This window comes from Cajanus cajan, chromosome 6, assembly GCF_000230855.2.
Source record: "Cajanus cajan strain Asha chromosome 6, NIPB_CcT2T_4, whole genome shotgun sequence".
NCBI lineage: Eukaryota > Viridiplantae > Streptophyta > Magnoliopsida > Fabales > Fabaceae > Cajanus > Cajanus cajan.
Window position 1 is genome coordinate 9,523,755 of NC_138522.1, and position 72,089 is coordinate 9,595,843.

The 72,089-nt window shown below is 32.7% G+C and overlaps 6 protein-coding genes across 12 annotated transcripts; all 6 read right to left on the bottom strand.

Moving 5' to 3' along the window:
* Positions 1–4,435: 4,435 nt before the first annotated feature.
* LOC109812450 (serine/threonine-protein phosphatase 7 long form homolog) lies at positions 4,436–7,592 on the bottom strand. Its single transcript, XM_083076044.1, has 9 exons — positions 7,544–7,592; positions 7,386–7,444; positions 6,554–6,597; positions 5,913–6,220; positions 5,633–5,822; positions 5,397–5,561; positions 5,228–5,312; positions 4,741–5,022; positions 4,436–4,651 (listed from the first exon to the last, which is right to left on the bottom strand). Exons 1-9 carry the CDS (start codon positions 7,590–7,592, stop codon positions 4,436–4,438), a joined length of 1,398 nt encoding a protein of 465 aa, XP_082932170.1.
* Positions 7,593–10,324: 2,732 nt separating this feature from the next.
* On the bottom strand, positions 10,325–15,814 carry LOC109812462 (HIPL1 protein). Of its 2 annotated transcripts, XM_020376433.3 has the most exons (7): positions 15,081–15,814; positions 14,834–14,991; positions 13,325–14,125; positions 12,764–12,980; positions 12,411–12,589; positions 11,382–11,623; positions 10,325–10,864 (listed from the first exon to the last, which is right to left on the bottom strand). In XM_020376433.3, the coding sequence occupies exons 1-7, from the start codon at positions 15,169–15,171 to the stop codon at positions 10,459–10,461; spliced, it is 2,094 nt and encodes a 697-aa protein (XP_020232022.1). In that variant the 5' UTR covers positions 15,172–15,814; the 3' UTR covers positions 10,325–10,458. The 2 variants fall into 2 exon arrangements, with proteins under 2 accessions (XP_020232022.1, XP_082932823.1); XM_083076697.1 differs by lacking the exons at positions 14,834–14,991; positions 15,081–15,814 and adding an exon at positions 14,236–14,603.
* Positions 15,815–21,715: 5,901 nt separating this feature from the next.
* On the bottom strand, positions 21,716–28,986 carry LOC109812461 (HIPL1 protein). Of its 3 annotated transcripts, none has more exons than XM_020376431.3 (7): positions 26,950–28,986; positions 26,679–26,833; positions 24,403–25,203; positions 24,096–24,312; positions 23,576–23,754; positions 23,162–23,403; positions 21,716–22,313 (listed from the first exon to the last, which is right to left on the bottom strand). In XM_020376431.3, exons 1-7 carry the CDS (start codon positions 27,083–27,085, stop codon positions 21,938–21,940), a joined length of 2,106 nt encoding a protein of 701 aa, XP_020232020.1. In that variant the 5' UTR covers positions 27,086–28,986; the 3' UTR covers positions 21,716–21,937. The 3 variants fall into 3 exon arrangements, with proteins under 3 accessions (XP_020232020.1, XP_020232021.1, XP_020232019.1); XM_020376432.3 differs by having other exon boundaries at positions 23,171–23,403; positions 23,576–23,757; XM_020376430.3 differs by having other exon boundaries at positions 23,576–23,757.
* A 149-nt stretch (positions 28,987–29,135) lies between these two features.
* Positions 29,136–31,697, bottom strand: LOC109812469 (protein NUCLEAR FUSION DEFECTIVE 4). Its single transcript, XM_020376442.3, has 2 exons — positions 31,133–31,697; positions 29,136–30,479 (listed from the first exon to the last, which is right to left on the bottom strand). Exons 1-2 carry the CDS (start codon positions 31,580–31,582, stop codon positions 29,331–29,333), a joined length of 1,599 nt encoding a protein of 532 aa, XP_020232031.2. The 5' UTR covers positions 31,583–31,697; the 3' UTR covers positions 29,136–29,330.
* A 5,997-nt stretch (positions 31,698–37,694) lies between these two features.
* Positions 37,695–42,571, bottom strand: LOC109812442 (protein NUCLEAR FUSION DEFECTIVE 4). Of its 4 annotated transcripts, none has more exons than XR_014434529.1 (3): positions 41,963–42,571; positions 38,342–41,761; positions 37,695–38,087 (listed from the first exon to the last, which is right to left on the bottom strand). XR_014434529.1 is itself a non-coding variant. In XM_020376405.3 (3 exons), the coding sequence occupies exons 1-2, from the start codon at positions 42,455–42,457 to the stop codon at positions 40,580–40,582; spliced, it is 1,677 nt and encodes a 558-aa protein (XP_020231994.1). In that variant the 5' UTR covers positions 42,458–42,570; the 3' UTR covers positions 37,695–38,087; positions 40,547–40,579. The 4 variants fall into 4 exon arrangements, 2 of the variants coding, with proteins under 2 accessions (XP_020231994.1, XP_082932824.1); XR_014434530.1 differs by having other exon boundaries at positions 38,328–41,761; XM_020376405.3 differs by having other exon boundaries at positions 40,547–41,761; positions 41,963–42,570.
* Positions 42,572–47,624: 5,053 nt separating this feature from the next.
* Positions 47,625–50,975, bottom strand: LOC109812454 (Pentatricopeptide repeat (PPR) superfamily protein). The gene is made up of 2 exons (XM_020376423.3): positions 50,820–50,975; positions 47,625–50,447 (listed from the first exon to the last, which is right to left on the bottom strand). The coding sequence occupies exons 1-2, from the start codon at positions 50,823–50,825 to the stop codon at positions 47,802–47,804; spliced, it is 2,652 nt and encodes an 883-aa protein (XP_020232012.1). The 5' UTR covers positions 50,826–50,975; the 3' UTR covers positions 47,625–47,801.
* Positions 50,976–72,089: the final 21,114 nt, after the last annotated feature.

The window sequence follows — 72,089 nt, forward strand, 5'->3', positions numbered from 1 at the left end:
CAACGAATTCTAGTGTAATCCTCACGTTTTCAATGATATATATATATATATATGTTGTTCATTCATTGTTCTGTTGTTTCTATTCTTAATGCTTGCCTTGGATTGATTCTCCTTGCATGATATAGGTTCCATGGGTATTGGAAAATAACCTTTGAAACTAGCTCTGAAACAAATGCCTAGTGGGAAATGTATCTAGGAATGGAGCTTGGCCCATTAGTAGTCTTAAACCCTAGCCCGTAATGCGGGTGTAGATATTGGATACTCAAGGGATTGATATTCAATATCCACACCTAGGCTCTTGCTCTAAGGGATTAGGTTTGAGTAAACTATTGGGTTGACTAAGCAATGAATTTAACAAGAGATTAAGGATTCATTAGTTTAACGTTTGGTGAAATCTGACCCCACAACCTCACAATACCACAATATCATTTCTAACCTTTTCCACTCACAACCAAATATTTTTATAATTTTCATTCCAGTAGTCATGATCTTTAATTCACATTCACATGACAAACTACAAATTGGAATCATTCTTTAGTCACGAATAGTCAATAAATGCTTATGTTACCTTCTAATCCCTGTGGATACGATATTTTTACTACTTGAACGACCGGTATACTTGTCGTGTTTGATACCGTTAATAGAATCTAACTGATTTATAGATTAAAACAAAAGTGTTTAAACGGAGATCTCAACAAGTTTTTGGCGCCGTTGCCGGGGATTAGAATGGTGATTTAGTATTTATAGCTATTTGCGACTTGTTCTGTTTATATGTATATATGTTTTGTGTTATATGTTGTTTGTGTTATGTGTTGTTTGTGTTAATTGTTAAGTGTTTGAATCATGTTTGAATGAGTAAATATAGGGTACATTTTGTTTGGAGCGTGAGAGATGAGGTAACTCTGTTTCCAGGTGGTTATAAGGCCTCCTTTCAAAGCAAATTTAGGCAAAACTGACCATATCAGGGTTACGCGCCCGACGCGCTTTACCTCGCGCCCAGCACAAGACTCGAATTGTGGTCTCTGGAACCACCACGCCGGGCGCAATTGAAATTGCGCTCAGCGTGACATCAGTCACGCCCGGCGCGACATCAGAGTTGAAACCTCTATATTTTTACTGATAAAAAGCCCGGCGCGCCTGTGTCGTGCCCGGCGCGCACTCTCCTGATGCCCCATGTTTATCTATTTTCAATCATGCTTCTTTGTGTTTGTTTGTTGGGCTTAATTTTGGTCTAAGGATGTTCTTCATCTTGGTTATAACTGCATGGTCATCAGTGTGTTTAATTTTTATGCTCACCATGTTCTTTCATGATTATACTCTTTCACCACTTCTGGTTACCAGGACTTTCAGGCATATACTGGTTGGCCTGGGGACCAGGCTCCTAAGTTTGGGGGAGTGGAGCTGCTGATGCTAATGGAGTTGATGATGGTGGAGCAGCTGCTGATGATGATGACCAGACCCCATAGATGGAAGCAGATGGAACTCACCTTAGTTTGCCTTTGTTTCTTGCAATTTATTTTTCTGTCTTTTATTTTCAGTATTTTAACTATTTTTATATCTATCTCTTTTGGTGATTACACTGTTGGTTCTTTTTGTGAATATTCTGCTTTAGCACGGGTTTTAATCTTGTTGATACTTGCGTTGCTTGTGGTCAATTCTGGATTGTAGTTTGCTTGATGTTATGGTGCATGTACCCTAGACATTTTCAAGTCACATTAGATCTTTAGTTCATGACTAGTTGCATACGGGTTTCAATGTTGATCATAGAACTGAGCTGAGTTTGAGAGTTTGTAGATGCATAGCCGGGTGAGGTTTGAGCCCAAACACCAATGAGTAAACTACACTTAAGTTGCATGATAGACTTTGCTTGAGTTTCCCTGGTGGTTTGCTTATGTTGTGCATTTATAAGATCAAGGCATTTATATTTCCATATTTTGTTAACCTTCTAAGCCAAAAAGCCATCCCCACTTTTCACTTGACCCATACCTTCATAAGCCTAAACACCACACCTTCCACTTATCCCAAACCATAGAAAATTTAACCATAACCTTTGCTTTGGTTAAGAGAGCAAATTGATGACATCAAACAAGTTTGGGGGAGTTGTTAAGTGAGGAATTTTGGGAAGAAGAAAATATGTGGTCAGCCATTCAAAATAAAAAAAAAAAAAAAAAAAAGAAGAGCAAAACAAAAGCAAAAATATTAAGGTGCAAAAGTGTAAATATGCATCACATAAAGGCTAATGGCTTGGATCCGGTTAAGGGCTTGTGCTAAATTGTTTGTAGGGGTGTAGAGAGGGATATCATTGTAGAAATCTCAATTGCTCTCTTAAGCTATAGCACCTTCAATTCTTGAAAAACCATAAGACTGCTATTGCTTGACCCTGCTTGAACCAGTTGCCCTAATAAAGACCTTGTGATAAGTGCCTGCATTAGTTTCACCACTGGTTGCATTTGGAAACGAAGAGCAAAGTTGAATCATGTGGTGTGAGTAGTAGATATGAGAGAAACACTCACCCTGATACACTAGTGTGCATAGAGAGAAACACTTTTCTAGTGAGGAGGCATTCACAGATAGTCATTAACTTTTCTCAGCTCTTTGATCTCTTTTGAAACCATTGTTTGCACCTTGTCATGTTCTTTTGCAATAATTGTGATTGGAGATCCATCTTAGGTTCATGCTTGCGAAAAGAAAATACAAGTGAACTGGGATGTAGAATTTGACACACTTGCATTGCTTGTTATCTGCTAGATTAATGACCTTTTGCTTGAGGACAAGCAAGGTTCTAAGTTTGGGGGAGTTGTTAAGTCTCAATTTTACCTCTTTTTGGATGAGACTTATTAAACAAATTCCGGTCATCCTCTGAACCATTGCAATATAATTGTTCTCTTTTTGGTTCATTTTGTGTGCAGATATAACTAACCTAAATTTAGCTAACAATACCTTAATACATCTCATTTTTTGTGCAGGTATTGAGCTAGAGACTTGAGGATTGAAGACCCATAGGATTGGAAACCAAAGAGGCTAAGGAGCAGAGAAGAGGTGCTGCGCCGGGCGCAATAAGACCCGCGCCGGGCGAGCAAAGCAGAGTATTTCGTCTCTGGAAGCCAATGCGCCGGGCGCAATATGAATTGTGCCGGGCGCGTGTCTTAAGGCAGAGAGTTTGTTGGGAAAGCTTCGCGCCGGGCGCCAAGACTTACGCGCCGGGAGCGGAACCCTAATATGATCTCCCAGGCCCGTATTTGAAGCCATTTTCCGGGGAGAAACCTCCATTCACACATTGGACGATTTTTAGGAGCTGTGGAAGGGATTCCCAGAGCTTGGAGTTGTTCGTATGTGGGTCTTTCCTTCGGTTTCTTCATTTCTCCCTTCATCTCTATTTTGTTTTGCCCTCATTTTTGAGTGGTTCTACCCATTTTTTGTAGGGTTAGATGTAACCAACGAATTCTAGTGTAATCCTCACGTTTTCAATGATATATATATATATATATATGTTGTTCATTCATTGTTGTGTTGTTTCTATTCTTAATGCTTGTCTTGGATTGATTCTCCTTGCATGATATAGGTTCCATGGGTATTGGAAAATAACCTTTGAAACTAGCTCTGAAACAAATGCCTAGTGGGAAATGTATCTAGGAATGGAGCTTGGCCCATTAGTAGTCTTAAACCCTAGCCCGTAATGCGGGTGTAGATATTGGATACTCAAGGGATTGATATTCAATATCCACACCTAGGCTCTTGCTCTAAGGGATTAGGTTTGAGTAAACTATTGGGTTGACTAAGCAATGAATTTAACAAGAGATTAAGGATTCATTAGTTTAACGTTTGGTGAAATCTGACCCCACAACCTCACAATACCACAATATCATTTCTAACCTTTTTCACTCACAACCAAATATTTTTATAATTTTCATTCCAGTAGTCATGATCTTTAATTCACATTCACATGACAAACTACAAATTGGAATCATTCTTTAGTCACGAATAGTCAATAAATGCTTATGTTACCTTCTAATCCCTGTGGATACGATATTTTTACTACTTGAACAGCTAGTATACTTGCCGTGTTTGAGACCGTTAATAGAATCTAACTGATTTATAGATTAAAACAAAAGTGTTTAAACGGAAATCTCAACAATTGTCCAAATATGGCCATCATTTCAGACGAAATGAAGGGCTTGGGTGATGCTGCGCGCATGGGCTCGGGTGATGCTGCGGGCGACTCCTCTAAACCAAGTGATTGACAAATATTTGTCGTCATCATCAGAACCGATGTCTCGAAACCTGGTGGGCGTGGTGGATGGTACCAATATGTGTTTTGGGAGAGGGAAGGATAAGTGTAATCCTGTGAAGGAACATAATACATCCTTTCCGGTCTGTCTAGCACTGCAGGGTATATCTGGTCCATAGCCTCAACTGGCGTTCTTCGTCGTGCTAATCATGCTGCCTCCCTAGAGGATGGAGGAACATTGAATGTCCCCATCTCATATGACTCCGAAGGAGGGGGTGCTTCCTCAGCTGGCTCAACGACACGTGCTAGATAGTCATCAGATATCGATAAAAATCGATTAGTTTGCTCTGTGACTGCCTCCAACGAAAACTCTTCTCTGCCAGCAGGGGAAGTCAAGTATGCCAAACACTCAGCTACATCTCCCTACATATACAACAAATGTCATAAATAATTAAGAACTTTATATTTATACAAAATAGTGTATTAAAATATACTTACTAAAGTACACATACCAAAACTGACTCTTTAACTTCATCTGGATCAATGTGCGGCTTCCCTTTCCTCCGGTACCATCTCATGTATTCTGAATTCGAACCTAATAGTCCGACCTGTGGAGGAGTAGGTGTGAAGTGATATGCATATCGATGACCCCAATGCTCTAATGCTGGACTTAATATTGTAGCCCAGTCATCTTCAACCTTACCGCGTAAGGTCAATGCATGCACATTTGCAGGAGTCATTGGAGGATGTGGAATTGGTTGTTGGCAACCAAATTGCCTCATCACCCTATCCGGCTGATGCCATTCACAAATACAAAGACAAAGTAAGGAGATTACAGAACCCCAAATCTGCATCCCCTATGTGCAGTCACCTGGCATCTGTTCAACAGGGGGATATGGCTGCCAAATTATCTGTAAAATATTTTTTTTAATTACAAAAATAAAATACAAATAACGTAGATAAACTTTTTTATAAAACTACAAAACGTTAATTACTTACCGATTTCCTAGTAGTACGATCAAAGTATTTGCGATAAAATTTTATATCATCGCTCATACTTATTTTGGTCCCTATGTTTGACCACCTGAAAAAACATATTATAAATAATTAAATTATGTTTTAATAACTGATTAATTGTCAAAATATAAAGTTTCAAATTTGCTCGTACCTTAAACCAATTGGACTGGCTGGAGGAATAGGTGGAAATGGCGAAGACATAATGGTTGGGAATCGTTCCCATGCCCATAACTGTAATAAAAGGGTAAATCCACGCAGCTTGGGGTTTTGTAATCGGTTGAGGTGCATAAATTCCGATACAAATATCCAAGCACAGCTGCACCCCATGCATAAGTCCTAATAATATCAAAATCGCGCAAAAACAGCAACCATCGTAAGGACACATACGATGAAGATCTATCGGGAACAAGCACTCCTCCTAGATAACGTAATATCCAGGCTCTACCATAACGAACCAAGACATCTACATCATCTATGTCATCAGCAATGTCCCCAAAGATTGCTGCCAACCAAGATAGCCTGACGCGATGTCCTTTAATTTCAGACTGCGGTGGAACAACCCCTAACAGCTCCTCAGCTGCATAAAATCAAACAAAAAATTTAACTATTATCAATATAAACAATATACTATAAATTTACAAATAATTTAAAGTCAAGTTATAATTACCCAATTCCAATATATTTGGACTGCCTCGAGATAATACCGGTTCACCGTCAACCGGAAGACCAACAAGCATGCCAACGTCTTGAAGAGTAATTGTGCACTCTCCGAATGGCATGTGAAATGTATGTGTCTCTGGTCTCCATCGCTCTACCAAAGCTGTTAGCAAACCAGGACTAACTTTGATATAATTCAGACGCGCTATCCATCCGAAACCAGCTTGATCTAGTAACGGAATTATTTGTTGTGGAACTCCTGCAATTCCAGTGGGCGTCGGAGCAGCACGTCGTGCTACTAGTCTCCTGTCTTCATCTCTGTTCCAAACATGCTGTGACACATGTATATTTTGCAACGATAATAAATCATCGTCGACTGGTCCACATGTGACACGCATACCCCTAGAAGATGATGATGATGCCATCTATAACAAAATATTATAAAATTATTTATTTTTACACACATAATTTATTATTTTAATTTCATTAACATTATATAATCTATACGAAAATAATAAATAATAACACACTAACATGATATATAATTTAAAAAAAAATCACAATAATTAATAAATTAAATAAACCAAATAAACCAATAATCTGAAATGAAAATATTATAAGGGAAAAAATAAAACTAAAAATAATAAATACCTGAGATGAGGAAATGCAGCAACAAATCCAAATAAACTAATAATCTGAAAAGAAAAAAAAATAACAGTTATAACAAATGTAAAATAAATATTATATTTAATTAATTTTTACTACCAGATTTAATAAATTTAATATCCAATAAATTAATTTATGTTTTTTACAATAATTTATTTTATAAACATTATTTTTTCACTATAAACAGATAAATAAAATAATTTAATAATTTAAATAAGTAATTATAATCATAATCCAAATAAATAATTTATATATAAATTACATTTATTACTTCAAATTAACTATTTATAATCAGAAAAAATTACACAAAATCAAAATAAATAGTTTTAAATAACAGTTATAACACTTATCAAATTATTTATTTTATAAACAATATTTTTTCAGTACAAATTATTTTGCAATTAACTCGGATTATTTATAATATTATTTACATGTATTTTTTTACTTTTTTTATTTTTTAAAAATAACTAATATAAAAGATAAATAAATTAATTTAAAAATATATAAAATTTCAAAATTAAATTAGATAACACATAAATAAAATAATTTAACACGTAATTAATATTGCATAAATAACACAGAATCCAAATAAATAATTTTAATATAAAAAATATTTATTAATTCAAATAAACCAATTATAATCATAAAAATTAAATAAATTATCAGTTAAAACCTACTTAAAACAAATATGATTAAACAGAAACAAAATACAGAATTAAAAAATAAATAACAATTATTAACTAAATAAAATATGCAAACTTAAATACCCTATAGCGACTTTTAAATATTAAAAAAAAAACCTGAAAAAAATATTTACCTCAAACGAAGACCGAAACTCACGAACCAGCAGCACCAGAATTCCAAATAAATAATTACCTAATCTAAAAGTAAAAATTATTATTAAACCGTAAAATAAATACAAAATATTTAATAAATAAATTTATGAAAACAAAAAAATAAACTTCCCAAACTTACCGGAAGAGGAAGCCGCAAATGAAAGTGAAAGTGGGGGAGGGGGGACCATCTCGTTATTTTATAACTGTAAAAAAATTCATTTTTAACCTAACTGCCACGTGTCAGCTCCTCATTCGTCACGCAAGCGGTAAAACTGACACGTGGCAAGCAGCAGATGGTGAAACAAGGAGGCGCTTTGAGCCACAACGCCTAACACACGCTATAAGCCCGCGCCCCGTTTTTTTTATTTTCTTTTTCGTTTTTAAATTATTTACACAATATTACTTAATTTTTTTTAAAAAAAATTATATTTTTCAAAATCTCATTTCTTTTTTTCGCTTTTATCAAAAAAAAATTTATAATTTATTTTTCAAATTTTATATTTAAAAACAAATATTGCATATAATTTAAAATAGGCGCTATGGGCCACGGCGCCTCACAGGTGCTCTGGGCCATAGCGCCCCAGTTTTTTATTTTTTTTTCGTTTTTAAATTATTTACACATTATATTACTTAATTTTTTATAAAAATTGTATTTTAAAAAATTCCATTTGTTTTTTTCGCTTTTATCAAAAATAAATTTTATAATTTATTTATCAAATTTTATATTTAAAAACAAATATTACATATAATTTAAGACAGGCGCTATGGGCCACGGCGCCTCACAGGCGCTCTGGGCCATAGCGCCCCAGTTTTTTAATTTTTTTTTTCGTTTTTAAATAATTTTCACATTATATTACTTAATTTTTAAATTTATTTTATTAAAAAATTTCAATTCTTATTTTTGCTTTTATCAGATATTTTTTTATAATTTATTTATCAAATTATTTTTATTTAAAAACAAGTATTAAATATAATATTTTTGAATTTTGTTTTAGCCGATTGGAGTCGCTATAGCCTATAGCGACTCTTTCAAAGTCTCCACCAGCTACAGCGACTCTAGCAATATGGCTTTCATGACTTATAATCAGACCCACATTTGCCACGTGTCATTGGTGTCGCTATGGCCCATAGCGACACCTAACAAAACTGCCCCAAAGGTGTAAAATGTTTCAAAACAACCTCATTTTAGTATATAGTTTCTAAAAGTGCACCACAATGGTCGTTTAGCCGATAGGAAGAGATAAAACCCCGTAAGAGAGAATCTGAGTTTTAAAATAATATTTATGCATGTTTCAGCTATACATGAAATTAGAGATTTGTAAATCTTTAAAAAATAAAAAAGATGAAAAGTAATTTCTACATTAGGATATCATGTTAGCATGATAATAATTAATAAAAAAAACTAAATTATATTTTTAATATTTTATCTTATTTGTTAAATTTATTTTAATCTTTTATATTTTAAAATCTTCATTTTAGTCTTTTATTTTTTAAATTTGGTCCAATTTGACTCTTTTAAAATAATGATTATTTTTAATTTTAAGATATGATTTTAGATTTTTTTTTTTACTTATTTAAGGAAATTCGTCTCATTAGATTTACTAATATAAAAATTGTTCAACACAACAAAAGTTCAAATAACAAGTATTAAAGGCATGATGAAAATTGTATAAAAATGAGTTCAAAAGACAATTAAAAATTCAAAAACTATAATATCATACTATTTTCTAGTTACTCATTAGACATATTTTTTACACAATTTTCATTATGTTTATATAATTCTTATGGATTCAAATATCAATTGAATATTATATTCTTTATATAGTTGAATATATCGTTATATGTTTCACGTCTCCAACCAATCAAAAATTGACTCAAAATTATATCATAAAATTAGAAGTTATTATTATTTTAAAAGAAACAAATTGATACAAATATAAAAAAATAAAGAATAAAAATAAATATTTTAAAATATTAGACCAAAATAAATCTAACAAATAAAATAAAATATCAAAAAATATAATTTAATCTTAAAAAAACAATTCCCATATCACAATATTCGATTAATATAAATTAACATAATTATAATGACGTTAGTCAATAAATTGAGAAGTACATAACTTTAAAATTCTAAAGATTTTTTTTATAGTGTTTTTAACTTTAAAGATCTAATTAAAAAATTGAAAAAACAATAAAATCTACAAATTAATTTAACCTAATTTATATTATGAACTAGATTATTTTTAATTATTAATACTTTATTTTAAAATTTAATTAAAAAATAAAAAAAAAAAGTATAAAAAAAATCCTTAAAATTCATCTCATAATTTTTTTTCTTCTGAAAAATTAAAACACTCTCACAGCAAAGTGAAGCTCTAAAACATCGTGCAAGATAACTTATTATCATTTATATATCCTGATTGATAGAGTAATGATTATGTCACTAATTAAAATTATTTAACCAAAATTTATGCTAAGAAATTGTATATTTTATGATAGTAAAAAAGAAAATATTTGATTAAATTTGTGTATGTTTTAGTTGGGATATTCTCGTGGATGTTTCTACTTTATTTTCAACAACTGGGTAATTATTTGTTTTATTTTTTTAATTTCTATTCAAGCTCTAACTTTTAAAATTAGTTCTTTAATTTTACTTTAAGCTTTAATTATAGAAGAACTTAAAAAAGAGTTGGAAAAAAAAAAAAAAAACTCCAACTCAATTGATTCATGCACTGCATTGTGTTTTTTTTTTTAATGCACTACATTGTGTTTTTTTAATAAGTAGTAATTAATAAGATGTAAAAATAATAATATGGTATTGGATCGATCCCTTTAAAGAAGATCTCAAATTAAAATTCGTGTATAAATAAAAAGAAATTTCCCTAATATCATGCATTGTGTTTAAAATCAAAATCACGTCTCAACTCTCAACTCACTTCTCAATTCTCATTTATTAGTTAACCATAATTAGGGAAGGAACACAAAACGTAGAAAAGGCATAATAAGTAAGGGCAAACAAACACCCTCTTGCCATCTCTACATAATGTACAAAGATCATAACCACTCTACAAAACCCAACAAAAGCAGCAACAAAGACGAGAACTGCAAAACCAGATACCCAGAAAGGACACTAGCATGAGAAGGAGAAGGAGAAGGAGGTGGGGTTGTAGAAGTTGTTGCCTTTTCTTGAGAGCAAGCATAACTGCATCGACTTGGACGAACAACTCGGTAAACGCCACTGCTTGCAAGCACATAAACGTCTTTCTTGTTGTCTTCACCAAATGAGAAGATGTAGCCTAATGCAGGAAGCTTAAGGGTGTTTCCAGGTGCAGAGTCACACTGTATAGGAGAATCACGTGCACAACTGAAGGGAATTTTGCTTGTGCTGAAATTTCCACTGTTTTGTGGGTTCTCTGTGGATGTCCATATTGCACCCGCGTATAGATCTCCATACAAGTATCTGAAATTCAGTGATCTCACAATAAGCAATATTAATGTTGCATACATAAGCAGGAAACCAACTTCTACATATAAAAATATATATTCCTATTTCCTACAAATTTCACACGGAGATATCCAATTTGTGAGTGTATGAGTAAGGTGTGTAAACTTCACACTCAAGATATTCAATTGGTAATCGTGTGTACAAACTTCACACTCGAGATATCTAATAATTGAGTGTATGAGTGAGGTGTGCAAACTTCACAATTCAGATATCTAGAATGTGAGTCTGAGGGGAGTGTGCAAATTTCACACTTGAGATTTTCGGTGTGTCTGAATAAGGTCTGTTGATGATCTCGTTGTTGACAAATGATATTAGCAAAATAATGTATATAAGTGAGAGTAACCCTTATTTTGTAATCGATTTTATAAAGTTAAATTAGGTTTCAACCTCTCATTCTAAGTAATCACATTTTTTTTTATAATTATTATTTGTTATGATCCTAGACTGTATTAAGTGGAAGAAGCTTACTTACCTTCCATACATGCAAGGATCAGTGGTGGATCGATAGACATATCCTCCAGTGATGGATGCTGATCCTTCATTCTTGTTTACTTCTGAATGGTTGTACCCCGTTATTGGGAAAATTGGATTTATGGAATCTAAGGAAGTATTTCCTCCGGGTGATTGTGTGGGGTTGAACAGATAGGGGCCCTCGTAAACACGCCAGCCATAGTTTCCACCCTTTGTGATGAGATCCACCTCCTCGTAAAGATCCTGAAAATCAATCATGTAACTGAGAATGTTTCACTAAACTCTCACAAAATCAGGTAGCAGTGTAGCACTTTATAGGAAGCATAATTGTTAAGAATAGAATAGAAGTTGAAGTCTTTAGTTATATAGTATTTTATATTCATGCCTAATTTCTTAAAAGTTCTTCCTCTTGAAGCACAACAAACCCCAATCTAACTTCTTGGGATTTAACAGTAATGTATATGTAATCATACTATATAAATGCGGCAATAGCTCCAATATATGTTAACAGTTCTGCAATTACAGTACAAAAATGTCTATATAGTCCCTTGGCCCAATTGTTATAAGGCTTATTCTGGGATACTAGGGGCCGATTTGGTACTCTTTGATTCAATTCTCATCTGTGTTAGAATAATGCTTAATCAGCAAAAGGCACGTCTCGTAAGTACATATTAATTTTTAATTGTCAATTCTAAGACAGTGCATGGATCATGCCCATGGACTTTAAAAAAAAAAAGTCTATATATGATGAACCTGTTTTACAGTGCTATGGTAGATATGATTAAAAGATATTATAAGTCATGTTGGTGCTTGTTACTTGCAATTTTACATTTTTTAAGAATCAAGATGATCAAGGAATCAAATTTAAAGGGAAAAAAAAAAAAAAAACTCAAGTTTCTCTTATAAGGAAACTGGTAACTATGCCTCACTTAAGAAATGCATATTTTGGTCTCTTGGCAAGCCATAATGTACTAATGTTGATTGTGTAAATTGAACACCACCAAATTGTTTTAGGATAAAAATCACAAACCTGTCCAACATCTGCACACAAAAAATAGGAAGGTCTTTCTGCATCAAAACTGCAGCGCCAAGGATTCCTCAGTCCCAAGGCCCATATTTCAGGCTGCAGATCTTTATCTTCACTAAAAGGATTGTCCTTTGGAATGGAGTAGTTACCCCAAAGGCCTTGTTTGCTAATTTCTGCTGCACCTGAAAAGAGTAAGAAAGAAATACACATTACAAGAGTGTGAGAGCATAAGAGTCCAATTTTTGCCATTAATGTATTTGTCAAAACTTAAAATTTACAGTATCACTAAACACCCTCCCCAGCCCCCCCCCCCACCCCCCCCCCCCCCCAAAAAAATATATATGTGCATTACTCACTTGGAATGTTGTCTATGTCAAGCCTCATAATCTTTCCAAGCAAGGATTTCTTGTTTTGTGCAAAATTGTAAGGATCACCTGAACCTCCTCCATATCCCATCATGAAGTATAAATACCCATCATCAGGTCCAAAGAGTATTTGACCTCCATGTTGAGATGTAAATGGGAGCCCCATGGTAAATATTCTTCTTACCTCAGTTGGTTTAGCACTTTCCACCTGCAAAACCATTTATAACTTGGTGTATATTCATTAAATTAGGACCTGTTTGGATAGAGTTTTCCATAAACACTTTTTGGAGAGAAAAATAGGAAGGAGTAATGAAATAAACTTCTCCATAGGCTAAAACAAACTTATTCATAAGTTAAAAATAAGAAAAAGCTAATAAGAAAGAATTTTTACAAATTTGCTTATGCATATGCTAATTTAAGCTTATAGAGAAATTTATATCATTTTTCCTTCCTATATTTTTCTTTTTTAGAAGTGTTTTTGGAAAAATTTATCCAAACAAATCTTTAAACTCGTTATGGAAGCTACTTTTCTATGCGTGAAGAGGTGTGTACCGAGGAAGGCTGAGATGCAGTGCTATTAGCAGAATACTCTGCAATAACAGTTTGATATTGGCATGGTTGGGCACCATGATCAGTACCTAACTTTGATGGATCACAATTAACATCTGAATTACAAGAACATCTTCCTGTACACCCTGACCACGTAGACTTATCACAGTTAAATGAAGCAAAGAATCGTCCATTTTTCACAAAATCCGGATGAAATGCCATGCCCATCATTCCAAATTGAGTATCAAAGTAAACTTGGTCAGTTAGATCAACAAAAGGACTTGATTCATCAAGCTCCAATTTTCCTCCTGACCCCTCTTCCGGAAGTTTTGCAAGCCAAACCTTTCCCATTTGGTTTGAGAAGAATGCGCGGTTAGAACCATCAGGATGAGCCACCATGTTGAGATAAGATCCATTACCAATTCTCTCAAGGCACAAACCACGAGGGGGGCTAATAGAGGTCTCAGTTTTGTTCAGCGAAACAGGTTCACCTTCAAAGCACACTGATGAGTTATCAGATGATCCACCAAATGCAGTGCAAAAGTCAGTTTTGGACTGCCATAAATCAGTGAGTTTGGAAGCATTGGTGTGAACTGGTGCTCCTGCTTGGCCTTGTAATGAAGGGGCAAATGGGGAATTCACTATGGATACATCCTTGCATGTGTCCCATACTTGAGAGCAAAAATCTTCCACTTCAGTCTTTGACTGAGAAGAATTTGCTGCTATGGTGGAATTGCAAAGCACAGGAACTGATCTAGGTGAGGATTGAACTGTAAATAGCTCCGCTGAATATGGATCACACCTCTAACAACAAAGGTATGAAAGAAATTAATCCAAGGCATAATAAGTGTGACAGTGGTCTCTAGTAAAGATGTCAACATATACGTAAGATTATAAGAAAAACAAAACTATACCATGACATGACTATTGCTTTCAAACCTGGAAATTTCAATACAAAGTGTATGTTTGATATTAGTTTAGGGAAAATATACGTTCCAATGCAAAAAAAAAAAAAAAAAAAAAAAACTTGTAGTTTTTTTTTTCAACCCAGTTGAGTTTAACTAGTTCTCAAACACACATAAAGAAGTTTAGATTTTTTTTTTTTTTGATCCATAAAGAAGTTTAGATTTTGAAGCATGTAAAGTGCACTTCCTATCCATGAGAAATTGATAAGGAGGCTCTTGACTCTTGAGCCAAAAATATCAGTATATAAACCAATATTCATGATGTGAAATAGGGGTGTTCTGGGAAGAACTGTGGTGTTTTTTTTTTTTTTCTATCCTACCCAAAATCTTGCAAGGTCATTTATTTGAACCCAAATTCCACTCATCAAGGCCCCATAACGTATTCATTAATTCTTGATTGGAACTTAATGCCACGTATTAACATGAAGAACTTGTTGGCATACCCCAAATAAGGGGGTAAAGAAAAAAGACATTTTTCGGGATCCTTATCTAATATACATGCTTTTGGAAAAAGGAAAAGAAAAACACAATAAAAACAAAATCTTACCGCACAAAGTATTGATTTCAAAACCGAGGCACAGCTAGAATCAGATACGTTGCTAATTCGGAATTGCTTCTCTATCTGTGCATCTTCTGTGGAGTTGCAACACGTGCTTCCATTGTAAGGACAAAATCCAAGTGTCTTGTTCAGGGTAATGGGTGCTCCTATACAGAGAAACAAAGCCTGCTCAATAGACAAAAACTATGGATAAACACACACAATAAAGGCTAAGGAAAAAGAGAGAAAAACTCACTCGAATCAACACATAGAGGAAGCGATATTGAAGAATCCAAAAGCAGCAACAAGCAACAAAACAAAAAGCTGATGGAAAGAACACCCTTCATTTCACCAAACCAGTTGAAAACCCACTACACCAATATCATCACCCTTTCAATTCATATACATCAAATCCCAGAACGCCATCCAAAGACACAACCTTTCTTGGTAAGTTGACTTGATGGGAAAAAAATGACAAAATTTATTTGAAAACAGCTCTTTGGGGTGTTGAACTTTCTGCCTGTTGCCAACTTCTCTTTCTCCCTCTCTCTCTCTCTCTCAAACTTTGATTTTTAAAGTAGCAGTTCTGGAACCACAATCACGTTCTATCATTTTCCATCATTTCCTTTAATATTCACCCATTGTCTTCAACTCCTAGTGAAGTCAACCCCTCTCAATAAGAAAAGAAACTCCCTCAACCACCATATTGAAACCATATTGAAAGACCCTATTGGTTTTATTTCATCCTTGCCCTTGTTCACAAGCCACAATTTCACAGATGGAAAACGACAGGAACATCGAGTTGTGCATGTTTTCTTCTCTCCGCAGTTGACTTTCAACAATTCTCCTAATATAGTATTGGTGGTGGTTTAGACCGAAGAGAAACGAAGCACCTAGCAAATCATGCTGACTTAGTTGATTACTTCATTCACTTTTGTCGTGTTCAAACTTCACGGCCTTCATTAATTATTGCAGTGTTTCTAACCCATGAAAAGGCATCTCTCTTATTCGAGTTCACATTTTATATTCATATTGTAATAAAGAATGGAATCCACTTGGGATTGCCACTGACCAAATAATTCATAAAAATAAAAAAAGCCGGTAGAGAAAGAGTTGGCATTCAACGGTGACCATCACGCAATAATGGAAAAAACAAAGATATGAAGAGTGAGAGGTAAGGGTTAATCCAAATATGGATAATGACCGTATCTTATACCACGTGGGGATTATTGATGTAACATTTTTTAACTAACAATACTGTTTTTTTCTACACAAAAATTTATGTGAAATGAGTCCAGAATTCATTAGAATTAGAACAGATCTTAAGATTTTATGAGTGTTTATAAAACTACTTTAAATTTCCATAACGTTAAATTTTATTTCTACCATTAAAGGCTTTTTCATACACAATAACAGTAAATCAAATTTATTTAAAGAAAATAACTCATTATCTACCCATAATGATGTAATTTGTCAGTTTAATGATGTCGCACATGACGCAAGACAATGTACTGTCTGGGTAAGAATAATAATAGAAAAGTGTTTGGTGAGGCGTGGCCACGATGATGAAGTATCAGCCAATATTATTCATTTATAGGATAATAAATTAGGAATAGCAGCGAAAGTTGGAAAGTAGTGGCGGGTGTCGGGACAAGAACTCAAAATCTAGGTGTATTTGGCATAATTAAGGATTGAGGGATAAGTTGGTTAAATTTTAAAATATTAATTTGAAGTCATTTGAATTGAAAATAGTACTTGACAAAATTAGTACCATTTTGACATCTCTAAAGGGTGTGGCTGAATAGAGTACTATTGTAACTAATGCTTTGTTTAGATAAAAAGTGAGAAGGAAACAAGTAGGATACTTAGAAAAAAGTAGGAGATAAAAAATAAGTAAATATAAAGTGTTTGAATTGAAAGTATCATATTCTAGAAGATGGGTGATACATGTTACACCCTTTTATGTGATTACATTGTTGAGATTTCTTATTGATTTACTGTATCGTGATCAAATATAAATTGATTTACTATATTAATTAATTTTCAGGGATTGACTTAATTATATGAATTAACTTAATTATAGGAATTTGATTATTTTTTAAAGATATATCATTTTTGTTATTGTTGTATACAAACTCATTCTCTGTAATAATAAAATTAAACTTGAAAGCCTTTTTACAATATGGTATCATGAGCCCTTTTTTTTTAACTATTGATTCACCATTTTTTAACTTTTTTTTAATATCTTGTAAACCCATAAAATGTTTACACCCAAATCATTTTTGGCTTCAACTCTTGTCATTATTCAATCTAAAAGTACCTTCAATGCTGGCATCATTCTTATTGAAACAAATCACAACATATGGTCGTAGATAATGAAAATGCATATTGTAGAGAGGGAGAAACGTATATATTCGAGACAAGGAGAAACAACCAGCAAAGCAAGATCCTGATTATGAAAAATGGTATGTAGAGAATCAAAAGGTGAAGAGGTGGTTGTTGCTATCCATGAGCCCAAAAATCATGAAGCATTACTTACGCTTAGCCACTATGTGTGAAATTTGGAGTGCATTATCTAATACATTCTATGATAGAAGTGATGAGTTACAATTTTTTACTTTAAATCAAAAGGCCTTTACTACCAAACAAAGTGGTAGGCCTCTCTCGGAGAATTGGTAGAAATTTTTCAAGAATTGGTTGAAATTTTTTAGGAATTGGATCATTGTGATAAGGTTGTCATGAAAGATCCTAAAGATGTCACAACTTACAAGAAATCAATAGGATGGCTAAGGGTGCATATATTCCTTGTTGGATTAGATGGTGAGTTTGAAAAAATTCATAGAGAGATCATACGCAAAGAACATATCCCTGAAATAGGGAACTCTTATGCATTGATTCGTCAAGAGGTAATACATCGAGTGAGTTGGAAAGGCGAATCTAAAAGTTTCGACAACATAGCCATGATCGCTCATAATTGAAATTGGCAAGGTCAAACAAAAGGAAATCACTCTAAAGCCAACTCAAAGTTTAAATGCACTCATTATAATCAGCAAGGACACACTAAGAGTCGTTGTTTTGAACTTAATGGTTATATAGAGTGGTGGGATCACAGTTGGGATCAACGAAGAAAGAATCCAAGCACAAATGTTGTTAAGGTAAAGATCATAAGTGATGCCTCTAAGGAGTCCAGTGCATTGATGGAAACTAGAGGTAATAGTGATGAGTTTTCTATACCTATTACTAATAGCACATGGATAATTGATTTAGGTGCCACTGATCATATGACTTTTGATTCTAGACAAATTTCATCCTTGAAACCATCCTTAAAAGAATTGATTTTCACTGCTAATGGTAACACAACCTCTGTCATTGGAAATGGATCCTTAAATCTTACTAATAATTTGACTTTGGATTCTGTTTTAGTTGTTCCATCTCTAGTATATAACCTTTTGTCTATTTCTCAAATCACTACAGCCTAAAATTGTATTGTTATCTTTTGGCCTAATTTTTGTGTGTTTAAGGACATTTAGACCAAATAGACGATTGGTTATGGTGTTAAACGAGGAAGATTATACTACTTGGGCTTGAGGTTGAAAGATTCTATAGGAAGTTAGAAAGTGTTTTGATGGTGAATAATGCTACCAAGCAGAAAGAGGAAACTGAAATGAGGTTATGGCATCATCGCCTAGGACATGCTTCATTTAGTTATTTGAAAAAAAACTATTTCCTTTATTATTTGCAAAGCTTGATGTCTCTTTTTTCATTGTGATGTATGTGAACAAGCAAAAAGTCACTGTGTACCTTTTTCACTTAGTTTGAATAAAAGTCTTGTTCCTTTTATGCTTATACACTTAAATGTTTGGGGTCCTTATAAGATTTCTACTTTAAGGGGATCATGTTGGTTTTTTACTTTCATAGATGATTGCATAAGGATGACTTGGTTATGGTTAATGAAATCCAAAGGAAAAGTGAACTTGATATTTCAAAAGTTTCCCAAAATGATTGAAACCCAATATAATGCAAAGGTTCAAGTTCTTCGTAGTGACAATGAGCGTGAATACCAAAGTCTAGACCTCAAGAAGTACTTGGAAGCACATGGGATTATTCATCAAAAACTACTTGCCCTAATACTATGCAACAAAAATGGTGTTATTGAGCGAAAAAATTGATACTTATTGAAGGTAGTATGTTCTTTATTATTAGAGGCTCATATGCCTTTGGCTTATTGGGGAGAGACTCTTACTGTGGCAACATATATCATGAATTGGATTCCTTCTAGCTCTAATAAAATTCAAACACCACTATAGACTTTCACTAACAAAGTAGTTACCATTGCTAGTGTAGATTCGGCTCTTCGTATTTTTGGTTGTGTAGTGTTTGTCCATATTCAAAAGAACCAAAATAAATTGGCACTTCAAGCTTTACGATGTGTGTTTCTTGGATATGCTATGCAGATGTTACCATCCTCCAACTAAACAAATGTTTATCATCATGGACGTTGTTTTTCATGAAAAAATAATGTATTTCTTTTCAGAATATGCATTTTAGGGGGAAAAATATCAAGAACTTCAGACTTTAGACTATGATTGTAAATAATATGCATATCTTAAGAAAGGTGAGTCCATTAAAGATGATGACTGCTTCGGAACAAATACTTCTACAATAATTGATTCACATGTTAGAGACCATTTAGAAGCAAATTGCAACAACGATAATTCTTATGTAGATAACTTGCAATCAAGTTGTATTGATAAGGTGAAAAATGAAATAAATGGGACTTCAAATGATGAAGTGGTGATCGAACTTGGTATGACCTCCCCTATATCTTTGAATGAGCTTCGATGACACACCAAACCAATCGTCTGCTGTTATGAATGCTCCTAATCTTGTGTTTGAGTCAACAAAAGTATTGTCAAACACAGTACAATGTTATATTTAGGTATCAGAATCCTAGAGTATGTTTTGATAAATTTATTCATATATATTTTAAAAAATTAAATAAATAAATTTCTGTAAAAGATAAATTATTTTATAAATAAATTAATTTGAAAATTTTCTTTTATATCAACTTTTTTAATTTATGTTATAAGCTACAACTTGTATTAGTCAGTCGTATGGGTGCTCATTTTTTTTTTAAGAATACTGTTAATACATTTAAATACTCATTGTCAGCATTATGTATGAATATTAATATTAAAATGACTATTTTATGAAAATTGGTACTTTAAAAATGCTTATTAATGTTCCGAGTGTTATCTTAGTATTTGTATTTGTTATTGTTGATTGGCTTATAATTTTAATTGAAACTATGATTGAAAGAATCACGATTTTCTAAATCTTGAGACAAAAATTAAAAATTTAAATAAATTGAAACTTCTGCTTAAAATTAAAATTTTCAATAAAATTAAACATGTCAAAAAGTGATAATTACCCAAAAATATATTTTATTTATAAAATTAAATTAAAATTTATATAAAAGTATCATATAAACATTTACCAGTAATTTATAAATAAATAATTTTATCAAACACTTAAAACTTAATTAGTTAGTTTAGTAATTTTTAGCTAACATCTTTCAATTACCATTATTTTTTTAGTTTTCCGCTAAACTTTTGAACTAAAGACAACCTTAATTAGAATATGTTTAGCAAGCATCTTAAGCTAGCTTCTAGTTTTCTTTACTAGATCAAAAAATTTATTTGACCATATTAGTAATGTCTGGTAAGCGCACATATTTGAATAGCTTGCAGCGTTTTGTATAACACTCACTTCAAGTTAAGTTTTAGCTTTTAACTTCTTACATTTTATTATTTTTGTATCCTTAAAATGCTTATTAAATTTACTTTTTACCTTTTTTCTTACATAAAGTAGGGTTTTATTATTCTATTTTAGTTATTATTACTTTTTGATATTTTTTATACTACATAGATTTATTTTCGTATTATACTTCAAGCTAGATATTGATAATGGATTAGTATGACAATACAAATACACAATGACATTTGAAAGTACAGAGTATTAATCAACTAAATGAAAGTATGTTGATTATTTAGGTGTATGTTATTTATATCTTATTTTAAAATATAATACAAGATTGCAAAATATAAAGTGTGTCTTATTTTATTTTATTTTAATGAATATTAGTTTGAGTATAACTCAATTCTAAAAAAATTTATAAGATGAAAATTATTTCTACTTTTATATATATATATATATATATATATATATATATATATATATATATATATATTCTATTTTAGTCTTATTTTTAAGACTTTAACCGACAATGAGACTTGAATTCATCTCCAATAATAATTATAACAAAAAGAAATGATCACGGCTATAATTGAGTTTTGAAGGAGCATGGCTACTGGCTGGCTAGGTGATAATTTTAAAATTTGATCCAATCTATGAGTGGCTTTCGAATTCAATGAACCCTACAATAAACTACTAGTAATTAATAACATTAATGCATGCATGCATATCGATCTATTTGTTTAATCAATTACACGCTACATTTTAAATTTAAAGGTATCATTTGAATTTTTAGTTTTGTAACGTAGTTCACTGGATCTTAAAAGGCTCAAGGGAAAGGTTGTAAAGGTATCATTAGACCTAACTTTAAGGTAAGAAAGATGAAAAATATGAAAGATAGCTTCAACAATGCCCCTATCAATAACTAGAACATGGATGTACCAGCTTTTATAACCATTGATTATGCATTTTTCTATAGTTGTCAGTTGTCACTCTCACATGATGGTTGAGATAAAAATGTGCATCAACTTAACCGGGAGAAGTGGATGTTAAAAAGAGAAGAAACATTAGATAGCAACTTCATTAAAACTTTAATCATTAATTTATTTTTGTTGACTCAAATCATTAATTGTTAAATTAACGGTTATAAATAGTACGTATATTTTATTTTCTATAACCTTAGCAGAAGCCAGTTCAGATACAAACCAGTTATAATTCATACTACTGTATTAAGCACAAAATGTTGAAAAATGAAAAAAAAAAAAAAAAAAAAGGTTCAATGCAGCACATTCAGCTTAATGCTTGAGATACATCCTTTTTGGGTGGGAATTGCCCGAATAATATTACTGCTACTTTAGATCATAAGATATAATGTATGGTAAGAGAGAGGAACAACATAAGAAAACCAAAACCTTCACAAAATGAGGAAGAAGAATGAGGCCTGTTATTTCCAAGACCAACTTTTTCCTTGGTGCAAAAGTAACTGCAACGACTTGGTCGTGCAACTCTGTAAACACCAGTGCTTGTCAGATAATATATGTCTTTGTTGTTATCTTCTGCTAACGAGTACACATACCCTAACAAAGGAGTAGGATTTCCCTTCAAAAAAGAGCATGGCATTGGTGAGTCATGAGCACACCTAGAAGAAATCTTGGCACTGCTGAAGTTTTCACTGCCTTCAGGACTTTCTGTACCCACAAAAATAAACCCTGCATAAAGATCTGTGTACAAGTACCTGAAATATCAACATCTGCCATGTTATTTTAAAGGGTCTTGCTTGGAATTACCACAGTAAGGAGTACTAAACATGCCATATATAAGGATGAAACTTAGGATTAACACATGATTAAGTTCCTGAACTTTTTAAGAATTTATAATTAAGTCTTTAAACTAAAATTTTTTGTAATTGGGTCTTGATATTTTATAACTTTTGTAATTGAATCCTTACAATTAGTAAAATCGCTATAACCGGTTACTTTTGTGACTTTTGAAACTGCCACAAATTAACTAAACGGATCCAATTTCAAAATTATAAAGGATCAAGTACCCAATTACAATTTTTGTTAAGTTTACGGACTTAATTAAAATTTTCAAAATGTTCATGGACCATTCGTTGTATTAGACCTAAAACTTAAATACAATTATTTGTTTATTTTTTATACAAAACTGGAGTTTTACCCCACTAACCTATATATCTCTTTGATGCAAACTTTAAACTATGTGAATTACCTATATAAAACTTCAACTTTGATAGGAAAATAACACTCCAAGCATTTAAGAATATGTATCCATGGCGGCCCAGTCATAAAGCGGGGGAAGCCCAACCATTAGTTTATTTAGTATAATGATAATTAAAGAGCATATAAATAAAGTTTTAATTGTTGGATAAAAAATTGTTTTTATTTTTTAAAGACCTGATTTTTTTTTGTTATTTTTTAAATTTTATAAAAGCCTCACATTAGAATATTTGTACCGATGATTTTTGTATACTTCTAAATAAATATTCAATAATCTTTGTATTAATGATATAATAAATGCATTTGCCACATTGATGTATAATATGCAGGGTAATGACAAATCAACCTTCCATACATGCAAGGATCAGTCATGGACCGATAAAAATAGCCACCAATGATGGATGCAGATCCCGTATTGTTCTCAATCTCAAAATGATTGTAACCCATTACAGGGAATGTTGGGTGTATGGAACTAGCAGAAGTGTTTCCTCCAGGAGACTCTAATGCCTGAAAAAGAAAATGACCCTCGTAGACTCGCCAACCATAGTTCTTACCCTTCTTAACCACATCAATCTCTTCGTATTGATCCTATAAAAGAACATGTTACTAGTCAGAGAAAGCTCATCAGGAATCAAGAACTACAAATTAAAAAAATAATAATAATTGCATGCCAATAAACTCGACCACATCCAAGGAATTAATTAAATTGGATCATTGAATATGTACCCTTAAAAAGAGAAAACTAGTAGGATCACTAAACCTGGCCAGCATCTCCACATAGAAAATAGGATGGTCTCTCAAAGTCAAAACTACAGCGCCAAGTATTCTTGAAACCAATGGCCCATATCTCTCTCTCAAGTTCATTGTCACTGACATATGGATTATCTCTAGGTATAGAATAATTTCCCCACAAGCCCATCTCATTTATTTCTCTGGGACCTGCTAACATACAGAACCTCACAATCACGAGAGAACATAATCCACCAAAGGGTTTGTCAGAAAAATCAACTGAAGGGAATTAATTCCATCTTTGTATCAGAAAGTCCTCATATTTGTATGATCAACTTAATATGAAGGGTTATGGGGTGGGGTTGTGATGTAGACATGTAGTACAAAGTTTAGACATTAAAACGTTTAGAATAGTTAATAGAATTTGTTTAGATACTATTTAGAAGCGCTTTTAAAAGTTTTTTTGTTGGGAAAAACTTTATTTTCAATAGAAAAATTCTCAAAAATTCTTTTAAACTTGTATCTAAACAAACTTGGAAAATAGGACTTACTGGGTATATTATCAACATCAATTCTCAAAATCTTTCCCAATAAGGATTTCTTGTTTTGGGCAAAGTTGTAAGGATCATCACGATTATAGCCATCAGACAACATGAGGTACAAATATCCATCACCAGGTCCAAACAAAATCTGACCAGCATGACCTCCACTTTGAGGAACACCAATTGTGAATATTCTTCTCACTTCTGATGGATTGGCACTTTCAGCCTATAAACAAAATAAAGATATACTCATAAAAAATAAGGAAGAAAACACGGTTGTTTATAAGCAAATTGGGAAAGTGGTGTCAAAAAATACCAAGGAAGGCTTTGATGAAGAGCCATTGACTGTAAATTCTGCTACGACATTGTGATACTGGCATGGGAAGATACCTCTAGCACCAAGTTTTGAAGGATCACAATTCACATCCGAGTTACACGCACACCTTCCAGAACATCTAGGATTTTTCATCTGATCACAATTATAAGAGAGAAAGAAGCGGCCATTTTGTGAAAAATTTGGATGAAATGTCATTCCCAATAAACCATGCCCAGTATCAAATATAATATCATCACTGATGTCTAAAAAGGTTTTGGATTCATCAATTTCCAAAATCTCATTGGACCCCTCAACAGGAATCTTTGCCAACCATATCTTTCCTTGCATATTGGCAAAGAAGGCACGGTTAGAACCATCAGGATGTGGAGCCATATTAAGGTATGACCCTTCTCCAATTTTCTCCAAGCATAGACCCTTAGGAAAAAAGGGGGTTTGTTCATTGTTCAATGAAATTGGTTCACCGTTGAAGCATGCTTTTTCATCTTCTGAAGATCCACAAAATGTCTCACAAAAGCTTCTCCTAGACTTCCAAATATCTCTCACTGTTGAAGTTAAGAAGCCAAGGTCCTTGCCAGTTTTGTCTTGTAAGAAAGATTCAAATGGGGAATTAATTATAGAAACATTTTCACATGTTTCCCAAATCTTTGTGCAGAAATCAAAAGAACAATCACCACTGGATTGTTGTGACTTAACTGGTAATGTGGTGTTGCACAAAAGGGGAACAGTTTTAATGCCTGAGGCAGTTTGGAACGATTTTTCAGAAAACTGACCATCACTTATCTGCAAATTATTAATAACGGATCAAAACATATGAAGGAATAGTAAACTGTGATACAGCTAAAAAATAAAGTCAACATTTCAAACAAGGAACATGTAGGTGACGAGAAACAACGTCAAACAGAATTTTTTGTCAATCAATTCAAGAAAACATAGTACAGATAGTATTCTATTTTACCCCTAAACTAACCTTTGAAAGATGGGAGATTTGTTTAGTGATATGAAATAATATGTATAAGCGGAGCCAATTTTCTCCTTACGATTTAGTTTTTGGAGTCAAATTAGACTCGAACTTAAATCTTCAGATGGTATCGAAGTATTCTAGTGGTTATTGTGGCCCTATCAGACCAATGAAATTGAATTAGTTAAGCATTTTAATCCATGATATTTTTAAAAATGTTTCACTACTCCCCAACATTATAAGTACTTTTGTTTCCATGTTATTTGTAAGCAAAAATTCACAGATCAAACATTAACACAACTAATAATTCAGTCCTTCAATAATTTGATTGACATTATTTTGATATTTTAAATTTTAGATAGTAGGTAAATCGCTCAGATATTATAAGAAACAAAAACCGCCCTTCTTAAAATTTTAAAACTTTTTTGATATTGGAAATCTTTTATTAATGAAATAATTAATGTCAAGGATTCACCTCAATTTTAAATAAATAATTGCCCATTTTTCAAAATTTCTCTAAGAAATTGACAAAAATAAATGATTATTTAAAAAAAAGCTAAATTAAACATGAAATGAATATTTAAAATTGATTATGTAAATTATTTTTATTAAATAAATTGTGATATTCCATTTTAACAACAACAATAATAATAATTTCAACAATAGTACCCCAATTAATATTATAATTGACAAATTTTAAATAAATTATATTATAAAGATAAAAATACAACACATGAGGAAGGATTTGAATCCTTCATAACAGGTGCAACCCTCCAAAGAGAAGAGAAAAAAAAAATGAAAACGAATCTTCTCATGTTAAATTTTTATTTGACCATATTATGGGAAAAAATTGTGTCTATTTTTCTCTTTTTAAGTATATACAAATTTTAATATGACTTTATCTATTTTTTTGTTTGTTTGTACTAAATATATCTATAATCGATATTTAGAGATTAATCATTTCAATACTAACATCAACTAAATAAGTTGTATCTCCTAACAAAATTTTCTTCATCATATAAAAGGTCAATAATAGATATCATATTTAAGGAACTCAGTTGTATGTCAAGTATCAGCTGTGTTTAATATTGTTGGTTATATGACCTCATGTTTTATTTGTTATGAAGAAAAATATTGATACAATTTTTTTTACAAAATATAAAGTAAAAAATTTAATATGAGAGAATCTATTTCCAAACAATATACAATGTCTACTTATACTTGAACTAGAGAGAGAGATCAACTGAGGGGTATGTGAAACTAATGAGTAGCACTGGCCACCTCCTAGAATGCTTACCGCGTATAAAATGGACTTGAGGAGAGATGAAGCACAATTTGGGTTAGTGACGTTTAACTCGTGCAATTGTTTCTGAAACCTTGCTTCACCAGCGTTACAACATGCCTCTGTCTTTCCATCGCAAGAACAGATTTTCAGAGGAGCCTCAGGGAAGCCTGTTCCATCAACAACAACAACTCAAATAAGTGATCATTATGCAAAGAGGTAAAAATGAATCAACTGATTTGCAAAGAATCTAGTGAAGGGATTGTGATGGTAGAGAGAAACAAACCACTCCCACTTGAGTTGGTGCAAACAACAAAAGATGAAGAGAACTTCAAAAGACGTGATAATATGACACAAAGGAAGAGAATGTGAAGACCGTTGCAACTCATGGCACCAAGGTTCTGAAGAAAGTATAAAATCATAAAACAAACAAAGTATTACAAAGTAGGTTATGTATGTATAGATGATCAAACCCTTTATTGTATCTGAAATTAAGATACTGCATGGAAAGAAAACAGTCATTCAGTTGTTACTCTACGTTGTCCTTATTGGAACTCTCATTAATCAACAGTGGTGTTTGTTTCATCGACCTTCTCAAAAATAAGCACATGGAAGAAAGCATGTTAGGGAACAACTTTCGCATACCGCGCAACTGTGTTGCAAAGAGGGAACCAAAAAGTACATTAAACTCTAATCTCGGCCAATAATGAAGGCTACTATGGCAAAGTCGTTTTAAGTTCTTTGGAACCCAATGCTAAACTTACCTCGATGGATGGCACTCCTCTTGATTATCCAAACTTATACTGCCAACATTTTGGGCCTCTAGTAAACAATTGAGGATTTGAGTATCACTTCATCAACGGTTATTGTTCTTCATTGTGATAATCCAAGTATTATTCAAATTTCTTGTAATGATGTTGTATTGAGATTGATTACCTACCACTTTCAGACTCACTCTGGTTACTACTATTAATCTTGTTCCTTTATCCTTCTCATCTGAAGTAACTGATATCTTCACCAAAATTCACTTTCCTTGGCATTTTCAAAAAATTGTTTCCAAACTTAACTTCACATCCACAATTCCACCTTGAGTTTGAGGGGAAGGGGTGTTAATGTAAATAACTAATTATGAGGATTATAGGAATCTGTATTGATTTTATGGCTTAACTTTAGGACTTGATACCTTATTTTTCTCCTACATTATATTATATATACTAGCTATATTCTGTATATAAACACCTAATCTGTACCCAATTGTGAGTTTGTAACATGGAAAAATATACAGTTTTTGCATTCCTCCTGTCTATCAGTTCTGCCAACATATACATACATACATATATATATATATATATATATATATATATATATATATAGAGAGAGAGAGAGAGAGAGAGATTATTGTCCACTCCACTGATGATTCCTTGAGTTCCTGTGTCTCGAATAAACACTGGTTACTGGGAGCTAAATCAGTATTCAGCTTCGAACCACTTCTTGGTGGTCCCCATCCTACTTGAATGTAAGGCTCATGAGTTTCCAATAGTGAATCCTTTTGAAAAAAGGGCAGCTCAGCTAAAACCAAAGGAAAAGTTTTCTTTCCAAAAGACTAATATTTTCCCTAAACGGTTCATCAGAGAGAGGGAAATAAAGTTCCAACTAGCATTCTTACTACTTCAAAGCTGATCTGGAAATGCAAATAATGATTGGTGCTCTGTTCATTTTGCAAGGGCCAGATCTGGAAGAGGGTTAAAACTGAAGTGCGCTGCTACAGTGATACTGAACTGTTTCTCATAGAAATACTAGTATGCTTTGTTCCCCCATATGTGTCTGTTAAGCCATTTGTGGTCAGCGGGACCAAGTAGTACTAAAACATGAACAGTTTATGATATAAGCCCACAATCAATATAGCAGAAACGGTTGAAAATAGAGGGAAATATAGGCTACGAAGGCTTTACGTTTCAATCCGTGGGGCTTGACAGTGGAAAATAAAATTGAAATTTTTTACTATCCTCTTTCATGGTGTGAATGAAAAGTAAGAATGTGAAAGAAAAAAAATATGAAAAATATAGTCAAGATTAAACCACCCTCATTTATCAATTCATGCTATGGGAGGAGTTGCCAGAAAATATGGGTCCAAAGTGAAAATGCGTTTACTCTACTATAAACATTCCACATTTTTATGTTTGTACCAAGAATGTTCGAAATGATTTTTCTTCACCCCATGTACTACCATCTCACTTGGCCAATACCAAGGCACTAACAAGAGATGTTAACAGCTGCACAATGTAAATCATAGTATTTGTTAACATCGAACAACCTCTCACACAACGATAAGACAGACATGAACCGTTAAGGCAAGAGGTAGAATCAAAAGGGTCATGTATCATGAAGTAAGACTATTGGGAGCAATAAACACACCCAAATACAGTTTTCTAAGGCTGCTGCAAAAATTTAATCACATGTACATGGCCTCAGTGAAAAATAATCCACATCAATTTCCAACAAATTGTAGTGTGTCACATCACAAGAATAAAAGAGTGAATTATAGACATGTCCAGACACACACACACACACAAAAGCTAAAGAAAAGCACAGACATCACTTCTAAATCACTGTACACTGACAAATTCATTATTCCTTTACAGTTTATTATAACCTGATCTCTTTACTTCACTGAATAAGTTGAATTCTTCTGACTATAACCTGGCTATAGAAGTTTTTTGTCCGCAAAAACAAACCTAAAGCTGTCAGAGAACCCAGAATAGTGGCAGATGCCATTATGAGAAATGAAAACATAAAACAATGAGCTCCAATGCATGTGTTTCCTTCAGATGCTTCTTTGTCATATATATATCCAACTACTTTTACAGAGAATATATAAGATCCCACTGGACTTGCTATGGAAATGGTGTTGAAGATGCTTCCCATATTTCCCACACCAAATATCTCAGACGTGATTGTGGGCATTAGGGACCATTGAGAGCCATAACAAATACCCACCAATATGGAACCTGCATATAGGGCACCAGGTAGTCCAGAAGCAATCACCACATGGCCAATGCTCATGATCATTAAAGTGATGACCATAAATAAAGGTCTTGCCCATCTTCTTGTGTGCAAATAATAATCCGACACATAACCAGCTCCAAAGCGGCCCAGAAAATTCCAAATGCTCCATAAAGAAACCAAGGAACCTGTCTCATGCCTGGTATAACCAAGGGATTCCCCTATTTGACCCAAGTTGTTAACAGTTGCAAGTCCTGATCCCATACCACATGCAGTAGAAATAAACATGATCCAAAAGTTCACAGTTTGCATTGCTTGTAAAAGATTCAGGTTTTCTCCTAGTTGCAAATTATTCCTTTGGTTGTTCAAAGAATCTTGCCTTGCATCCACCTTTTCAGTGGTATGCAGGGGGCTTGGCTCCACAATTAGTCGTGACCCCTCATCCATAAAACTTTCTGAATTTCTAGAAGAGCTCTTTTCATGTGCTACAAATGCAATGCAAGAAAGTGAGGCTAGTAACATCATAAGCACAACAAATATAAAGATGTGCACCAATGATTGCAGACTAAGGATGTTTTCTAGGATTATAACAACCATAAGGTATGCAGCAACAACCAGAGCCATCAAAGAAAATATGTTCAGATACTTCCTTTCCTCCCTCTCATGAGTGTTGTGGATTCTTACAAACCACATAAGCAGCAAAGTATTGATAGGTGGTAAGAGTGCTAGCATCAGAAGATATGACTTAGGCTTGTTGTTGAATATTGTTTGGTACACTTGAATTAATATTGCTCCACTGAGACCAAGAAATCCCTGTCATAAAGAGGAAAAAACCCAATGGACAAACTTGAACAAAATGCCAGACACCAAGAATTACGTATATACTAGAAAACGACCCAGTATCTTACCAAAATAACTCACATGATACTTGTACGCCAAAATAGTGCCATATTTAGGTAGTCTGTTGTGTCCTTATACTTACAGCATGTTATCATTGGATACAGACAAAGTACTTGTAATTGTGCAACCGTTACATAGAGTGCAGCAGAGGACTTGGATTGTTTTGTGCATTAAAAAATAGTTTTATTGATTGAGTTTAATGACTATGCACATTCACTGAATCTTTTATACAGGCAAATAATCAAAAATCACCTATGACTTTTAAAATTGTTATTAAAAACATTAACAAATTTATCATCCATAATGATTTTGATCGAATGAAAATGTAAAACTACTTTACACACACAGCATATTTTCTCAAATTATTTATACATTTTCACTTCTAACATTTTAGCATGTATCTTTTGTTTTAATCCCCCAATTGTATTTGTTATACTTATAATCCACAGGTTGATCCTATAAAGAAGTGAATAGTTTAACTTAATTAACTTTTATCATCATGTACCACGAAAGAGCACAAGCACGAAGATAAAAAAAAAAAATTAAAAAAAAGGAAGAAAGAAAACCTTCATAATGCCGACGATGGTTCCGCTATAGTTAGGGAAATTGTGGACGCCAGTGACAACGTTGGAAGTGTTGAAGTAGCTCTGAGCATGGGCCGCCAGAAACATGAAGAGGCACATGAAAGGCACGGGCAGCGGCGGAAGGAGGGCGGAGACGGCGGCCCACATGAGGAAGTAGCCGAGGAAGCATTGGGCCGAGCCCAAGAAGTGGACGAGCCAGGGCCCAGTGGCGGTTGTGCGGCGCGCAAGGAAATCGTAGAGCAGCCCAGAGACGACGCCCACGTTGGCTCCGATGTCCTTTGAGACGGAGACGATGTCGAGCGTTGACTGATCGTAGTGCTGCGTTGACTTGAGGGTTTGGGAGTAGATGGAGAAAGTGTAGAGTGATCCGCTGGTGCACTGAATCCATATGCTCGCCACCGTCGATACCCACTTGGACTTCGCAAACTCCATTCGGCTCCCTCGATGGAGCTATCATCTTTTCTTTTCTACTTATGATTTCAGGTTCTTTCCGGTCATGACGACACCTGGACTTGGACACTGTTCACCGCCCACCTGTTCCCGTCTTTTATCGTATAAGAATAGGAACTACCTCACATTTTAAAAAATTCTAACATGAAGTTGCAAAAAAATGTGATACATGGGTAAAATATTATTTTTGACCATTAGATTTAATATTATAATAATTTACGGTTGATATTTATTATCGGTAACTTGAAAAATAATATTTTTGTATTTTGCATATTAGTCCCTGTTTTAGTTTTCTTGTAGTGGTGAGGGTGGGGGTGGTCGCTGGCATCGGTGGTGAGGACGAGGAAGATGACAGCGACGAGTGAGATGGCGAGGCTATCGAGGGCGAGCCAGATTTGGAGGTGTGGTGAGGTTTTGGTCGTAGCGGATGTAGTTGACAGCAGAGAAGGCGAAAGAGAGGCCCTAGGAGAGTTGAACGCTGCGGACGACAGGGAGGGGGAGGTAGCGGTGAGGCCCGTAGCACCGAGGAGGAGGAGGAAGGCGGTGGCGATGACGGCGATGGACTTCATGGGCTGGACGGGCATGGGGAGGCCGAAGAGGAGGCCAGTGGCGATGTTGTAGAGAGGAGTGAAGACGACGTCGGTGGTGAGGGCGAGAAAGACGACGGGGTGAGTGCGATGGCGAGGCCATCAAGGACGAGCCAGGCGCGAAGAAGGTCACGCCTTTGCTGCCACCACCGTGGAAGGAGACGGCACCTCCGCTGCCACTACTTGAAGGAGCCCTCAACTCCGCTGCCACCGTGCAAACAAGGTCGCGCTTTTGCTGCCACCGCCTGAAAGAGCTCGCGCCTCCGCTACCACTATGCGAAGGGGGTCATGCCTCCGCTGCCTGCCACCACTGTGGAAGGAGACGACACCTTCGCCGCCACCGCGCCTCCCCTATGCCTTTGCATATAACATAAGAACTATTTTGCAATTATAAACAAATTGAAAAACTTGCTATTATCGGCCATTTTACTACCTCATGAATGAGGCATGTGCTCAACTCTTCATGTTAGAAGCACTCTCACATTTTAAGTACACATGTCAACATTTCAGAAACATTTTTTTTGACTCAGCTCACCTCTCTTTTTTCTTTTCTTATAAAACCTCTCTTACTCTTTTTCTATTTACACATTAAAAAACAAAACACCAACATTTGAAAATAACACGAATGGTAGTACTTTATAAATTAGAGTCAAGAAAACTTTAAGTAAAAATTTAGATCTAAACATATTTAAAAAAATATAAAAAACTTTCATAACAATATGATAATTTTGGTTGAAAAATAAATAGTAAAATTAATAAATGGCATGAATTAGTTAGAGACCTATCTACTAAAGGTTTTGGTACACCTCTTTGAAAACAATGTTAATAGTAATTTTTAATGATTTTCAATCCTTGTCATGAATCAAGATCTTTAACCCTTATTTGCTTTGAACTCTAGAAATTGTCGCATAGGATCATGACTAAATACTAGTCTAGACAAGTATAAACCAACATTTGCTAGTGATTGGCTTTAGGATTTGATGATTGTCATTGCATATGAGACAATGATGGAAAATTGTCTCCTAATTAATAAGCTTGAAAAGCCAAGGAGATTGTGATGGAGACATCGACATATGTGGTTTATATATCATATTTTCGATTGTCTTTCCATACATGATCTTTTCTCCAATAACATGATTTGTTAGTCTTGTAACAACCAAGCAAGTACTATTATATAACCCTTCTGATTGATCTAATTCTTTAATAGCATCTTTGGGGTATCAATCTTCAATTTTATTTTATAATTTGGAAGATCAGATGTTCTAGGAGAATTAAGAAATTTTGGAATAAGTGTATCAAAAGTTTGACTTTTGGATGATTATGAATTTTTAATAGAATAGCTTGGATATTCTTTTTCATCCGCTATAATAATGCCGACAAAATAAAATAGATTCTCTAATAAGTTAAATTAATGGAATTTGTTCTAAAAGAAGCATTAGAAGACCTATAAAAGAAATACCTAAAATTAAGGACAACACATAATCATTGATTTGGTCAACAACTTCAATTGTTGTTGCCAAAATAACTTTAGATTGTAAAAATTATTCATTGTTGTATTGTTCCACTACCTGAAGATATAGGCTTTGGACAATAGCATTAATGGAGTCATCAAAGTTGGTAATCAAGAACTCTTATGGAATATCAATGTCAACATAACCATCATTTGGCTCAAATATTTTGTCATCTCCAACTTTAGTATCCATTGTGAGAAATCTCTAAGTTTTGACTCACTAGTATTTTCTAATCCCCCTTGTAAACACATGTTTTTGGTCAAGGTTAATACCTAACAATGACCCCAAAGGTAAGATGTGTTAATTATTACATGAACTATATCTGAACGACTTTCCCTAAGAATCATCGATAAAATTTGCCTAAAATCTCCTTCCAAAACAATGACTTTCCTGTCAAAGATTGAATCAATTGTATTGTCAACTCTCATTATGTCTCTTAGACTTTTATCTAGTGCTTCAAAAAAAAATTATGCATCGTTGGCACTTTATCCCATATAATCAACTTGATTTATCTCAATAACTTTGCAAGTTCATTCCTTTGGTGAATGTTACAAACTAAGTTATCAAGTGTTGGAATTGGAATCTTAAATTTAGAGTGTGTTGTTCCCCCTCCAAGTAACAACAAAGATGTTATTCCATTTGAAGCCATAGTTAATACAATTTTTCATTGAGATCGTAATGCATAAGCTAATGTGTTCCACATGAAAGTTTTGCTAGTGCCACCATAACCATATAAGAAAAATATCCTACTTTATTGCCAATTTATTGTCCGAATGATCTTGTGAAATATAAGTCTTTTTTATAATAAATAAAAGAGGTCTTGATTAGATGAATAATAATTTAATTTAATTAAAATTTAAAGTAATTTTGATTAAAATAAATGTAAAACACATTACCTGTAAGAATCAAAGTATGATCAAAATTGGACTTGCAAAATTGTATCATAGTCAAGTTCTACATATATGAGCCTATTTTCCAAATGAGTTATGACAACCATTTGGATATGAGATTGATTGATAATCCTTTAAGCTATTTCTATTTGATTGCAATAGTTTTTCAATGTCCAATAGTTTTAAATTTTGGACTTCCCCATTGATGAGTTGCAAGTTTGTATAGAAAATAATTATGTTCTATAACAATTATAATAAAATTTAGTAGCTAGGAATATAAATTGTTATTTAAAACATTTATACCTTACATATTGGACAATCTTTTTTGTTCATAGAGAATTCCATCAGAAAGCCATTGCCATGTTTGTTCCCATACATTCTCTGGCTTGTTAATGCTATTTGATCAAAGCATTGTCGCGAACAATTTCCTTAAATAGTGTTCTAACCCTCAATCTTTGGCTTCTTTAATAGCTTCAATGTATTCCTTATCATCATGAAGAAACCCCATTGCAAAGCACGTTTCTTTGAAAGTGGTATACTATATGCTGGCAACTGTTCTAATATCCCCATAACAAGATGGTCATTTTGCAATAGTTAACATCATCCTTAAATAAAGAAGCTCTCCAGTACTTGGTGGCACCCACATAAGCCTTCCAATAGTATGACCTTTTTTTCGTGGCTTCCGGAATCTTTTGCTTTTGACATAGACAAATTTGGATATAAATTGACCACATGTCAAATTTTTTGCTTCAAGAAACTTCTTATTTGCATCCATTCAAGACGTGAACATTGATTTTGTAACACTTTGTTTGCAAAGAACATCATGAATGGCATCATTATCATTGAAATAGACGGCTTGCTCATCTGGAAGGTGAAAAAATAACCTTTCAACTGATGGTTTTTTGCTATGAATAGGAATGAAAAAATTCTCCAACATGCTTCACATGGAGAAACATATCTACAATCAAGATATTCCTTGATCTCCTCAAATGTCTCACCATAAATCGATCCTTCACTTTCATTGGAGACAATAACAACTATTACTCGATCACATCCTTTGTTTATGTACTTGAATAAATACTTGATTGAAGTACTTTGATTACACCATTTCAGGTTTATATGGGCTTGGTACTTTCGTAACAACAAAGGATTATAAGGAACAACACATACATTTTGATAACGCATTCCATGTTTATAACTACATTTTGATTACAAATATGCATTTAAATGAATAAAACCCATGCGAAAGCACAATACCTTACTAGTATATAATTAATTGTTTCTCAGTCTCATGCTTTGTTTGATAAAGTATAAAGAAAGTGAAGAAAGAGAGAGAATTAGTGTGACTACAAACCTTAACCCTATATATTTGAGGTTAAAATTACAATGAAATGTATGAATTTTCTACTATTTTCACTTTAATTTTAGACAGAATTTATGGATAATTATTTAAGTGTGACTGGTATTTTTTTTAATTATGATTAGAGTTTTAACTCAATATTATACACTTGCATTTAATAAATGTCTCATTAATATACATTTATGCATACTATCAAGATAAAACTCCAACTCTAATTGAAGAATAATACAAACAACACTTAAAAAACTATACTTAAACTTTTTTCTTCTAATTTTCTAAGTTCTTCTTTAATCAAGGAATCCATACTTAATATATGTATTTGCCTATACCTATCAAACAAAGAGAAAATAGAGAATAAGGTTAAGATAAATAAAAATAAGAAAATAGAGAATAAAGTTAAGATAAATAAAAATGTTTTTACACTCTAATGAGATCTCTGAAGAAAAACAAATCATAAATGTAATAAATAAATTGGGATGTGTTTTCCTTGAAGGAAAACAAATTATAAATATAATAGATGAATAGTGAGATAGGAAAAGATAGAGATAGGTATACAAACTAAACAGGTTAAAAAATAAAGTTGTTGAACCATTTTTAACTTTTTGTAATCAGAATCACAATGCACACTTTTTCCCCCTCATATTTCTTCATTCGTGAGGATGGTTACTCATGAATGACTAGTTACTAAATCGAATGAGCCTTATTGTGTACTTCAATTATCACTTTAGTCAACAAAAAAATTATAATAAAATATTGCTTTTAATGTTACTAAATTGTATGAAAATTTATTAAATATTGCTTTTAATGTTACTAAATTGTATGAAAATTTATTGTTTTTAATGGTTTTATCACTTTCAAAGTATCTAAATTGAGAGAGTAGGACTCTACTTATAAATCTCGCAATAAGTATTTATAGAAGAAAATAATAACATTAAATAAAATTTTTCTAATAAATTAAATTTAGCTCATGAAAAAATTAATTTTGTAAAAGTTCTCTTATTTAACCTCCTTAAAAGTTTATTTTATTTTTTGTATGAACTTTTTTTTTTTTACAAAAAGTTTAGATTAGAGCAAGACACGATCTTATGTAAAGTCAAAGTCAATTACTAATCTCTTTGAAGATTTCTATCGAAATTACAGATAACTTATTTCGTCTCTAACATAAATCCACATAAAAGGATATAAAACATGAGAAAAACTGGATTCAATCGATCCCAAATCCTAACTAGTAAGAATAAAGAGACTTAACCAGCTAATTTTAAATTTATGAGAAAAAATAATTTATTTTATCTTAATTTTTATCCTTTGTGCTTTTCGAGAATTTTAATCTACACAGCCTAGATTGTATTTTTTTTTCCCCATTATTTCCTAACAAAATGATAGTTGCAAATAACTGCTGTACACGAGTTGTCATGTAAGATGAGGAATCATAGAGAAAGAATGGTAATCTCAGCCAAGCTATTTGATAATGATAATGTGGTGTAAAAGAAAAAAAAAACAAACAAACAAAGTATTGGTGTAAGAACATTTTATTTTTCAAATTATTTGATCAAAATCCTATAATAATTAGATGCATGCTGCATATGCTAAATACTGCTTCACAAACTTCAGAACAGCAGGTTTAATGGGATTGCCGACGGTTGTAACCAGCAGCATTTTAATTTTAAGGCAGACCTCTCATTCTCCGAGGACAATGGTGTCGAGTGTCAACCTAATGAGAAGGTATAAATCAATAGAGATACCTCGTTATTTAATTATTTTGCCATTTACTGTCACAATTTGCGATTTTTCAGAGTATATTCCTCTTAAGTTTGCAGCAAAAGAATATATGAAATACAGAGCAAACTAATCATCATGATGCATGACTTATAAACAAATAAAAAAATAACAACCACTTACAAACTAGCTTGCTCAAGGATACAAATACAAACCTAAAAAACCAATACTGGTTTCTTTGTGATACATAAATTTCAAGGAATGTTTAAATATGCAAAGCTTGTACTTTGAGATTTCCTCTTCTGTCTGACAACCTTCCCAAGTTTATCAACCATAAATTGTAAGGAATGCTTATCATGGAATTGTGCCTCCTTGTTACATTCCACTGCTAAAAAACTTCACCACGTACAGACTAGTAGCATGCTGCAACCACAAGAAAACCTCTTCGATTGATTTTAATTGGACAAGTTCTTAACATTCAGAGTGATTGATGCTTTAGCTAGATTGATCTATAATCAAGGAAGCAAGAAATATCTAACGCTAACAAGCACATAACATATCCAGAAGTGAATGATAACAAATAATAATTACAATAAAAGGGTCAGAGCAGAATCTCATTCAAATTGTGATAAGAGTAGCAAGACAGCAAAATGATCTACTAACACGGGTAGGTTCACCTGCCCCATCTGCCTTCAAGATCCAGGAAGTATCCAACTATATAATCCATCTTCTCCCTCAAGGAATTGCACATCAGGGTGAAATGATTTGTCCCCCCCCCCAGCAAAGACACATTTATGAAACGCTATGTTAGCACGTTTGACACGTTTAGGGATATGATACCTGTGAAACACGCCTTGACACATAATTGACACTTCTCCATTGCGTCACATTTAAATTTATTTTTTTTGTTTAAACAATTTTCTAACACAACTTAAATATCTTTCCAACACGATGTAGACACGGACTAAGAGAATGAATTAACATTTTTTCTTAACTAAACACTTACCTTACACGCTTATTATAAAAAATAAAATAAAAATTAACTTATTTATAAATATCATAAGGCTCATAACATCTTTTATATCCTATGTGAGATTCATTTTCAAAAGAATTATTAGTTGTTTTAACTTTTAAGAAAAATTGTAAATCTTATATATCTATCTATCTATCCATATATATGTGTTGTGTTCCTTGTCTTACACTTTGGACATTAGCCATGTCCATGTCATATCCAATGTTCGTGTTGGAGTCTTTGCTTCATAGAGTGCTTCCCTTCTCTATTTTGTGCTCCAAAAGGCCAAAGATGCGAACTTTCAACACCCATCACACTACTTTGATCTCCTCTCTCTCAGCGACCATCAGCACTGCTTTTTAAGCCATTGGCCTTCATGCCACCAACCCTACCACCTTAGCACTGTCTATTGATACCACCTGTTTCGGGTGACTCATTCCTATGCTTCTCACGTTTGTTGGCCTAAGCAAGTGACCAGAGCTCAATACTTCTGTTTAACCAGAACTGAACAACTCCACATCCCCCATGATGGGGTGTTGCTCCTTGAGACATAACCTTGACCCACAATCTATTCTCAGGTGTTTTGATCTGCCCCACACAGATCCCCACCTCCACTACCACTTTCATCTCCCCTCTCAATGTTCTCCATTAGCAGAATTCCAAATTTAATCATGTACCGTACAACTCAACTTTTGACCGAGCAAGCCGAGTGTACAGGCTCTTGGAGCCTAGAGGACTGTGTACTGTCTCAGCTCAACATCCGATTGAGCAGGCCGAGTGCATAAGCTTTTAGCATTCCTGTTTTTGAGCCTGAAGGGCTGTGTACCGTACAACTGAGCAAGCCAAGCGAACAGTCAGTCACCTGTAGGTTGCTGACCGAGCTGGCTTGACAGTTAGCATTGTACAACTTCGTGAACTTTGATAGCTATCGAACTCCCCTCCAACATCCAAAGGCTCCTTGGGATCGGGAACTTTGATACTAACTTGATAGGTACTGGTATTAATATTGAAAATATAATAGAACTCAAGGGGGAAATCTCATTTGCAAGAGAAAGATACTGCTCAATAGCTGTCAAGCTTCCCTCCAACATCCAAAGGCTCCTTGGGATCGGGAACTTTTATACTAACTTGATAGGTACTGGTATTAATATTGAAAATATAATAGAACTCAAGGGGGAAATCTCATTTACAAGAGAAAGATACTGCTCAACATATGGAAAATGTATAAACTAGAATAAAAGAAATGCAAAAAAACAAAAAAAAAACAAAAAAAAAACAAAACAGAAATAAGAGATAACGATCGGAACTGATATAACTATAATTATATGTTATATAAAGAGTCTGCTCTGCCTGTCCTACGCTACCAATTCACTCAAAAATTCTGTTATGCCCCTTCACTCACTATTTCCCACCCTTTCCTTATTCATGTTTCTTTTACTTTCCCATCATTGCCCAGTTCTCCTCTCCAATATCTGACATGTGTACATTTAATTACACTCTCACACTACTGTTTCCTCCTTACTCCGAGCACCATCTGTATTTCTCCTCTTATAATCACGTATAATTTCCCTTGGTCCGGCACTTACCAACCTTCTCTTATATACAAGTCAAAGGTCTATCAACAATCAATTGAGAAGGAAAAAAATGCATTCTGAGAAGTAGGAGTCTATGCTCATAATCAAACACAATGGTGAGTTGGTGATAATAACTGAATAATGGAATAATTTATTATTTTTAATGTTGTGTACATTTATAAAAAAATAAAATACATAATTCAAATCATACTCTTAGATGACCTCTAGAAAATTGCATTGAATAAATTTATGCCAAACAGAACAGAGAAAACAAGACTGGTTTCCTCAGCCTTTACCTTGTGTTGAAATGTGGGCAAAGACAATCTTCATCATGCATAATGTTTTAATCTTCTAATCACAACTAGCTTATAGAACCTTCGGGTCCGGAAGTATAGTGCCAAACCAACCAAAAATGCAATAAAAGCCACCCCTGCCAGGATAAAAAATGACAACATGAAACAGTCGTTGCCAAAGCATGAATTATCGGCTTTGTCCGCTTGCTTGTCATAAATATATCCAACAACTCTCACGGAAAGTATATAAGATCCAAGTGGACTTGCTGCAGCAACAGTGTTGAAAATGGTACCCATATGCTTTACACCAAATATCTCAGAAGTGATTGTGGGCATCAAGGACCAATGTGCACCATAGCAGATGCCCACCAGGACAGGACCCACATACAAAGTTCCACGGAAACCAGAAGCTATAGTTAAATGGCCAAGAACCATTATCCCCAAAGTTGCAGCCATCAACAGAGGCCTCGGCCAACCTTTTCTGTGCATGATATAATCCGATACATGACCACCTCCAAAACGACCAAGGAAGTTCCACATGCTCCACAGTGACACCATATTATTAATCTCAATGGTACTATAACCAAGGGATTGTCCTATTTGGCTCATATTATTAATTGTTGCAAGCCCAGAGCCCAACCCTGATATCATGGTCACAAACAACATCCAAAAATCAACCGTGCACATAGCTTGCAAGATGTTCTTCTCTTCCTCACGGGGCAAAACATCATCTGAAGTCACTTGTACTTGCCCCTCATCACTAGGAAGCTCATGGTATTCCACTTCATCCACGGGCGGAGAATAATTGGACGAACTAGTACCCTTATTTGTAGAAGAACCCCTCTCAATGGTGTAGGATTGTGCAAACTTTCGTGACTCCTCCCAATGGGCCTTGAAAGCAATTCCAAAAGGCGATGCTAACAGAACCATAAGGATTACAAATGCAAACATCCGTCCCCAATAAGGAAAACTAACCACGTTCTGTAAAACTATTATGAACATGAGATAGGCAACTATAATTACAGTAACCACAGAAAAACCATCCAAATGCTTCTTGTAATCACTGCCATGCACTTCATAAATCCTCAGCAAGAACATAAGCAACAAACAGATGAACGGAGGCAACAAAGCAAGCATCAAAAGGTACGTTGCTGGGTCCCCATCAAAAAACGTATGGTAGATTTGGATCAAGATAGCTCCACTCAGTCCAAGAAAACCCTGAACAACAAATTCCCAATTCAATCATAATTTAATTAGAATGCACAGCCAGTAAAAGCTTTCCACACTTTCATCAAATCATCAATCACAGATAATCATGCAAACACGGTTAGGAAAAAATAAAAATAAAAAATTAGCCAGCATGGTTGCACGTGCGAGCATGTCATATATTGATTTAACCCTGTTTCTGTATTGTGCTACCTTCATGATACCAATGATGGTGCCGCTATACTCGGGGAAATTGCGCAAGCCGGTAACGACATTGGTGGTGTTCAAGAAGGTCTGGCCGTTAGAGGCGAGCCAGGCGAAGAAGCACATGACGGGCACGGGCGGCGGGCTTATGAGGCCCACGACGGCGGCCCAGATGAAGATGAAGCCCGCGAAGCACTGGATGGCGCCAGCGGCGAGGACGACCCAGGGCCCGGCGAGAGAGGTCCATTTGGACTTGGAGGGGGAGCCGGGGACGTCGTGGCGGCGCGTGTAGGGGGTGACGGCGGAGTAGAGGAGGCCGGAGAGGACGCCGAAGTTGGCGCCGATGTCCTTGAAGACGGAGACGGTGTCGAGGGTGGATTGGTCGTAGCCCTGCGTGGACTTGAGCACAGAGGAGTAGATGCTGAAGGTGTAGGATGCGCCGCAGCTCCACTGGATCCATATGGCGGCGGCGACGCCGGTCCACCGATTCGCCACCCACCCCATCGTTCGTCTTCGCCTCTTCTCCGGATTTGGTTTGATTTTGTTGACACCAATCAACCGAGAAAGGAAATGGAGTGGGACCCTGACCCCAAGTGGACCGCCATAAACGTAGGTACCAACATATTTGGAAATTTGGAATTAGATAGGAACAAAATTGTTAAGAGTCACATCAGACTCTAATTTTATTATTCTACTTTTTTTAAATAATAATATTATATTAACTTACAATAATTAAATATTTCTTGTCTCTAATAATTATATATAAATAAATATTAAAAATTATAAAAAATATAATTTTTGTTTTTTATATTAAAGAGATTTACTAAAATATGTTTATACTATCCGTGCTGAACACTGAGCTCAAGCTCGATGCTAAGTACCGCTCAACATCAGATAAGTGTTACAAGACATCAACTAAGGTAAAGACTTAATGTTTATTGGGCAACGGCCAATCTCAGACCCAGATCAATCTTATCCTCGTCAAAGAAGAAACCCTAATTCCACATCAAGATATGTACACTATATATATGAGACACTCTTACAATCAAAAACTAATTTTAGCATCGAACTCTTTTTTGCAAGTATCGCTCCACTTCAGAACAGCCGACGTACCTAACAATCACTAATCTTACCCAGCAAATCGTCCCTCCGGCCAATTTCCGATAAGAACATTGTTTTTTTTATAATAGATATAGATGTACTTGTAATTAATTCTTTTAATTACAAAATCTTTTAATTAAAATTAATCGACGCTTGTGTATTTTAATTTTAGAATGACAAAGTAAATTAATCTAACTCGTCTATTTTCAGTTGGTTGAGTGTAAGATTTAAGGGTTGAGTGTTAGAAGACCCAGTGCACATGCAAGCTGCTGAATACGATAATTAGTTGAGGAGTGAAAGAATGAAATGGCAAGTCATGGCCATAGAAATGAATTGGCAAGAAATGGCGAGAACATGTGGTCAGTGTTGTTTGCAAGTTGAATCGAAGCAATTATTTCTACTCGCCACTTGGCAGCATGTGAGGATTACACGTGGCAGTGCCTGATCCGCAGAAACAGTGAATGAGAGGGCCCCAAACCCCAACTGTTGAAGGTCAAAGATGATGATGAATTAAGCAAAAACGTCGTGCAGGGTTCAATGTTGGGGCCTGCTGCGCATAGCATAAGTTGAAAGTAACGTGAGTAAAGTTTGTTTGTAAAGTGTAAACTGTAATATTGGAAGAGCAATGTTTCTTTTATACACATGTTTTAGGAAGAATGGTAGATACACTCGTTCTAATAACTTTTAAAATTGTTTTTATAATCTCTTAAAAATTATATATATTTTTTACTTCATCATTAAATTAAGGAAAACTCGTTGAATAAAACATATCAGAAGGGAGTTTAGTTAATTAAGAATGAGATTGATGTAAAATGATACAAGATAGTACATATATAATCTTATTTCTAGATTTTGAGATAATGTTATATGATATTTTAGAGATATATTTTAATAATTGCGTGAAAATATTGTTATTGATTAACAGAGATATTGTTTAATGCTCATTATTGTATTGAAATATGGACATAGTACTCCATGGATCTCATAACAATTAGATCCGTGAATGTCTTTCTTTGGTACAAAAGAAATGACATCTATTTTAGAGATGGCAAAATAGACATAAACTTATAGACATTCACAAAAATACTTACATGCAAAGCGGGTAAATATCCACTTATATGGAGATGGGTACAGGGCAGACAAGTAAATTTTAATAAGTATGCATGTGGATACGAATTCCATGGTATCCAACCCGCCCCACCCCACAATTCTATACATATATTAATATAATTATTTAATAATAATTTTATTTATTTAAATTATATTAACATTTGTATTTAGTACAGGAGGCAGATTTTTTAATCTTCAACTAGGCTCCATAAATATACTTTAGAGACATTTATGTGTACACAAGGTTAGTTGAAACACAAACAATAAGGTAATAAGTAATTAAACTTTGTTCATTAAATAAAAATTATTTTATTTTTTATTGTTGGTTTTAATTATTAATTTAAATTTTCTAATCATTCATTTTCTTGTTATGTAATTTATATTGGTATTATTGAATTATGTAAGAAGTCTTGGAGAATATTGTTAATACATGATCATGATATCGGAAGTTTAATTATATATTTTATTATGTTAAATTTTTTTTAAAATTCGTTTACAAGAATTGAATGTTTTGTATTCTTTATTTATAAGAATTGTTATATTAGATTTTTGTAATGTTAAAGGCCTGACAAATTAATATTATGTTTGCTTATTTAAAATAGTATCTCTTTATTGATTTATTTACTTTATATATAAATAAAATACAGGTTACAAATGTGGATATGGGAATTAAAATTGCTACTTGCACGATACGAGATTGGATACAAGAACATGAGCATAGAGATATGTACTATAAGACCCTATCCACTATCATCGCTAATCTATTTTAGTATTTTTCTATCGTATTTTTTTAAAAGGAAAATGGAAGATTTGATATATTGTATCTTATCCAAATAATACTAAATTTAAGATAGTTTCTGATTCTGTTTTATTATTCAATCTCAAAAAAAAATATCGACATATTCATTTTTCTATATTTATTGTTTACTCATTTTACCATAATTATTGCTCACACATTCTAAAACTTCACTTTTTCCATATTAATTATTTACATATTATAAAAAAATTCTTGAATATACCAAATTGAATGTTTATTTACAAAAATTAAGCCACACATTGATTTTTTTATATTAATTGTTGCACTCGTTCTAAAAAAATTTTTAATAATTGACATATTAAAGTCATTCACAAAAATCAAGATATGTCACGTGTATTAAGTAATTATAATCAATTATAAATTTAAATTATTTAATTGGAAACATTATAAATTTATATATATTGCATCATTTTTTCATTACATTATAAATATGATTATAAATATTTCATTTTTATCATAGTATATTAATATTTTAATTTTTTTAATCTTATTAAGATTAACACACACATATTTATATATTATTTTGAAAATAATAAATTAAAAAAAAAACTTTAATTCTATTATTAGTTAATTTTTTAATTTAAATTTATTCATTCCAAAAAAAAAATTATTTTACTAATCGTGAGACTCCAAATAATTTTTGAAGTTGTTGATAGAACCTTAATAGATATTCTCCGATTCTCTATTTCTTCAAGTTTATATATTTCATTCAATGGAAAAGTTGTTGTTTTTAGTGGAGATTTCATGTAAATACTTCTTGTAATAGCAAATTTATCTCAATAAGAAGTAGTTAATGTCACAATTAATTCATCATACTTGTGAGATTTATGTGAAGTGATTAATTAACTTACCAATATGAGATTATTAGTGGATACTTCTACTCTAGATGTCAAGGATACCAAAGATTTTTTCTTATTTTGTTTTGGGAGTAGGTGATGGGACATATGGTGAAACAAATGATGTGGATATCGATTTATAGATTCCTCATGATTTGCTTTTAGAAAGCAAAGGTAACTCCATTGCATCCATTGTAAACTCAACATATCCATCTTACATGGAAAAATTCAATAATCCAAAACTTTTTCAAGATACGATAGTATTAGCATCGAGAAATGAGAACGAGTATTTAAGTGTTGATATTCTGTCATATGTTAGTTGATATTTTGATGGGTTAGAAGATATTCAAATTTCAAAATGTTTGGTTATCAGTGATGCTTTTGGATTAACAAATCATATCTTCAAACTTAAAGTTGAAGTATTTGTTATGTTACTTAGAAACATAAATCAATCAACTGATTTTTGCAATGGTACTTGATTGATCATTACAAAAATGGAAAATTTATCCTAAAGCAGAAGTTATATCATGAAGTAATGTTGGAATGAAAGTGTATATTTCTAAATTGTCATTAATACTAATAAGATCTCATTCAAATTTCAATGTAGACCAATCAAGACTAATTGTTTAAAAATGTTGGTGTTTATCTTCATATTTCTGTTTTCTCTCGTGACTAACTTTATATTGCAATGTCAAGAGTTGCCAATTATAATAGGATTGAAGTTATTGTCAACCGACCAAAAAAGGAGAATATAATATTAGATAATTTTAAAACTACCTTTTATTGTAAATTATAAATATAATAAAATAAGAATAACACGAGAGATTGAATAAAAAATGGGAGAATATAATTAAAATAAAGTAGTTAAGAATTTATGATACTTGAAAGGTAATATATATATCACCTTTATTATTATCATAAATTACCTTTTACATATGAATAATGAAATGGTCTCTGAAAAATGAAAAATGAATAATAAGTTAAATTATATTTTATATCTCTATAATACTTAATCTATAATTTTTAGTATTTCAATATTTAATTTTGTAATTTTATTCATTCAATTTTGTAAAATTGCAATGTTGATTTCACCGTAAAACAAAAAAAAAAAAAAAAAAAAAAAAGCAAAAGAAGAAGAAAAAAAAGCCTAATAGTGAAGATATATTATATTATTATAAGAATTAGATAAATTTAATGATCATACAAAAATTGGTGTATTAAATGTTATCAAAGTTAAGTTGGTCATCAACTTATACATTTATACAAAGGCCTGTATTGGTCCTGAGGTCATATTGATCTTCACTAGCCTATTACGCTGGTTCAATCCCCGTGAAGGCGAACTTGGTCCCTGCCAATTTTAATAATACTGGGTGTAGCATATACCAATTATAATTATAAGTAGTTTAATTTTAATAATACTGGGTGTATCATGTTCCAATTATAATTATAAGTAGTTTAGGGTAGCATCCATCTATCTTGTATTCCATGACAAGAAGTTTGAACCAGTCATCCGTATCAGCTTGCATTTCCAGACAGCTGCATCATGGTATCATTACAATCATTTGCAGCTACGATCAATGTCCTTTCTTCTCTACCTATGTCAGCATTAAGGTTTAGTGTTTCGCATTCACTTTATGATGTCACTATGCTCTTCTCATTGTCGTTATATTCCTTGTTTTTGTTGCCAAATTAAAACTTTATAAAGCTATAAATGCATTACTTGCTTCTTATGTGTGTGTCTGTATTCCGTGTTTTCCTATATTTGGCGAGCGGTAAAAAACAGATCGAACAATAAGAGAGCAAAGACTACCAACAAGCATTCGGTTTACCGTTCCTTAAACAAAAATTTAAAGATAACTGCACACTGACCAACTAAATTTACAAACAATGTCAGTACTGTGCATAAAAATCCCACTCCGAATTCATTTCCCGCAGCAAAATTGTGTCTAAGCTGAAGGGGAAATGATTCTTCTACAATTACCAACTACAGTAAATGCATTCGTTCCACATAAGAGTGGAGCAACCATTGACTAAGAGGCTCCCCACATCCCACAAAGCAACCTGAATTGCCATTTTCTGTGAAAAATGGGAAACTGAATACATGCAGCAGTTCATGCACTGCCTGTCTCACGAGAGAAGAACCTGTCACCCTACTCCTCCGACCCCATCCAGTGATGATATCAATCCGGTTAGGGCCAACCCCAGATGCCAGCATCTTTCTTCGAAACAAAGCAAGTGTCCTAGACAATGCTGTTACAGCAGTTCCATCAGACATGACATGAAGATTTATAAGCCAATAACAAGAGCTTTTCTCCTTGACAGCATCAGGGTACACATTCTTTTGTGCAGCCACCTCCCAAACTGAACCGGCCTCCTCCTTGAGCCCAGCTTTGTGAAGAAAATCCACCACTGCATCTACAAGCCCTCTTTTGCCCTCTCTATCCTCAGAATGCATAAGGTCTAAGAATTTGCTCACATGATCCCGCACATTTTGACCATCAGGTCCTGCTGCTGGCATGGACAGTAAAAATGCATGTGCTGGATGACCCGTGACTGCCATAAGCTCACGACAAAATCCCATGTCATATGGTGATTGTGCCTCCGTACAACAACTGAGAAGCAAAGTGTAAGTCTGCAAAGAGGGGTTTAAGCCAAGAGTCACCATGTTTTGGAGAAGATTATATGCTTCTGGCAATCGGTGCACCCTGAGGAATGCACTGAGAAGCGAATTGCAAGTTGGTACATTTGGAAGCAAACCTGCTCTAAGCATTGCCTCATACCATTCCCAAGCCTTCTCAGCATTACCAGCCTTTCCCCACAGGTCTACCAGAAGACCATAAACAGGCTCATCAGGAACCCAATTGTTCTGTTTCATCTCAAAGAAAACTGCTTCTGCTTCTTCAAGATACCCACAGTGGCCAAGCACCTCCATTACAATGCTATAAGTAACTTTGTCAGGTTTAAATCCTGCATTCTGCATGTCACGGTATAGTTTCAATGCCGTCTGATAGTTTCTTGCTTTAGCTTGCAAAGCAATCAAGATATTGTACGTGACAATATTAGGGACACAACCGTGATCAACCATCTCACAAAATAGTCTATGGGCAGCAGCTAAATTACCAGATTTCCCAAGGCAGTTGATCATGACACTGTATGTAAATGTGTCAGGAGAAAGGCCAACTTCTTGCATTCTTTCATACATAGACATAGCCACATCAAGAAATCCAGCTTTTGCATGGATATCAATGAGTGTGCAGTAAGTAACACGATCAGGCTCACATCCCATCTCCTGCATTTGATTGAACACGTCCAGTGCTTGCTTTAGGTAGTTTGCACGGCCATAGCTGTGAATTAGACGATTGTATGTAACAACATTAGGGCGGCATCCATCCTTGACCATCTGCTCCAGCAATTTGTTTATAGCACCAAACTCTCTGGCACGGCCCAGGATACCAACCATGGTGGTGTAAGTATGCCCATCATGCCAGAAGCCCGGTTGACGCTTTAGCCAGTAAAAGAAGCTTACTGCGACTGAATGGTCTTGAAGTTGCTTTAGAATCTGGTTAGCTTGATAAGCATCAATTGAAAAATTCAGGTTATAGAGAGCCTCCTCTGTAGCAGGACCCCATTTTAACCGTTGTAGTATATCTTTGACAACTTCCACAACATGCCCTGAATTAGAAAAATGCCTGTTCGTTGGACCAATTCTTGCTGGCATACTCACATCCCTTGGGTGTTTATTGAAACTTTCCTTGAATGACCCCAACATCTGAGGATTTGAAGTTTGCACATTGGAACCAAAATTTGTCACAAAGCGGCTTCCATGAGTTCTTGTTCTCTGTGGCAAGGCTTTGCGATCATAATTATTTAAAGGAATATTTGGAGCTGCCCCTGATTTCTCTCTCCCCGAAGAAGCAACATGCTTGAAGCCTTTAGCTAAATTTGATCTATCACCTTTTCCCTTTGCACCACCATGATTATTTGGATGGTTTGATGGCCCTTGCTGAGCAGAAACAGGCGGTTTGGGATGAACAGCAGTAAAGTTCTCCTTCCTAATTTGCTGCACATTGGAAGATCTAATGTTGGGTAGAGTTCTGGCAGGATCAACCATATAATTTTTAGAGTAGTTTAGTATTCCCATGCCATCTGATAAAGGAAACTTATAATTAACTATATCAGAAAGAAAATTGACAGCTGCAATACCGGCCCGATAAAACTGGTCAGCATTAAGTGAAGACGAGTGTGCAACATGATCCTGAACACCATCAACAACACAAGCATATGTTACAGAGTCCGATTTACTCGGTGCATATGAAGTAGACTGAATTTTCTGTACACAACCAGACTGATCAACACTCCCAGCCGCCGCCGTGTGAGAAGCCGGCCCATTTGCCAGGGTTCCTGAAACCAGTGTTCCCACAACCTGAGACGAGGTTTTGGACACTAAGGAGGGCGACTTCTGAACAAGCAAATCTTCATTTTTCCTTTGCTGTCCCCTTGACACACACGTTTCATCCTCGGGACAAGTGCATGAATTGCCATCTCCTGCATTACACCTTGAACCACTAAGGAAAAAGCTCCTAGCGTTGCTTGAAAGGGTACTACTGATCTGCTTGGCTCGTAACATATTCTGCAAATAAAACCCAACAGGTCATGACTCATGACCAAGAGGCCAAATCTCTATGAACCTTTTCAGCACATGACATAATTTTAGGCAAATGCAGGCACCATTCCAACTCAAAACTTAGAAGCCAACATTTTTACTACATAATTTTAGGTTAATAACAAGAAGTAGCACAATAGCAAACATGAAGCGGTTTACAATCTCTAATTTTGCAAATTGTTAGAATGATTAGGAAAGGGTATATTAAAGGAGGTGGCATAATTAAAATAGAGAAATTCGATAAGTGGATAAGCAGAAGCAGCAAGAAGAATGATTAAAATAAAAGCGAAAGCATGTGGAAGGGGGAATGGGAGGTGAAGAAGAATCGAGAAGGGGTACCTGCATGGTGGAGAGGAAGCATAGAAGGGTTGAGAAGAGAAGGTGAGAGAGAAGGGGGTGGCGGCTCGTATGTTTGAAGGTAAGACTTTTCCAAGCAACTTGGGGCAGAAGCTAATGTAAGAGAATCAATGAGGCCTGCCCTCATCTCACGCGCCCCACCGCTTCAACCCGACCCGACCCCCATTGCAACCTACCCGCTTTCAGATTTTTTTTTTTTTTATTTTATATGATAGGTTTAATAATTATTTAATCTCCTAAATTTTTATGATTTTTCAATTAAGTCTGTAAATGAAAAAACTGTATTTTAGTCCCTAATTTTTTTTTTTTTTTATAATTTAATCTTTTAGATCATCAATTTGTCTAGCATTCATAAAATTTTACAAAAAAAATTTATGTAATTTCCAGATTAGAAATGAATTTTTTAACCATAGGAATTAATTATAAATATATATATATATAAAGTAGAAGGATTTGATTAAAAAATTAGTTTAAAAATCTAAATGAAAATTTTAAAGATATTTAAGGACTAAATAATGTAATTAACGAGTTTGTTTTATAAAATTAAAGTTTAAATTTAGTTTATTATTTATTATATATTATTTTAGAAGTTAAATTAGATTTATTAACTTATTTAAACATTTATTTTAAATTAATAATTTTAAATATATTATAGTAAGTTAAATTTAAGTGAGACGACAAATTTTATTTTAATATATGCATGCGAGTTTTTTTAATTTATGTGATAAATAAATAATTCATTCTATTATTATTAAATTTTAGATTTTAAAGAAAAATAAAAAATTAATGTAAGAGAAACAATTTATACATAACATACACTTACGTAGAAGTTATGATGAAAGAAAATAATCTTATAAAAAAACATTTTTTAAATATTCTATATTCTATTAAAATACTTTAAATAATCAATCATGAAGATATAAATGTTAGAATTTTTATTTTTAATTTCGTATGAATAGGAAACATAAATATTTAATCATATTAATATATATATATAAATATTGATTTTTTTTATTTTAAATTTATTTATTTAATTATATATATATTACTTTTTATTATATTATATGAATAAATAAATTGGCCTTTGGTTTAATAATTTTTTTAAAATATTTTAAATAAATAAATTTTTTTAAAAGTTTAAATTTTATTTTTTATTAAATAGATTAGACTAAAGTTTAAATAAATTTAACCCTATTTTAAGGTTGGTTTATGAAAAGTGTAAAAAAAAATTGACATTGATAATTTAAATTAAATAGCATGTAACATTATTTTAAAAATTAAGAGACTAAATAAATATTTTAATAATAAAAATTAAATAAAATAAGTGAGAAAAGGCTAATTTAGCCTTTATTATTTTATTTACAAAAGAATGAGATTTATAAGTTACAAAAACTTTTAATATATGTTAATTATACTATTCAAAATTGGGCCAATAAAGCAGTCGAATTCAATTGACACAGTCCTTTTTATTTTTTTTTTCTTTTCAATTGACGCGTGTATAGCCTTGCGGCCCACGTTCACGCGTGATCAACACAATGTATACGTAGCTTTTAATTAGTCTTTCAAATTAGTGAAGGAACATGTGTTTTTAATTGTTTATATAATTAAAATTTGTAATAATAAATATTTATTACAAAATTTAATTTAGATCATGACATGACCTCATATAAAATTAAAACTAATCATCAGTCTCTTTAAAATAAATTTAATAAGATTATAAAACGTGTACCTCATCTCATCAAAATAAATATTTTAATATATGTTATAAGTAATAAATCACTACTTTAATATTTAATTAATAAATTTAATAGTTATTATTGACTGGTCCATGACAAATTATATAAGCACTTTCCTACCTTAGTTGTCATGAAACTAATTTACACATCAAAGTATAACTAATATTCTAACGTATCTAATACAAATATTAAATATTTATTAATTATAATTAAAATATATAAATTATTATATATAAATAAATATTTTATTTGAATATATATATATTTTATTTAAAAATTTTATAAATAGATATTTTAAATATATAAATTATATATTTTTTACAATAATATATACATTATATTTTGGATTTATAATAAATAATTTATATTGTAACTTAATATTATTTTTGTTTATTGATGATTTATTTTAAAAATAATAAAATTTAACTCATAAATAATTATGATAAATAAAAATTAAATTAAATAAAAAACTAAAAATTCTTAAAAATTCTCTAATTTAATAAAAGTTGTTAAAAATACTCTTGTAACGTAGTAGGTTAGGTGATTCAGTAGCCTAGAACAGGCCGTTCCCAAACTGGAACGGGTCGTTCCAAACTATTGAATTAACCTATAAAATGTAGTTGAGAACGGGCCGTTCCGGAGGGAGTACGGGCCGTTCCGGATGGAGAACGAGACGTTTTGGATGAGTCCCAGAACAAGCTGTTCTGATTTCAAAATGGGTCATTCTGCATGTAAATTTTGTACTTGGTGAAGGGGTGCAGAATAGGCTGTTCCAGATTCGGAACAGACCGTTCTGGCCACTCCTGAACTTCTATAAATAGAGTTGGGTGGTTGAGGAGAATAGGAGGTTTTTAGAGAGAAGTTTTAGAGAGAATGACTCTGGACTAAGAAGCTTGCTTTGGGTGGATTGAAGTTCCGGGTTGAGCTTCGGAAAGGGAATTCTGCTTCTTGGCTATTCTGAGCCAATCTTCAGGTGAGGGAAGCTAGAATGTAGGTTGTTTAATTTCATGAGAGTTAGGGAAGTTTTATGCATGATGTTCTTTTGTTGAAATAGTTGAGTTGTTGGGTGCTTAAGTTGATTTATGCTATTTATATTGTGTAAGTTGACATGATAGATGAATTTTAAATATGTTGTATATTGTTAAAGTTGTTTATAAAGTTGTTAAGTTGTATTAAGTTGATATTGTAATTACTATAGTTGTTTAATTAAGTTGTTTGCATGTTGTTAAAATTATTAAAGTTGGATAGTTGTATAATTGAATAAGAAGTATAATTACAGATGTATGATGAGTAGAAGTGAAATGAAGAGATGCATGTTGAGTATAAAGTTGAAAAGTTTCTATGTTGCTTAAAGTTGTTAAAAGTTGAGATTGATGACTATAGTTGTTTATTGTTGTAAAATTGTTAAGTTGCTTATTGTTGTAAAGTTGTTAAGTTGCTTATTGTTGTAAAGTTGTTAAGTTGCTTATTGCTGTAAAGTTGTTAAGATGCATATTGTTGTAAAGTTGTTAAGATGCCTATTGCTGTAAAGTTGTGTTGTTGAGTTGTAAGCTGATTAAGCTGTGATGATAAGTTGTTGATCACTAGGACTAGGGGAGATGTTTTCGAAGTTGCTCATCCCATTGTGTGGATTGAGATAGTTGTGGTACTCTAAGAGCCCAATTTGTTGAAAACCCTCCTTGGGAAGTTGTCCCTTAGAGTGGTCGTTGTGTTGTTCTCCTCTAGGACTTAGTTGATCCCGTATAGGGGCAAGGTCGAGCTATATCGATTATAAAGCGACCACGGTATAGGGGCAAGGTCGAGCTATACCGATTATAAAGCGACCACGGTATAGGGGCAAGGTTGAACTATACCGATTATAAAGTGACCACGGTATAGGGGTCAGGTCGACCTATACCGATTACAAGTGGCCAATTTGAGTAAAGTACAAAGTCGGGAACTTAGTTCCTAACCGAGTACTATACTTTCTTGTTTAAGTGGCAAGGTCTGAGAAACCATTATCGTGTTGTGGATTGATATCCAATTTGCTGTGTTGTCGGTTCGGTAGGACCTAGCCACTTAGACTACTTACCATGTTGTAGGAGATTTCCGAGTCGAAATGCGTGACGACGCATAAGTTGTTGATGAGTTGATTTGTTGTTGATATGAGTTGTATATTCGTTGTTGTGTTGTTAAGTTGTGATTTTGTTGTATGTTGACCTTGTTGAGGATGATGATAGTGTTGTTATGTTGTAAGTTGAAATGATGTTAAGATGTATAGTATATATGTTGTTTGTCTCACGTGTCGAATGCGAAGATGATTTTATAGTTGTTATGTTGCAGATTAAATTATTATAAGTTGTTTATTATCTCTAGCTTACCCTTGCATGTTTCCATGTGGTTTGGACTGCGATGATCATACGTTGTATGGGAGCAGGGCAGGGATAGACTGGAGATAGCTACTAGAGGCTATAGGAGGTGCCTGGAGATAGATTTTTTTGTAGGCTACCTTATGGTAGCTTATTTTATTGTATATAATTAGTTGTTATTGGTTGCTTGATTAGCAACTTGTGTTGTAAAATTATTTTATTATACTCTTTTAATATATATATTTCAGTAACGTGTAAGGTTGTTCGTAGTGTGATGACTATGACGGGTCGTTACAACTCTCGTATAAGATAAATGATTGTATTTAATATATAAAATTTAATTATAAAAACTGTAATTATATATAAAATTTTAAAATATAGTTTGGAACAGAAAATTAAATATAAAATATTGAGTTAGTCTTGATTGTTTTTAGATTACTTTTTCATATTTGCGTTGCATATATCTTTGTCTCTCTTATTTTTTCTTCAACATATTATAAATAAAAGCAAAAGAAAAAATTAAATAAGTGCAAAAAAATTAGTTGATGTGATATATTAAAAAAAAAAGATAAATATAAGATAAATCCAAAACGTTAAGAAGTGATTGGTTTAAGTGGTATATACTTAATCTTACAAGTGGAAAATATTGTTCCAAAAACTAGCGGCAGCAACTTTAAAAATTGATAAGTAAATAAATAAATAAATAATTCTAAGAAAACTAACTTTGCCATGTAATTTTTGCCACCATCATAATAATAGAGAGGAATCAATATTATACTCGAACCAAATTTTACTCATTTTAGTTAAAACTTTAGATGTGTTATAGTTTTAATTTTAATTAATTTTGTGAATTCTCTTTTATTTTTAGATAATGTAATATTTTTAACATATTTTTTATGTAATAATTATTTTTAACGTCATTGTTTTTTTTTTATAAAAAAAATTCAAACTTGATTCTAAAGAATTTACAAACTCATGCACTTTAATCAATTAACTGAAATATTCTTGTAATATTGTGTTATAACTTGTTATTTATTTAATTATATTATTTAATTGATAATTGTTGATGTATTTTTTTAATGTTTTAAAAAACTTTAAGAATTGAGTAATTATAATGAGTTTAACTATTTGGGAGTTATTTTGTGTTGATGTCAAAGTTGACCAAATTTAAGAAAATGTATATAAGGTTTCTTGAATACTTTAACTTTATAAGTTCATCTCTTAAGATTTGTAAAGAGATATTTTGAAAAATGAGCTATAGAGAAAAAGAGTCATTTTTTTTCTTTTAACTCAATAAAAGTGTCTCAATCCTTCCTTGTAGCAGAGTTGTGGTGCTTGATTGGAAGTTCAAAGCTTGGATGCTGAGAATCAAATATTGGAGTTGTTGTATAGCGGGAGCTCGACTTATCATGTACTTCATCGTTCTTTCTTTTCTTCTTATTTTCTGGAAGATTTGAGATAAAGGAAGCTTATAGTTTGATATTTTATGTTGTATATGTTGATTTTACTTTGTTGATTCATGCTTTGGAAAGTACTTAAGTTGAAAATGAAAAGGTAGAACTTTGGTATTCTTGTTCTTGAGGTTTCCTGATGAAGGAAGAACGAATGGTGATCTTGTATTGCATTGTTGCATGTATTTATTTCAAATTATATGTTTTATGATGCTAATAGATGGTAGATTTTGAGTTTCATCCATGAATTGTGGCATCATTGAGTGCATTTCAAGGGTGTTCTTTAACTTGGCTCGTTTGGAGCACTCATTGAGTGCATTTTAGTCACTTAACGCAAGAATTTACTCGCTTAAGTGAGCTAATCACCTCCCAAGAGTGCTCTCTATCTAAGCTCATTCAAAGCAAGTTGTGAGTGTTTGGAGTGAATTTTGCTCACTTAGAGTGTGCTCCCCGTGGCTTGTAACACTTATTTTCCTTGAAAACTTGTAATCTTCTAAATCATATATTGTTGTGTTGGTTGTTTACATGAAGTTTGATGATAGCTACATCTAGTTCATAGTATGATAGTCTATGATGGTGTATGTTGAAACTTAATTGTTTTAAAGTTGAAAATAGCTTGTTGTTTGAAGTTGTAAAATGTTTAGAGTTTAGGGTTTAAGATATTTTACCCCATACTTAAGTTGTGATATGCATGTGGCATGTTGTTATGTAAAGTTGTGATATGCATGCGACATGTTGTTATGTAAATTTTTGTTATGAATGCTTAATGCATGATGTTGAATTGTGTTGTAAACTTAGAGTCAGAGGAGATGCATTGTTTTAAAAGTTGAAATATCTCATTGTATAGATATATGTTATGGTGCTCTAAGATCACACTTGTTGAAAAATCTTTCTTGAGTATTATTGTCTCTTAAATTGAAGTGTTAAATCTTCTCTAAGTCTTTAGTTGATATCATATAAGAATCAAGTCGAGTCATACTGGTTTAGAAGTAGACAATTTGAGTAAGGTATGAAGTTGAGGGGCCAAATCCTTAATTAATTACTTGAAAGGTATGCAATATTTGGAGGGTAGTCGACGGATTAATTCCATATAGGCTTAGTTGATGTATACTAATGTCATGGTACACCTGCGCCCAAGTTGTTCTATCCCTTATAGAGGTATTGGACTTTCTTAGTTTAAGTGGAAAAATCTGAGAAATCATGTTGTATTATGAATTGATATCCAAATTTCTTATTAATCTAGTAAGCCAAAAAGATCGTGTGGTTGTTGGTTTGGTAAGGTCAAACCACTTAGAGTATTTACTTGTGCTATAAGAGATCTCTTTATTGAAATGTGTGATGACACATAAGTTGTTTCTCTCATACAACATAGGTGAGCACTCTAAGTAGTTTGACCTTACCGAACCAACTTAACAACACAATTTTTTTAGTTTGCTAGATCAACAAAAAATTTGGATATCAATCTACAACACAACATGATTTCTCAGATATCACCACTTAAACTAGGAAAGTCCAGCGTCTCTATCAGGAATAGAATAATTTGGGTATGAACTTACCACGAAATTAGTATGTATCAACTAAGCCTATATGAAATTAACAACTCGACTACCCTCTATATACCGTGCACCTTTCTAGTAAGTAATTAAGGTTATCCCTAAACTTCATACTTTACTCAAAATTGGATGCTTCTAAATCAATGTCTCGATCTAACCTCCATATGATATCAACTAAGAACTTAGAGGAAATTCAACATTCAACTTTAAGAGGCAACAATCTCAATAAGGGTTTTTCAACAATGGGGCTCTTAAACCACCACAACACATATTCATGCAATGAGATATTTCAAATTTTAAAATAGCACATCTCCTCTAGTCCTAGGTTCACAACACAATACAATATGTCTCATGCATATCGCATACAAGTCAACACAAAAACACATTTCATACTTATCACATACAACTCAACATAACAACATAATTCATACATGTCACATATAACTCAACACAACAACATACTTTCAACATTAAAAAAAACTTAATTGTTCATATTTAACAACACATAAAACATATTGTTCATTCAACATATTCACGCCTGACATCATCAAGCTCATGCCTGACATAAAATAAGATAGACAACCTTTGAAGCACTCACGTTCGGCTCCACTCATCTCACGTTTGACGTGAATGAGATAGAGAGCCTTTGAAGTACCCACGCCTAACGTCACTCATCTCATATCCAACGTAAATGAGGTAAAGAGTCTTTGTGTAAAACCCCTCAGATTTAACGTCTCAACGACTCTACCCCATGAAACTTCCCACAATAACACTTCACACAATTTCTCGTTGGTTAGAACCCTTCACCGATCAAAACCCTACATGAGTAGCCCTTTCTAAGATGTTTGTTAACTTTTGGGATCAATGATTGATCCTACAAACCAACACAAGACTTTTTAACGTGTTTTGTCTCCACTCATACACTTTCTTAAAAACTTTTAGAAGGTCACTCATCCTTAAACCACTCAAAGTCAAGCACACTTAATTGTGAAGTTCTTTTGTGATAAGCTATTGAACACAAGATGCTTCTACTTTTCGATAATTCAACATTAAAGAATTCCAAAGTTAAGCGTTCTTGACTTGGACTGATTTAGGGATAGGTGCTCTTTTGGAAAGTTTTCCAAAAAGTGTGTGAGTGAGTGCAAAAAATGCTAAAAAAGTCTTATATTGATTTGTGGGAATAATCGTTTACCTAAAAGGTGACCAAACATCTTAGAAAGGGTTACTCATAGAAGGTTTTAACCAATGAAAGGTTCTGACTAACAATGAGTTGTGCGAAGTGTCATCGTGTAAAGTATCGTGAAGTGAAGTCATTAAGACATCAAATTTGAGGAGAGTTACACTCTAAAGTACTCACACTTGGTGCCACTCATCCCACACTCGACATAAATGAGACAAAGAGTCTTTAAAGCATTATCGATTGACACCATGATTAAATGAAGATTTCCACCCTTTGTAGAATTGCAATTTGGGTTCTCCCAAATCTTCATTTACCCACAAATCACTAGAAAATCCAAATGTTAACATACATACATGTTAATCAACTCAGGTTCATCAATTTAAGCAACATGAAACTACTTAATGAAGTAAGATCATCAATTTCTTTTTCATTTTACTAAGAACAACAAAAGACCAAGAACACCAATCTTTACTTCTTCAAAAATTCAACCATCAAAGTGACCAATGGGAAAATCAATGAAAGAATCAATACAAGCAACATCATAAAGAGTAATCTAAAAGATTTTCTTATATCAAATCTTCAAGAAAAGAGGAAAAAGAAGGATGAACGATGAATAATGCAACTCCCAAGCTCTCGTTGCATGACAACTTCGAACCTCCAATTTTCAACTTTCAAGCCTTAAATCCCAACTTAACTCCTACAAATGATGCTCCGAGGAAGAATCAGGGTTCTCTTATGAAGTCAAAAGGAGATCTCCTTTTGTTCTAGAAACTATCTTTTTAAAACCTTATTCTAACGTTCTAAGAAATGAACTTATGAAGTTCAAGTTCTTAAAAAAAATTTATATATTTTTCCTTAAACTTGGTCAGTCTTGATCTCAACTTAAAACAATTCTCAAACAACTAGACTTATAAGGATTTCCTAAATCCTTAAAGTTTTAAAGCATTAAAGCAAAATATAACAAATATTCATTAAATTAATAAAATTAAATAAACAATCAAACACAACACAATGTTACACTTACATTACTTGTCCTTCCTAGTTAATACACATATCTTCTAACCAATTAGAATATATGTCATATACTATTTTTCTCTTCAATATAAAACTCATCTTTCTCTTAACCAATTAGAGTGCATGCTCTTTAAATAGTTTATAACTAATATATTTTACCACATTATGAAAACACACTTTAATTAGAGGTATTTTAATATAAAAATAATTAATATATGAAATAATACAAATAAGTCTTATATAAAATATTAAACACTTTCTCTAAGTTAGGTCTTATAAATAAGTATAAAAGTAGGATTTCAAGTCTATTTTTTTCAAATACATTTTATTTTAAAAATTACGTTTAAAAACAAAAAAAAAAATGAAAACTCAACCATACTGGTGGACCCTTAGCCAACAAATGGACATTAACTGTAACATCAATTAGTTTATTAAACTTCATATTCAACTACCCACGTATAGAGGTATTGAATAATGAATAGTTTATCCAATACCACGAGGGAATTTCTCTAAAAATTGGTTATGGGAAAGACAAGAAAATTAAACATAAATAAACTCACATTATCGTCTAGAAACTTCCCACCAATCTTATTGTTTGCCAAATTCTAATAATCATGATTATGATATTCTTCCAAGAATGGATCTCCTTTTAGAAGCTGCTCAAGAATTGTGAAAATTAAGAATCCAAAGGTGCCTACTCAACATATTGCCATTACTAGAAATTTTCGTAAGATTTTCCATTATTAACATAAAACTAGGGATGGCAACGAGCGGGACGGATACGGGTTTCATGATACCCGTCCTCGTCCCCGCTAGTCAAACTCATTCCCGTCCTCGCTTCCGTACCCGTCGGGTATGTAATTTTCATCCTCATCTCCGTCCTCGTCGGGTATCGGGTATACCCGTACCCGTATCCGTCAATTTTTTTATTTTTTATTTTTTGTAAAAAAAATGATATTTTTAAATTATTTTTTATTATATTATAATTATAATTAAGTTATTTCTCTATTTCATATTATAATAAATAATTACATATAAAAAAATATTAAAATTTTTTAATATAATTAAATTGAAAGTGGGTATTAAATTAAAAATAAAACAGGAACGGGTACGGGTACGGGTATGGGGCGGGTAAGTACATACTCGTACCCATACCCGATTTAATATATCGGGTTTTACCCGTACCCGTACCCGGTCAAACTTGGTATTCCCCGTCAAAGTTGGGACAGGTTCGGGTATTACCTGCGGGTACATGTATATTTGACATCCCTACATAAAACTCACCTCATTTAGTACGTTTTGCATGAACTCTAATTAATAGTAATAAAATTTATCAAAGAAAGTATTTTTAAAAAAAACAAAACATGCATCAATTTATTCTGTATTCTTACCATGAAGTTTTAAAATTACATAACCAAAGGTAAATGTTTACTTCAACATTATATGATTAAAAATGTGTATTGAAATTAAACCAATGCTTACTCTATCTAAGTTTAATCATACTCTAATAACAAGAAAATAAAAATCTTTATTTTTAAGTTTAATCATTTCTTAAAACCTAACTAAACAAAAGAGAAGTATCTATTGAAAAAAAAAAAAACCGTTGTCTCAATAAATTAATTATTGACTGTTCACACAAGAGAAAACATTTTTTATTTCATTTTTTTTTATTAAAAAAGGACTTGGAGTCGGAGAAATAAGAATACAAATAGGGCCTATGAAGCTATGCTAGGGGGTAATATTCTAATATATTGTCCGTAATTTAAGGTTTAATTCGAAGTGTCGTAAGTTATAATCTTTTCATGATCAAGATGAGAAGCTGACATAAATCATTTATTCTTTTCTATTTTTTTTAGTTGAAAAAAAAAAAGGTCATCATGATTTGTTGGCGTTGACGTGGATGAATATTAAGATTTTCCACACGCGGGTTGTAACTTAATATCCTATTTCCATTACTTTTAAGAAACAAAATACAAGTTTAGGATTTCAGGTTCTCCATGTTGACCTCGTCAACAATTCAAACATTCCCAAACAAGACGCCAACTTCAATTTTAATTTCAAACTTCAACTCTTTCACGTGTTCCCATTACCAACATTGTTTCTTTCTTCCAAATAATTTAATTAGGAAAAATAAATAATCAATTTGATTCCCAAAGTAATCAAACTATACGTTTTTTTTAACCTTTCTGGGCAAATTGTTTTAAAATTTTTCGAAATGAATGAATTTAAAGAAATTCTCGAAATAGAATGATTCATGTTTGCAAAACACAATTTATAAATTAAAGGTCATGTTTTTAAAACACTTTTTTTTTTGTTGAAATTTTTATCTTATAAAATAAAGTTGTGTTTCCAAAATATATTTTTTTTAATTTTATATAAAACTATGTTATTTTAACGTTTAGAGAAATAAAAAACACCACAACTTCACTTTTTGAAAAATATTAAAGAAACGAAAGTAGATTTTATGAACATGATTTTTTGTATAAAAAAATTATAAATATGATTTTCGTATAAATAAATAAAATTAAAGGTTGTATTTGTAAAACATAACTTTCATTTAAAAAGCGTTTTTTCAAACACGATTTAATCATTTTTAAAGTTTTTCTTTAAAAAATTCCCATTTCATTTTTTTTTAAAAAAAAAATTGCCTATTACGTAAAAAAGCATAGCTAGAATTGTATAGATAATCTCTCAAAGTATTAAATATTTCTAACTTTAGTCCTTGAGGTGATATATGTTACAAAAGTTTAAGGACTAACTTAAAAGGTTTATAATTATTATTTTTAATTATATTATTAGTATAAAATATTTATTAATTTTATTGTTGATTATTCTCTATCAAAGAATCTAATTGACCAACTTTAACAAATTTTATTTTTAACCATGTTTTTACATACATGAAATATAAACCTAAGACCTTATTTAAAAAAAACAAATTTATTTTAAAAAACTAAATTTAGTACCTGTAATACTGTAAGTTTTAATTATTATCTTTTAGCAACAATTAATTATCTATATGGTGTTTGAGGTGTGTTGTGAAGTTGTAAGAGTTGAGGAACTCTTAAGAGTTTGGTTAACTTTAAGAATTTATGTCCAAAGGTTTAGTTGACCCTAAGGATAGGAGATATATAAGGTTTATGTTAAGAATTGAGTCTCATAAGTTTTAATTCTTTGAATTTTAGAGAGATAATCTAGAGAGGCTCTTTGCCTAGATGATGTCAAGAGTCAACGAGATGACGTCGAGTGTGAGTCAGACAAAGGCTCTCTATTAGATATAAAGGTCAGGCATGAATTTTGCCATATCAGGCTGGATATCTTAGAGGTTACCTACTTCAGTTGCGTTGAGCGTGGATTGAGTGACGCCAAACATAAAGGAGACAAAAAGATTCTTGCCTTAGTGATGTTGGACATGAGATAATTTGTGTCAAACGTAAGTTATGTTATTAATACATGTTTGATAAATATTTTAGTGAACATGAATAGAGTTAGTTCAACTACTAATATTTTTTATTTGTAAGTATAATAACTATAACATGTCATTAAAATACTATTTGAACTAACACATTTTTAATAAGATTTCCATTACTTAAGAAACTGCTTAACATAGTCTTTAATATTTGACGGATTGTTATTTCTATAATTTTTCTACATTAATAAGATAAGAAATTAACTTCAATTTAATATTCTGCTATTTTATCGTAAATAATTAAATAGTATATAACTATTTTTATTTTTTTAACTCAACTTGCAAACATATGTTAAATTCACTTGAAAAAAGGCAATGATGAAATGGTGACGTGAAAGGTGAGCAAAATGCTGACCCATTTGACCAGAGGCATCAAGGGTATTCTTTTGGTCTGTTGTACCCACCATTAGCTGGATGATATACGAATGCCATATTGGATGCCTTGGTCTACAATGCATTATTTGCTTCATGTGCCCAACTCTCTTGTATCCCTCAAGCAGAAATATTTTTCTGAATAAATTACACTATTATAAAATATTGCATTAATATTCTCTGTTTTCTTAACATTTATAGTAATCTCTTTTACAAGAAATCACAGTGTAAGATTAATTTAATCATATATATATATATGGACTAAACTTATAATGTATTATATAGGTAAGAACTAAATTAATAGGTTTTTAAATGCACAAGTTATAATATTAGCATAATTATCTATCTACTTTATTAGAAATTAATCTCCTTTTAAATTCTTCACTGCATTAAAATTATCTCTCACAGTATCATTTTTTTTAATCAAATTTAAGATTCAAATTTAAGGTTATAAAGTTTGACCAATCACATCATCGATTGAATTAATAAATATTATTGATATATATATATATATATATATATATATATATATATATATAAAGATTAAACTAACAATGTGTAATAAAATTAACGGTATCATAGACATGTCAATATCGTTTAATAAGTATATAAATTTATTTAATAAATTTTTATGCATAGGATTAAATTGAGAATTTGCAATATATACAAGAACTAAATTATTGTTTAACGTATTTTTAAATAATTAATGGAGATTAATATAATATTTGGGAAACGTTAGTGTAATTTTTTTTAAATAATTAAGATGAATAATTGTAAAAGTTGAAAAAGTAAAGAGTGTTTGGATATATATCACTGACAATTAAATATTTACTTTATTATTATAGTAAAAAAATTCATGAAGTCATTTCAATTTAGTGAGTGATATCGAATTTAAATATCGGATATTAATTATGTTAAACTATTTAAAGAGAAAATTTCAATATTTATAGTAATTTTATTTGATTTGTACATAGTTACTTTGGAAAAGAATATATGTGATTCATGTTTAATTTCCTAAAATAAAAAAAGGGGCATGGAAAAGTCCAGTAGGAAGGAGAAGATTGAAGAGACAACAACTAAGATTTGAATTATATATGTAATCACTCACACTTGCACCCAATTTTTATATGAACAAAAAAGAATGAGTGTTTTAAATCTAATTTATTTTGGTAAAACATAAGATGACCAATCTTTATTTAATAGTTGTTTTTTGAGTGCTTGCATGAATAAAAAAAAATCCATGAATATAATATATCTTTGGATCCTAAAACCTAATTTAGATGTGGAAAAAATGATCTCGCCAACTAATACTCAAGTGATAAAAAAAATAACAATAACATAAAGTCTTTATTAGAAAATAGGTTAAAAATAAAATGAAAAACAATATAAAAGTACATTAATAACAATTTAATATTCTTTTTTACTTTGAATTCGTTAAAATTTGTGTGCTTATCATTTATCAACTTAACATATATATATATATATATATATATATATTCTGAATTTTGTAAGTGTTCCAATGAAGGGTGACGTCTTTGTTGTTCCAATATCCATAGTGTTGGATATACCTATAAAGACATTGTAACACTCAAGTTAAATGGGAGTCTAAAGTAAAACTAGGGTTAGGTCAGAGAGATACCTAGTGCCCTATATATAAGTGATTGATGTTGTCCCTTGATTAAGAGATAATTCTGCATAATATTTTGGCGACGTAAGTTCTTAAATCATTCATGTCTCTGGGTGCATATCGATTAAAGTCATTTACGAAAGGTCCTTCTTTTAATGCGTTTAACATGACAGTTAGGGCAACTTGAGGGTAAAGGTCTTGTATCTTGTTGGTGATGACTGATAATTTCTTCATAAAAGCTCATAGTGATTCGTTATTGTCTTGTTTCATGTTGAGCAATGTGGAAGTTTCATGAAGTCGAATAGTTGTGAATTAGACCTTGAATAATTGTGCTAGGACAACATAGTTGGTATGCTAAATGTTGGTAGGCAAGTATACCATAGGAGCACAAGACTTTCAAGTGTTGTGGAAAGATTTTGCATAGGACTATGTCATCCTAAGTGTAGAGACGAATTTTGGTCTCGTATGCTGCTAAGCGTTTGTTTAGGCAAGTCAAGCCATCATACACCTTCATGATAAGGTGCTTCCATCCACTAAGAAATAGGGTCTCGACTGTGGCATTGGTAAAAGGGGTGATCCCACACGACATTCGCCAACAAGCAATCCCAAGGGGATTCAAGGAGGGGAAGGACTCTTCTTACCAGGCTGGGATTCCTATGCGTTGCACGTGTCTTGGGATAATCTAGAGGGTGTTGCCCATAATGTTGACAAGAGTTTTGACTAAAATTCTTATCAAAGTGAAAATTTCCTTTCTTCTTAAACTAAAACTTCTTACCCTTTATATTGAAGAATTTCTTCTTCTTATCATTCCCAATATGAGATACATATTGCATACTTTGAACTTTCCTTAATTTCCTCATAATTTCCTTTTCTTGAGTAAGGATTAATATAATTTCATCAATGCTCTATTCAACATTTTGTCAAGTAATATAAAAATTTCTTAAAACATCAAATTGAGATAGAAGATATTCAAACACCTGCCAAATAAGAAAGTCTTTTCCCAGGTCAACTTTCATGGATTTTAGTTTGTTATACCAATTACCATTTTCATAACATGTTCATATACACCTCCTTCTCCATCATAAGCAGTTTTTCTTAGCAAAGAAAGATATTGAGCCTTTTTAGTCTTATCAAATCTTTTGAATTTCTTACCAACAACATTAAGAGATTCTTTTGCATTCTCAGTATCATGAACGTTGTCTTTGACTGTCCTCCCCATAATTTACCTCATTGTCATCAAACAATTTTTGTTAGAGTGTACCCACTTGTCTTATTTTGACTTATCAACAACAGAAGATGTGTTAATAGGCACAAGAGGCATATCCCCAGTGAGAGTTATATCCACATTAGATACAACAAGGAATAATTTTAGAGACTCAACCCAATCCTCGTATTTAGTCCCATTTAGCCTAGTCAAGGCATTCGTTTTGCATAGGCAATGTTGAATATGAGAATAAAATAGAGAGTTTTATCAAGCATGCCAATATACAAAATGAAAAGAAAAAAAACTCAATAAAGCATTATTGTAATCTTGTCTAAGGGTCCTAAATTACAATTAATGTACAAGCAAACTTTCATAAGCATAAAATTATGTTATTAAAGCTAATACCGATAAGATATTGAAAACTCCAAGATCATAATATTCAACAAATTTTACAATTATTAGAAATTATGTTACCAAGCATGAATCTATAGGATAAATGCAGTAACATTTCTAATTCAATTTTAGCAAGATTTTTTTTTTCACAGTCAATCTCACAATAGATGAGTACACAAATCATGAAATAAAACTAAAACTAAAACTTCATTAATAAAAAAGAGTCCTAAATTTATATAAAATGAAATTTATAGGCACTATATCAAAATAAAATTCCAAGAACACAATATCAATTTAAAGAATTAAAAAATAGAGACCAATAGAATGAGAGCAAAATGATTATGTAGACATAGCACAATTAGGATTAAGTGTCTCTGATACCGATTGTTATAAATAATCTATCACATAAAGGAACATAAAAAACAAGATTACATTAACAATAAAAATTCATACATTTGTATGTATTTTAATCTCTAATTGTAGCATGTATAAAACAAAAAATAATAAAGTTTTAAATACCAGGATAGGCAAAAGACATTTGATCTATTGAGTGTTAGTCTATCAGGATAGAAACTATATTTATTCCACAATGCCCAATTTTAGTGTAGTCTCAATGGGGCAACCACACTAACAAGTGGAAAGAAATATGGGTCTTTTTTGTGTTAAATCAATATGAACTCATTTACCCATCATAGTAAGTCCACACATAGTCCATCACATCAAATCATTATAAATATTTTATAATAATAATAATAATGTTAATATTAATCCTAATAAATATTAATATAATGATTACGAAATTGGGACTAACAACAACAACATGCTTTAACATTTTAACATCTAATTAATGAGTTTTAGAGAAAAATAATAACATTAACTATAATTGTCCAAATAATCTAATAGAGTATTAGCCTTCAAACAACTGCACATGAGTATTGACCTTTGGATAACCTACACGTAAGTATTAGACTTTAGGTAACGGTACATGAGTATTAATTTTCAGATCACCGTGCATGAGTTTTGCTAGTGCCACATGCATGTAGATATAAATAACTCTAAGCCCATTACATTAAGTACATAAGTTGTGAATGTTTATGAATTGAGTGATACCTTATTATTAATACTTATAATTATGTTGAACTACTTACATTCTTAATATAATTTTTGTATGTTGTATGATCATGTGAATGCAAATGAATGAACTTGACATGCGAGTAAGTTATTGTTCAAACTATTGTGGTTATAATTATGTAATTGATATTATATCTCTTAGTATGTGTGTATATGTTGGGTTACCCAACCTTATCTTACACCAAGAGTCAGAGTGAGGTGTATTTTACTCTCTTATTTTGTGTTGATTGTTTTCGAATTTTTGTTATGGGTTTTGATGGTTTTTGAAGGTGAGGCTCATGATAATGCTAATGATGAGGCATAATGCCTTGGCTATGGTTGGGATATGCTTTGATATAAGACATGTCATCAGGGGTTTTGGAGTTTATGATTTATGTTTTATGTTTCTTTTTGACATTTATGTTATAACTAATTTATGTTGACTAGGAACCTTTTATTAGTTATTTTGGAGTTTTGTATGACCTTTGATGCTTCTTGAATTTTTTTAGTTATTATTTATTCATGCTGTCTTTTTCTAAAAAAGTTTAACTTAAAATTGATTTAGTGTTATGACATAAATGTGAGTCCTCCACCTAAGGATACATTTTACAAACTCATTTCATCTTATATTTAAAGATTTTATTCAAAATGTCTATTCTTTATTATAAATATCAGCACATGAGGTAAAGGATGTCACAACGAATAAGGAAACTATGACTACGAGTATGATGTTTTTGTTATATTTATATATTTATTTATATAATTATTCTCTATTTTATTATTATTATTATTATTATGGATTAATATTAATTAATAAATTATATTTATGTTAATATCATTTATATTGCACATTATTATTAATTTATGGTAATGCATATTGGACTTCTAATGAATAGTCTGTGATGGGTTGGATTATTCAGTAGCCTGTTGAGAGGTCCCTGATCTCTATTGATAAGGATATAGAAATGATACTCCATTAGTCAGTTTATATGAAGAAAAAACATTTTCTATCTTCTACCTTTTCACCTCCTACCAGGAAGAGAGTAGTCTTCTCTCACGTTGTTCAATCAAGACCGACAAAAATGGATCCTTCATTGATTTTGAGTATGCAACTCTTTCTAAATCTTACTTGAACATACTATAATATTGTATCTTATGTTGTTCATTGTCTAGTAATTACTATGATTTTTTAATAATTATTGTTGTTGTCATTATTATTGTTAAAAAAAATATGTTTAGAGCAAGTTGACTCACTGAGTTATTGAGTAAGATTAACTCAAATAATGAAATGGATGCAATGCTAAATGCTAATTACATAACAAGATAAGATCAAAATGAGACAAATGAATGGCTAATCTTCATTAATAAAAAGCAAAGATACACAAAGAGAGATGGGCTAGCTATGTTATGGTTCTATAGCTGCATAGATACAACATTAAAGGTTGAGGAAGTACAATTAGGATCTAATTCGGAAAAATGGATCAATGTACACTACCATAGGAAATTGTGAAAAATGTATCCACATCATTTTAGAAGCACTGTAGACCCCTAAAATTGTCCGGGTCGGAAATAAAGCTTGAAGACTCTCGAAGACTGAAGGAAGATCAGCCAGAAGGACTCCTGGAAGGCCCTAGGAGGGTTCTCTGTAGGTCTAGAGGTCTTAGAATAGCTCAAAATAAGGAAGTGGAGGGAATGAAGCCCAATACGGCCGTACTGAACTTAATACGGCCGTATTGAAGCTTCAATACGGCCGCAGTGAACTCAATACGGCGTATTGAAGTTTCTGAAACTTCAATACGGCCGTACTGAAATCAATACGGCCGTATTGAAGCTTCAATACAGCCGTATTGAATTTAATACGGCCGTATTGAAATTTCTGAATTTCAATACGGCCGTATTGAACTCAATACGGCTGTATTGAAGTTCAAAAATTTCAATACGGCCGTATTGCTTCTGTAGGCCGTATTGCGCCTATTCCCTATAAATATGACGTCAATTGGACGTCATTCCACACTTTCACACTCAGTTTTGACTCCCTCCTTGAGTATTCTGGGGTTTTTGAGCAGTGTTCTGCCCTAGAAATCACTCGGAGAGTTGATCCGACAAAGTTCTGGAATTCCGAGCACTTAGCTTGGAGATTCGAACCTAGTCGAAGGGAAATCCTCCGGATTTCCATAGTCAAAATTTTATAGGAGGGAGCGAGCGGGCTTGTAGAGCGAGGGAACGCCAAAAAGCTTCCCAGTTTTACGAAATATATAAAAGCACGCTTCAAAGGTTTCTTCTTAAATCCTTCCTTTTACTGCTTTCTGTGTGCATATTTAAACTGTCATCATGTAGATAGTTAATTTATAATTGCGTAGAATAAATAGGGGTAATTTAGTAATTTTACACTGTTATTTTAGAAATAATCTGTCATAGGGAACCCGAAAGGGGCGTTGTGGGGTGCTAACACCTTCCCCACGCGTAACCGACTCCCTTACCCAACTCTGGTTGTAATGGCCAAAGTTGATTTATAAAATCAATTGCCTTATCCCTTTTTCCAATGTTTTGAGTAAAACATTGGTGGCGACTCCACGAACCCTCCTTTTGCGAAAACCACTAATCCATGGAGGGTCCCGCTTGGGATTAATATGGATTGGTGAGACTTTTAATAAATAAATTGGATAAGATCGACAAGGTCTCAGTTTGAGAACAAGTCGTTCTAATAATCCAATACATTTTCAAAACTAAAATAAAAGCGAGCTCGACCGTCTTCGCGACCGCCGAGGCCCGTTTGGGCCGGTGGCGACAGATGGCGACTCCACTGGGGAAGCTTCGAGAGTCAGTCCCATTTAGTGACAGATTGTTTTTAACAAATAATAGTTAAAAATTACTTCATTACCCCTTGATTGTATGATAATATGATTTATTTTGTGGCTTTAAATAACTGTTGTATGTTTAAATTCCGCAATTGTTTGAAATACAAACTGTACACAAACCTTTGCACACAACAGTTCCCTCTATACCCGGGGGCATGAGTGATTAACCATAGGGAGTGGATGTTAGTACGGCCGGTTGTCGAATGGGTCTATAGGTGCCCGTAGACCGTTGTCGGAAAACATCACTCAAGGTGATAACCATGAACTTGAGTCCGACGGTGCGTTGGAGCTTTCCATCGACCTACGATGAGAGGAATTGGGTCCCTATAATGGGGGCACCTTGGGGGCCTTTGACCAAGTGAGAACAGTTAGATCCTCCTTGAATATGCACTTTTCTGCAGGAGACCCCTACCTCGTGATTCGCTCGTGACTGTTCGTGGATGAGTGAATTGTTTGTGCATTCGTTATGTGACATTGTTTGTGCATTAATAAATAACCTCGTGATAAGGTCTAAAGAATAATCCCCATGCATGAAAAAACCATGACATGAGAGGAAAGACCATGTGTAAAAATATAATAAAAATGAGGAGCATGTGCATCATTACCAATAAAGATATCATGCATCCTCATAAACCATGCATTTTAGGTTCACCAATACCTCTTGACATGAGTAAAAGTGACCCATAATTATCGAGATTCTCCGTTGAGGAGAGATCATAAGTCAAGGAGGGTGGTAACACTCTGTTTTAAAAAGGCAGCGCCTTAAAAATGGAGGGTTATCAAGCTCATGTCAAGAGCGTATTCATTCCATAAATTAATTAGATTAAATATTCATTTTTAGAAAGTGGCTGGTCATCTCTCTGTCCTCACACGCGCAAAGAAGATCAAGAAAATGGAAGCATTGGAGGAGCAAAACAAAAAGCTCACAACCGAGCTTTCA

Excerpts from the sequence above, each read along its gene's own strand:
- LOC109812450 (XM_083076044.1), bottom strand. The coding sequence starts at position 7,592 with ATGGTCCCCCCTCCCCCACTTTCACTTTCATTTGCGGCTTCCTCTTCC. Across the intron at positions 7,445-7,543 it reads ATTTGCGGCTTCCTCTTCCG|GTAATTATTTATTTGGAATT; the intron begins GTAAGTTTGGGA and ends CTTTTAGATTAG. Across the intron at positions 5,023-5,227 it reads ATCGTACTACTAGGAAATCG|CCGGATAGGGTGATGAGGCA; the intron begins GTAAGTAATTAA and ends GAATGGCATCAG.
- LOC109812442 (XM_083076698.1), bottom strand. The coding sequence starts at position 42,457 with ATGGGGTGGGTGGCGAATCGGTGGACCGGCGTCGCCGCCGCCATATGG. Across the intron at positions 41,762-41,962 it reads CCATCATTGGTATCATGAAG|GGTTTTCTTGGACTGAGTGG; the intron begins GTAGCACAATAC and ends TTTGTTGTTCAG.
- LOC109812462 (XM_020376433.3), bottom strand. The coding sequence starts at position 15,171 with ATGAAGGGTGTTCTTTCCATCAGCTTTTTGTTTTGTTGCTTGTTGCTG. Across the intron at positions 12,590-12,763 it reads TGACATAGACAACATTCCAA|GTGCAGCAGAAATTAGCAAA; the intron begins GTGAGTAATGCA and ends TACTCTTTTCAG. Across the intron at positions 11,624-12,410 it reads TGTGTGCAGATGTTGGACAG|GATCTTTACGAGGAGGTGGA; the intron begins GTTTGTGATTTT and ends ATTGATTTTCAG.
- LOC109812469 (XM_020376442.3), bottom strand. The coding sequence starts at position 31,582 with ATGGAGTTTGCGAAGTCCAAGTGGGTATCGACGGTGGCGAGCATATGG. Across the intron at positions 30,480-31,132 it reads CCATCGTCGGCATTATGAAG|GGATTTCTTGGTCTCAGTGG; the intron begins GTTTTCTTTCTT and ends TCTTTATGACAG.
- LOC109812461 (XM_020376430.3), bottom strand. The coding sequence starts at position 27,085 with ATGATTTTATACTTTCTTCAGAACCTTGGTGCCATGAGTTGCAACGGT. Across the intron at positions 25,204-26,678 it reads TCAAGTCCATTTTATACGCG|ATAAGTGATGGTCAGTTTTC; the intron begins GTAAGCATTCTA and ends AATAATTTGCAG. Across the intron at positions 24,313-24,402 it reads CTTCATCAAAGCCTTCCTTG|GCTGAAAGTGCCAATCCATC; the intron begins GTATTTTTTGAC and ends TTTTGTTTATAG.